We start from the raw sequence: 72,089 nt of genomic DNA on the forward strand, positions 1-72,089 counted from the left end.
TGCAAAACACTTTACAAATATCATCTTCACAACAACTTTGGGAGATAGTTGCTATTATAATCCCAATTTCATAGATAAAAAGAACTAGATCAGACAGAAGTTGTGATTTTTCCAGGGTCACATAGCTAGTAAGTATCTGAAGCTGGACTTGAACAATTTAGGTCCTTTTGGATTTCAGGTCCAGAACTCTCTGCTCTGTATCAAGTACCCTTCATATGAGGAATGAGAGAACAGGCAAACAGCTACTTTCTTTGGCAAATTTTAATCTTGGAAAGTTTATAAACTGGGACTTGCCAACCAAGTTCAAAATTATTTTTTCTTATATTGTCATACATACTATTTAAACTGGCAGTCTTCTTGCATGGCCTGTTATATAACAAACACTATGTGTACAATATAATACGTATCATAATGTAAACTTTTGCATTGTAATTGCTGTTTAACATATCAATGTACAAAAACAAGCAGTTATACTTTACGAAGTAAGTGTAGTATGATGATATCAAAGCAATAGCTAGAGGCAAACCATTGCATTGTACATTGTGTGATACAATGAGGTTGTCCCCGATATGAAAATAAACAGTACAGTGTGGTATATAGAATATAATTTTCACTGTTGTCTGCAGTGCTTATTAAAGTTGGAAGAACCTTGCAGGTGATACTAACACTGACACTGACTATATTTAGCTAGATTGTCAATAGTATATAATTGACTTTTTAACATATCTATACCCATAGTTTATAGTTTTTGAGTATAATAAAGCAAATTTTCCTGAGTCATAATTTTCAAAGAAACAAAACATGCAATAAATAGAAACTCAGTAAAACAGCTGGATAGTGGTTCCCCCTTTAAATCTGCAGAAATTGTTAAGTGTTTCTCTTTGTTCTTTTCTCAGAGCAGGTGCTTTACTGGCAAAAAATCCCATTGTATAGAGATTCAGTCTTTTCGATGATGCTTGAGGAGGCGTTGATTTGTGGGAAGTCTTCCCTTGGCTTTGGTATGTTGTTACCATTGTTACTGCTGCATGATTTACTCCGGCTTTGATCCAGAACTGGCTGACTGGGCAAAGACCGAGTCACTTTGTTCCTCACCAAGCAGTTACAAACAAGGCGAAAGAAAGCTCGCCGCATTTCTTTGCTGGCCAGGGTGTAGATAATAGGATTCATGGCAGAGTTTAGAACAGCTAAGGCAATGAACCATGGAGCCTTATAGAGAATAGCACACTCTTTCACTTTGCAGGCAACATCAATAAGAAAGAGGATAAACAGGGGAGACCAACAGGCAATAAAAATGCTCACTACAATCACCACTGTCCTAAGCAGTGCCATGGACCTTTCAGGGTTGTTGTGATTGGTGACCTTACGGCTGCTGGACTTCACCAAGATGTAAATGCGTGCATAAAGAATTACAATTGTCACAAGAATGGTTATAAAGATACTGATGCAAAATGCAATATATTTTTTGGAATAAAGGGGCAAAATTGTAGAACAATCAGGGAGGTTGTCAAGGCAGTTCCACCCCAGGATGGGTAAGGCACCCAGGGAAAAGGAAATAAGCCAGCACATTCCAATGAGGAGAAATACCCGATACTTCTTATTGGCATCATAAGGTCTCATTTTAATCATAGTCAGGTGTCTTTCGATAGCTATTGCCAATAAGCTACAAGTGGAAGCACTGAGTGCGATAAACATACTGCCTTCTCGCAGAAACCAGACTGTTAATGACAGGCTCAAAGTTTTCTTTCCAGACATCAGGATGTTCACTTTGTAAGCTATACCAGCCAACAAGTCACAAAGAGCAAGGTTACCAATGAAAAAGTACATGCGGTTGTGAAATTTGTGGTTTTTCCAAATGGCAATCAAAACCATCAAGTTCTCCAGGACAATGAAGCTACAGATGACTAGGAAAATTGCATCTGTCAGCTCATTGCCTTCAGTGTCCTTTAATCTCTCTTCCAGTTTTCCAACATAGTTGTAATGAAGTGACACAGTCCCATTTTCAGGGAAGGAATTCTTGAGTGGAGGAGGATCAGTTGCCATTGCTTTGATTCAAGTATTTTTTAAAGACTGTACACATGGAGCTTATGTAACATTCTTCAAGTTGTAAACTTTCTTCAAAGCAAATCAATATCCCTAGGTCCAGTTAACTCTTGCAACTCAAATTTCAGCAGTGCAATAAAACCAGAACCCTACAAAGAAGGGGAAAAGCACAAATAGTATTTAAAAAACACATATTTAAAGAACCATCAGTTTTATATACATAAATATAATATATATGTATATACTCAAGTTTAGAAAAATGGGAATTTTCTGGCCATTAAAAGGTTGTTAAAATATATATAATCAGTCTGGAACAAATATATAACTTTGGAGATGAAAACTTTATATGAGAAAAGGCAAGATAAGGGCTTAGATAGTACTACTCTCATATGAAATGATTCCTCTCATGAATGAACAGTTCTTAAAGTGAAACACAGCAAGGGAAAAAATGATATTGAGGCAAAATCTACAGATACAGAAATTAAAGAGGGAGCTTCAATTTAATTTATAAAAAGTTTTTATCCCACTTAGGGACACTAAGGGAATAAAAAAGAAACAAATAAAGGTATAACTTAAGAATAAGAAATAAGTTCATGATTAGACCGCCAGAAGGGAAAGCAATGGAATACATCTTTTAAAAGAGTATAGTAAAAGAAGTAACTAAGAACAAGAAAGAGGTTGGAAGATTAGAGAATATTTTAAGCTAGTCATTTAACTTATTTAGGAAAAAGGAAGAAATACAGAAACAAAATAAAGAGAAATCCACAATTTAGGTAAATTCAAAGAACTTCAAATAGGGTAGACATATGGAAGCAAGGGGGGAAGAATGATATTCAAGGATAGAGAAAGATGAATATCCAATTTGTATAATCAAAATTATTTGCAGGTAAATATACAAAATAAATAACTGGACAATACAAATAATAGTAATAACTTTAGATGTTAGTGATTTAAGCAAATCATTAAAAAATATAACAGGATAACTAAGAAAGGAAGGTGCAACAATTTTTTGTATATAAGACATACATCTAAAAACAAATTCTCACATGCAGAATGAAAATGAAAGACTGGAACAAAATTTACTATGCCTAAGAATCATCCAAAAGAACAAATATTACAATCATGCTCTCAGACACACACACAAAATTAAAATTCCCATTATAAGATGAGATAAACAGGGAAACTACTGTAGTTCAAGGAATCATAGGCAGTGAATTAATATCAATACTAAACATATTTTAATTGACATAAATTTATCAAATAGGTTAGTTGAAAGGGAAAATTTTATAAAAAATAATTGTAGGAACCTTTGATAGTCTTTTCTTAGAACTGGACAAAAATAACAAAAAGATAAAAAGGAAAAAAATAGTTGAACTAAACAAAGTATAGGAGAATTTAAATTTGAAAGACTATTAAATTATATACCATGTTTTTCAGCATGGCATAATACCTTCATAAAAATAAACAATTTTTTAAAATGCTGAGTAATTATAAATGTAAAAACCCCCAAATACTTTGTATTATGGCATGAAATGAAATAATGAAATAATACAGTAATTAATACTAGAAACACATACAAAAGAACACAACCTAAATTAGAGCTGACAAATGATTGGGTGAAAGAACAGAATATAAAAATAATTAATAACTACTTGAGAGAGAATGATGATGATGAGACTACCTTCTAAAATTTCTCGGCTGCAGCTAATGCTGGTACCATCATATAAGGTATCATCATATTTTATATATCATAAAGGTACCATCATATTTTTGAGAACATATTAAACATAGAAAAAAGGAAGATTAATATATTGAAATTTTAAAAATCAACAAATAAATTCATAGTATGAACAAAATGTTTTTAATTATCAGAGAAAAAAATTAAAACCTAAACTGTAGAATTGGTTGGTAAAATTTAAAACTGATTCTTTGAAAAGACTAAAAACTATTTAACAAACATGATTAAATTGATTAAAACAGTTTTATTTTAAAAGGAGAAATTTAAGTCATACAAAAATAAATAGTTAAATGACCACAGAGAAAAAAATAAAATAAAATATCAGAACCTCTTTTATATAATCATATGTCAACAAAATTAAAAACATTTTTAAATTTGGGAATACCTACAAAAATATAAAATAGCCAGATTAATAGAGGATGAAATACTGATTTTAAATTATCAGATTACAATGGGAAACAAAGAACTATACTCTCAAAGAATTACCTTTGATAACAGGTGAATTTACAAGTGAAATATGAATGCATATGTGTGTTTAAATGTTGCCATCTGTAGGGTGAAGTGGAGGGAAGAGAAGAAAAAAAAAAGAAAATGAAATTACTTGATAAATTTATTATATATTTAAAATGAATAGCAAGTTGAACATAATAGATTTGCAATTTCATGTGCAATCATCTTTTTATTATTCTACCATGTTATGGAAATGCTTACTTTGTTTCATAAATTAAAAACCTGTAAAAGAATACTATCTATACTATACAAGCTGTCCTCAGAAAACAAGAAATAATTTACTAAGTATTCTTTATCAGATAAATACAATCTTAATATCAAAATAAATCTAGGATAAAGCAAAGAATGATTCTATAGATCAATATCATCAATGAATATCAATTCAAATAGGTGGTGCAATGAATACAGCCTGGTAGTTATAGTCATTCAGACTTGTCTTCACTTGCCTTGAATTCTGATTCAGACATCATTAGCTGCATCAAATCTAGATAAATTACTCAACCTCTCTCATTCTCAGTTTTTTCATCTGTAAAATGGGGACAATAATATCCCCTATCTCAGAGGGTTTTTGTAAGGATCAAAAGAAATAACAATTCTTAAAACACTATATAAGTGCTATTATTGTAAATAATAGCAATAATAATTTTAAAACTCTGGGAAAAAAGACAAAAGCAATATATTTTTAAAAAATTCTTCACTGTTAAAGTTAAATTTATACCCAACATAGAAAGATGGCTTAATCACAGATAGAAACAGGAAACAATTACTCACACACAACCGATCTAAAGCCACAAGATAATATCAATAGAAAGAGAAAAGATTAAAAAAAAAAACCTAAAATTTCCATTCATTTTAAAAATCTCACTAAACATAGATAACAGAATAATTTTAATATAATAAAGTTATGTATCTAAAAAGAAAAGCTAACATTTCCTGTGATGGGGAAATAAAAATTTTCTTAACAGAGGACAAAGCAAAAATGCCTTTTTCCTTTGTTGTCATTTAACACGGTCCTAGGAATGCTAGCAATAGGCATAAGACAAAAGAAAGAAATAAAAGAGACAAACATAGGTAAAGGCAAAGAAAAAAAATTACCTTGATCTTCCAACAGCATCATTCCAATGATGGTTTACATTACTGAAAAAAAAAAAAATCCCAGTCATTCATCAAAAAAACACTAATTCAGAAATTTAAGGGCTTTAGTAAAGTGGTGGGTAATAAAATAAATGTGAAATAAATCAATAGTATTTCTACTAATGAATAAAAAATTCACAAGGAAATATAGAAAGGAAAATAATATTCAAAATAAGTACAATTGCATAAACTATGTGAGTTAGTCTAAATCATAACTCAGAATAGATATGATTAATAACTTTGAAGAAGTAAAGAATATTCTAAACTAACTAAATAGAATATTCACTGCTTTACCATATCAACATAATAAAAAATTACAATTCTTTCAGATTCAGTGATATAAACTATCAATAATCTATATTTTATAAAGTTAGACAAAATAATTCATTTGGAGGCAAAAAGGGACTAGATTTTCTTTCTTTCTTTTTTTTTTTTTTATTAAAGCTTTCTATTCACAAAGCATATGCATGGATAATTTTTCCAGCACTGATCCTTGCATAACCCCCTGCCGCAAATTTTCCTCTTCTTCCCCCCATCTCCTCTCCCAGCTGGCAAGGCAATCCAATACATGCCAAATATACCGAAATACATGCCAGATCCAATATGTGTAAACATATTCACACAGCCATCTGGTTGCACAAGAAAAATCAGATCAAGAAGGAAGAAAAAGAAAAAGAAAAACTTAAAAAAAAAAGAAACAATGCAAGCATTTTTCAAAACAGAGAGAGTGAGAATGCCATGCTGTGTTCCACGCTCTGTTCCCATCGTTCTCCCTCTGGCTGTAAATGGTTTTCTTCATCACTGCACAAGTGGAACTGGTAAAGGACTAGATTTTCAAGAGAAATAATGAAAAATATAGTGATGAAAAGAGAGCAATACCTTCTCTCTCGTACATGTCAAAATATACCATTAGTATATCAGTAATCATAAAATCTATTTGGAATTGATTTAAAAAGAAAAGTAAACTCATGAGATCATCTACTTATAGATTAGAAACAACTGAACACAGCCAAGTTATCTATTAGACATATTGAAGTGGATGTATACCTCAAACTCAAGTCCAAAACTGAATTGAGAATCTTCATGTTTTTTGAAATAGCTGAAGTCTTTTTCACTGTTGATTTCCTTGATGCTTTTTTATCTCTAGGTTTTTAGAACAATATTCTCCCCTGGTTCTCCTCCCATTTATCTGACGCACCTCACTTTCCTTTGTTGGATCTTTCTCTAAGTCACACTTGCTATGCCATAGGGTTTGGTCCTGGGTTTTCTTCTCTCTCTATGCTTTTTGACTTAAAGTTTTCCTCAGTTCCCATGGTTTCATTTATCACCATATTTTGATGGTTCTCAAATCTACTTATCCAGCTTCAATATCACTGTTGACCTCCAGGCTCATATCTTCAATTGCTTATTACACATCTTATACTCAACATATCTAAAAACTCATAATCTTTCAATTCAAAACTCCCTGTTTCCAAATCTCACTATTACTGTTGAGTGTACCACTATCTTCCCAGGTTCCCAGGCACATAACCCAGATGGGATCTTAAATTCTGCTGAGGCTTGTTGATTTTACTTTTGCAAATACTGATACCACCCTGGTTCAGTCAGTCCCTAATCTCCTTATGTCTGTTCTAGTACATAGCCTGACATTGCATATGCCTGCCATAAATGTCTTCCCACTATAATTCAGCTCAGCTGACAGAGAGTTTCATGAACTTCAGGTTTACCATGATGCTTCCCTCCTCAATGAACACCAATGGTTTCCTATTACTTCCAGGATCACATATGGAATCCTCTGTTTAGTGTTCAAAGCCCTTCATAACCAATCCTATTTTCTCTGCTGTTCATAGCATTTAGTTTCATTTTGGAGAGATTGTAGTACTTTCCACTTATAATGTTATAATTATATCATACAATAATTTTTATTTCACTTGCTTTGTATCCGTTTATATAATGCTTTCCATTATATTCATGAAATTTTGGTTTAGCCATTCACCAATTGTAAGGCATCTAATTTTGTTTCCAGTTCTTTGATATTACAAAAATGGCTTTCTAAATACTTTGAAGATTATGTATTCTTTCTTTTTGACATATGGTATATGTAGAGGAAGTGAGAAATTTTGAGAGGAAAAAAGAGACACCGATAGCAAGTACAGTATTAGACATTCCTCTGGCCACAAGTAAGTATTAGACTTACTATAAGAGATGTAGCTGGGAAAATTGGATATAACCTGAATGAAGTTTTTTACACAATTGTTTATATTGTTTTAATCCACTTGTCTGCTGCTGTATTGGCCACCAGACTTTTGGAGAACTTTCTTTGGAGGGACTTAGCTCTCTCAACCCTGGAACTCATGCCCAGGGCTGAAGCTATCTTGATTTTCTTTGAACATCTTCCTTTAGCTCTAGGAGGTTGTGACTCTCAAATGAAAAAGATGTCCTTTGAGAGCAGTTCCATTATTGCTTTGGCTCTATGAAAATCAGGATGTACAATGGTGATGGGTTCCTTGGAGTCTTGGTTGCATTCATACTCAATGCCATCCTTAAGATCAAATCCTCAAACAGAGGGGACTGAGATTAAATGAAAAGACATGTCTCATTTACTGCAACCTCTAAGTTCCCAATTTCTGGGTTATCAGAAGTATAAGCCTTCTGATACCTTTGCTGAAGTATACTGAAGCTTAAGCTCTTCATTTGTAATAAGCTTCTTTCTGTTTCTCACATGCAGTATTCTATCTCCTATGTCTGTGCCATTGAAATGGTTCTTCCCTATGCCTCAAATGTATTTCTTCCACAAAATACCCCATCTTCAAAACAGCATTAAAAACTATACCAACTACAAGAAACTTTTCCTGAACTATCCAACTACTAGTGTCCTTTCCTTAAAATTATCTTATACTTTTTAATATTTATTCTGAATATATGTGTTTATATAGAATAAAACACAAATAAAATATTTACATATACACTCAGATACATATTATTTTCTTGTCTCCCTCAATAGAATATAAATTTCTTGAGGGAAAGAATTATTTTATCCATTGAATTTGTATCCCTAGTGTCTAACACAGTATGCACAATTAGTATTTGTTGATTTATCCATTTGCTTAGCTGAAAAATCATTGAATCAAGAGATATGAATCAAGATTTATATTCCAAATTGCTTTCCAGAATGGTTGTATCATTTTTGCAGCTCTACCAAAAACGCATTAACATATATTTTCACAACTCTCATTTTTGTTAATTTATAGATGTGAAGTAAAACCTCAGGGCTGTTTTGATTTGGATTTTTCTTATTACCAGAAATTTGTAGCATTTTTATATAACTGTTAATATTCCTCAATTTTTTGGAGAATTACTCATATGCTTTAACTCTATAAATACTAGAGAATGGCTTTTGGTTACTATTAACTCTTGTTTGGCCAAGAATTGCTAAATAAATAAGGAATCTAGTCTATCAGGGGATAAAAGATAATTTCAGTTACAAGAAAATTAAATTCTTTTCCACTAATAGAATGGATATATCTAGATTAAGAAGTGAAGTTGGCAAACTAAAAATTTTTCATCATTTATCTCTGATATGGATCTAATATCCAGATCCATATTGAGAATTAACACAAATATATACTACCAAAAACCTCTCTATAGTGGCCAATAAGTGGCCAAGTAATAATTAATGGACAAAGTAAATTAACAAATGATTATCAAAAAAGAATTGAAAAATAAAAGTTATATGTAAGATGGATACAAATTATGACAAGGGAAATAGAAATTAAAACAACTCTTCTGAGGTTTCATCTCAAACCTCCAAAATTAACAAATATAATAAAAGATTGGAAATAGTCAATGTTAACACACATTTTAGGTAGACAGGCACACAAATACACTGTTTGTTGCATTGTGATTCAATGTAACCATTCTGGAAATAAATTTGAAATTACTCAGTTATAATTTTTTTTAACATTTTGACCCAGATATTCCACTACCTATATTCCTAGTAGATAGTCAATGACAAAAATAAAGATCCTCTAATATCAAAATATTTATAGCCTTATTTTTTTATGGTAGCAAAAATCTGGAAACAAAGTAAATACTAATTGACTGGAGAATGACTAAGCCAATTATGGCTCATGAATTTAATGGAATATTATTTTACCTTAAAATAAAAATAAGCATGGGTCAGCTAGGTGGTACAATGGATAGAGCACCAACCCTGAAGTCAGGAGGACTTGAATTTATATCTGGATTCAGACACTTAATACTTCCTAGCTGTGTGACCCTGAGCAAGTCACTAAACTCAATTGCAACTGCCTCAGCAAAATAAATAAATAAAAAGAAGCATACAAAGGAGATTTAAAATAATTATGTGAAATGATACAGGGCAAAGCAAGAAGAACCAATAAAATAATACATACCATGACTACAATGAGGTTAGTGGAAAGAATAATAACAAAAATCAAAATGAAACAATGTGTATTTATAATAACTATCCTTAAAACCTGGAGAAAAAATGAGAATATGCTTCTTTCCTCCATTTGCAGAGGGAGAATATGGAGGCAAAATACATTTTATAAACTTAGATTTGATTGATGTGTTGATTTTGTACACAGCTGTTCCCTGCCTTCCCTTTTAATTCTTAGTTACAATGGGGTAGCTTTCTGGGTGTGGGTAACAGAGAGTAACATATTTGGAACAAAGGTGATATAAAAATAAAAGATATCAATAAAATTGTTTTATATGCACACATCAAGCTTATAGGTGATTGAAGGATGCCATTAAGAATAATTTAGTATTGAGGTCTAGAGTTGTTCTGGATTGGGAAATTTACTGTATGATTGCCAAGCCCATTTAATCACATAATGGCATGCATACTTAAATAAAGTCTTTCATCTGGGGATCTCAAAGCTCACAAATGCTAACTAATTAATCCTCAGAATACCCCCGAGGTAGCTGGCAAGAACCATCATCTCCATTTAACAAAGAAAGAAATCAAAGATTTTCTCATTTCAAAGAAATGGTTAGGATGGGAACTAAATCTACTTACATTGTCTAACTCATAGAATGAATAGTAATAACATATCATTGTCATATAAGGTGGAATATTGGAAGAAAAAATCACCTACTATACAAAAAAAAATAAATCAACAAACATTTATTAAGCACGGATTATGGTGTAGTTGCTGAAGTACAAAGATGAAAATAGCTGTAATGTGCTATGAAGGTGCTTACCTAATCACTGAATGAACCAAAGTTGTCTTTGTCAAAGTGAGACCTATTAAAGACTTTAGTTTAAAAAGATCAGGGTTTCCCACTTAATCCAGTCTATCCAGAGTCATTCTGATTTATATCTGGCTAATGCACCCAGATAACTCTGCCAGAGAAAGTGAAGCTGGTGACTTTCCACCCTTACTTAAATCCACTTCTCTTGAATGTCATGACATCATCTCCCTAAAAGTCATGGTTGTCTTTGAGAACAAAGGATGAACAACAACATTTTGTTTAATCCCATTCCTAAATATGGAACATTGCAGATGGATGTTAATCTATCATTTCTCTTGTTTTTATTTTACTGGATTAGTTCATTAGAAAAAGACGCCCAGACTCAATTCCTTTTTCTTATTGTCTGCTTTCTTAATTGCTAGTAAGAATTAGCCCTAAAACTGTGTGGAGAAAAAAAAGTAAAATTAAAATAAAATGTATAAATTATCATTTAAGATTAAAGAGAGAAGCGGCTACTAGATGACACAGTAGATAGAGCACCAGTCTTGAATTCAGTAGGATCTGACAAGTAACACTTCCTAGCTGTGTGACCCTGAGCTCCACTTATCCCCAATTGCCTCAAAAAACAAAAATAGATCACTGTGCATTAAAAAAAAAGATTAAAGAGTGGAAAAGGAAAATTTGCTTTAGAGTCCAAGATCACATCATTTAGAGTTGGAAGATTATTTAGTTAATCTACCCCAAAAAAACAAAAACAAAAACCAAAACCAACAACTATCATGCCTAAAAACAGGGTATTTTGCAAAGTCACACAGATGCCAATCTATCTAAAGTAAAATTACTCAAATTTAAGTTTAAGCACTTTAAAAAATTAGACATAATGAATGAACCATAAGTACAACCATAAAGCAAAAATGATGTATTTAATCTGAAAAAAAACTTTTAAATTTGTTTTTAAAAGATGAGGAAGAAGCCCACTAGTAAGATAGGCTATGAACAAAAACATGGACTCAATACAATTCTGGTTGTAAAATAATATTTTTTATGACTCTGACTAAGACACTTTATATCCTTTTTGTTTCCTCTATTGAATGAAGATTATAATGTATTTTCTCTCCATGGAATTGATATGAGGAACAACAAATATGATACTACTGATCACAGTATACCTATCAAAAGAGAAATATTTTTAAGTGAGCCCATCTAAAATTTTAAATTAATTTTATTTACATATGTAGAAATTTGATTAAAACAAAAGAAAGCTATTCTTAATCAATCGATTGTAACTACTTGCTCCAATTTAGCTCTGACTTGTACAAATAAAAGCCTTAAATTTCAGTCATAGTCAAAAAGATGAGCTCTCTACTTTTGTTGGAACCTTGAATTTTTGAAACAGTAGATTTGGAGGTTTCATCCACTGAGATTTCCACCACTTTGGAAAGGTAAAAGTCATTTTTCTGATTGCCAATTTCATACTGACTTTACTGATTAACTCCCTTTGAATGAAATGAGTCATATTTTGATTCAGTGAGGGCATTAGAAGCAAAGGAAAAACCCAACAGATTTTAACTGTCTGTGGGATAACTTGTATTTCTAAAACTATGCTGAAGTCATTCTTAGATATATTGTGAAGGCTTTGTTCTAGGTTATTTCCAAAATTTCCCCCTTCAAATCCTAGTTTTGCTGGTGTTAATATGTTCATTATCCATCAGAATTTTGAGTTACAGTATCTCTGAATTCCAAAAACTTCACTGCTTTTTAACTGAACAGCTCTTCTTGCAAATTTTGAGAACAATATAACTTTAATATGCCTATTATGGCATTCTGAAACAATATGAAGGAATAAATAAGAAGGAACTAATAATCATATTATAATGATCATAAGTCATCAAAGTCAAGTTTTATATGTCATCCAGCTCCTAGTAGAGTGTTCTGAATATAGTAGGGACTTAACATTTGTTATATTGCAGGGAATCTCTCTGGGCTTATTTCTCCATCTATAACCTCTAAGATCCTTTTCCATTTCTGAAGTTCTCTAAATACATAAGTAAAGTGGAGGTGAACAAAGTAATGTATATAGACCCAGGACTGGAAGTGCATGCCTAAAGTATTCTCTTATTTTCTAAGTCTCAAGACTACTGTTTTAACTGGATTATGTCCAGGAGAGAGGTTTAGGATCTAAATTCCCTTTCATTTCATCTGTATATCAAGCTATCACACACACAGTTATAACTGATAATAAATCTTCACTGAATCTGGCAGTAGTTTTAATTAAAACGGAATGTGCACATAGACTTTAAAAGCACATTATTAACATGGGTTTAACATTTACCCTCTCTGACAAAAAGAAGGGGAAAGGGAAGCATGGACTTTACTATCAGCATGTTGTTGTTTATCCTTTATTTTTGAAGAGGACCAATGACATCAGAAGGTTGATATCATGACTTGAAGGGCTATATACAATCATCAAAATCCAGTAGCAAAACATAGGTCAAGACAACTGGTGATGGCTCCAGACACAGTGGGTGACCTTGGTCTTTAAAAAGTTAAGGTCCTTCCCTTATCTACAATCAGCATGAGTCATCTATTAGAGAAAATTCAGCCCTGGTCTCAAACTATGTGTGAGATAAAGATTGCTGTGGCAATAGTAGAGTCTGATTGCTCTAATATCAACCAACAGATCACTTTCCATCTCTAATCTGTTTCTCTAGCCTCCACTCTTCCTCTGTCCTTTTGTTTTCCCAACTCTTGAGCAAATCATGTCCCCCAAATATTGGTTGTGTGAATATTTCTCTTTCCTCCTCACTAGATTTTTTACCTCATTTTTTGAGCCAATACAAAAAGGAACTTCCTGAAGATAGTGATAACCTTGATGTTTCCAGAGGTTCATCCAGAACTGAATGTCATTCTGGGGTTTGTAGTTCAGGAGAACAAACATTCTCATCTCAGTCCTGAAAGCAATTTGGACCATCATGAACTCTGAGTTGAAAGATGGATTATCAATGGGTTTTAAAGAGATGAGAGCAGTTGGTGAGAGAATGAGAGAGAAGGGAACTGAGACTGGTTGATCTAAGCAAAGTGACAGTCTTCAGTTCTACCTGAAAGATAAATGAAGGTTTAGAAAAAGAAGGAAAACTGAGGAGAGGTAAAGAAAGGAAAGATCCAAGTCCCACTAGACATTTTGGAACAAAGAACTTGGACTGAAACTTCCAGTCCAAAGGTTTACTCTCTTCCCAAATTCCCTTCATGCTGTGTGTGTGTGTGGTGTGTAGTATAATACATGTATATCCATATAAATACACACAGCTCCTTAAAGAAAGGAATTGCTTTTGGTCTCTTTTTGTATCTTTAGCATAGTGCCTGGCATATAATAAGCATTGAATAAATGCTTATCGAATTGAATATTTTTGCATATATGTAGACAAGCACATAGTATATTTGTATTTATTGTACATATATTTCATAAAGATTAATAAATCCTGGAGGTGATTGAGTCTCATGTTCTCAGCAGGGGGAACTGAAAGCTTTTAGCCTACTTCTTCATTTAAAAGTTCACCCCCTCATTAACTATTCACCAATCAGGCATGATGTCTTCCCTCAAAGACATTCCTTTACAAAAAAAAAAAAAAAAATTAAAGCAATTGGTCTCTCCATTAGGTATTTTTGGTTGGTGAGAAAAATAACTGACAATTTATTATTATCAGCTAATCTAATTAATAAACTGATTATTAATTACCAAGAAACTCTGTTTCTCAGGTTTTTCATTGGTTTCAACCACAACCATGTTAGCACAAAGGAGAAGGGTCTGCTGAATTTGTGACTCAGGCCTAGAAGACTTATAGTAGGAGATGTGGCACAATTCTAGAAGTAAACAAGGTCAGACATATGGGTAAAGATCTGCAAGGATTCAAGGCCTTAGCATTTGGTTAAGTATTTGTTAAATATTGTTAAGTATTACAGAATCCACAAACAACTTAATTGTAAGCAGTTGCTAAGAAAATTTGAAAAAACTGATGACTGGTTTGGTTGTGAAAAAAGTGGTAACCCTCAGGAAAATGCAGACTTAAAGATCACTGGGACAATTTCTTGGGGAAGAAAGGGGAAAAAACAAAGAAAAGTAGGAAGCCTCCAATGGTTATACTGATTCAACAGTAAGAGCCTATAGCAAACCTATAGGGGATATGACAGAATGGACAAAGTCATTGTAATTGGAAATACAAAATACAAAGAAATACAGGGGAACAGAAGCCAATTAGAGTGGGCAATTGGGTAATGTATTTGCAAAAACAGAATTAGATTTGGAGTCAAGAAGATTTGAATTTGTATCCTGTCTCAGACTGTTGGTTCTGTAACCCTGGGGATATTAATAATCTTGACTTGGGATGATTCATCAAGATGATAAGTGTAAAACACTTTGCAAACCTCAGAGTAATATATAAATGCTAGTAATTTAATTGGCTAGGGGATGCTTGTGTGAAGCCTTTAACTGAAAGGTCACTGTGATGTGTTATCTGATAAGGATGTGGTTCTAAGCAAGGCAACAAGTTTGAAAGACTTACATGCTCAAATGAATATGATGCTAATTCGTGCTATGGTATCAAGCATATTTCTCACCCTTTGACAGAAATGTCAGAAATTGGAGGTTTAGAATGAAACACATTTCTTTAGATCAATGTGCAGATAAATTTTTTTGACCAAATTTATTAATTACAAGGATGGCTTTGTGGGAAAGAGGGAAGGTAGAAGATAGGGGCAGAGAATAAAGGAAGAGGTGAAAAATTAAAGTGATATCACAAAAAAAAACAGAAAAGAAAAAAAGAATTTCAAGGAAATACTTATTTTTAAATGCTCAGAAAGAATTTTTTAAAAATTCTGAGGGAGACAGAAAATATAGCTTTGGAAGAAAGATGCTGATTTTATTTTATACTTAGAATTAAGGTATATATAATATTTTCAGTTTCATACACAATCTTCTCTCACAGTTCTCCTTTGAACATAAAGATGTTCATGTTGATTGAAATCTGTCATATTCAAAAAACAAAAATTTAAATTAAAGTCCAGAAAAAAAGAAAAACCAGGGGAGAATAGTCTTATTCAGAATCAATTCCAGATGTCCATCTTCCATTATTTATTAAGGATTCATTTTCTCTACATGGGGCAACTTAAAATAATAAACAAACTGCAAAAGGAGGGAAAGGAAAGACAAATATTTCTATTTAAAATTTAGCCAGTTTCTTTAAAAATGAAAAAGTTTATGAGATGATGGGAAAATATTCTTTGGCTGACATATGGTATTATAGCTTAAAAATGACAACTATCTGAGAAAATGAGGGCCTCATTCATTATCTGAAGTTAAACAGCTCATTCAAACTATTAGGATATCTACAACTGCTCCCAAGTAATATTTCTTAGAAAGCTAGAATAAACAATTTTTGTTTCGTTTAATTCACATAATTTTGAAAAGAAATAAATAATTGGTATTGGCATTTAACTTTTTTTATGTGGCCATTTTCCTCCATTTCTAGTTTCTTTCTTGGAACACATTATTTTTATAAACTTTTAGAATAATATGCATAAATGTCAAAGTTCTTCAAAGCTTTGATCTTTGAAATGGCATTTTAATGAGCTAAACTTTGATCTTTGACATGATAATTATAATTCAATGAAGATGAGCACATGCATTTTTTTTTATTCTTTTCTTCAGTACCACATATAAATTCTATGGCCTCAAGTTTCTTGTTCCTAAACAGGAACTAGAGAGAATTTTATGGTGGCTCTCCTGTGCAGATCCTTTCTATGAATCCTTTCCTGAAGAAGTGTAGGAGCTTTAGCTCCTCTACAAAAATATGCTGTGTCTTGTGACGTTATTCTAACTAAAGAATATTAAGATGACTTACTTTACTTTGGCTATTGTTAAGAAATCTCAGGACTCTTCAGTAATGAAATGGTGATCTCAAGGATAAGTTTGAAATTCATTCACTGATTTGTGGGGTGATTTTACTTTCTTCCTGTGATTGTTTCAGCATAAAACAAAGTTTCTGGTTAAAAAATGAAGTATCAATGCAATGGTTAATCTGTATGCTATTAGATAATCAGTTTAATTGTAATGATAGGCAATTTATTTAACTTCTCTGAGTCTTATTTTCCTAGTTTGTAAAAGAGAGGTGATAATGCCTCTAGTAACCATTTCATATACTGTTGAAAAATTAAGAAGAATTCAAAATCATTTGATTGGATTCACTAGAAATTTGTTATATAATCTCAACTGGATCTTCATCTAAGAAGGGTAACCTATATCTCCCCAACTGAATCATGATCCTATTCATCACAGCAGTTTTTCTAACCTGTTCTCTCCTTTTTCAAATGTCCTTTGACATCCCTCACCCCCACCTTCTTAGCTGAGAAACTTGGCTTACTCAAAAAAATTAAGGCCATTTGCTTAAAGAGAAAAGCTTTTCCCAACTCCTGACCTCATATCATTTAAATGTTTTCATCCATTATCTCTTTCTTCACCTCTCGGTTAAATTCAGTTCTCACATGAAGAACTTCCCCCTTTTCTTGAGAAATCTAATCCTTATACCTCCACATGTGATCCCTTTCCATCCCATCTTCCCCAGAAAATTGTTCCTTACTTTCTCAAAAAAAAAATTAATATCTCCTCATGTACTAGTGGCTTCTCTGCTACTCACTATAATGCTCATCTTTCTCTGATCCTTAGGAAAAAATCACTAATTCGACTCATTTATTTATTTTAGTTAGAACCATTAGCTGTATCTCCTTTATTTTGTGGCTAAGTCTTTTTGAGAAAGTCATTTGTAATTAGTCCCTCTACTTCTCTCATTCTTTTCTATACTCTTTAAAATCTATCTTCTAATTTTATTATTCAATTGACTACTCACTCCAGTTACCAGTGATCTCTTAATTGCCAGAGCTAATGGCTTTTGCTCAAATTTCATCCTTCTTGTCCTCTCTTTAGCCTTTGGCAATGTGGACATTGAGTAGTGATTTTAGATTTACAAAGTACTCTACAAATATTTTCTCATTTAATTTTCACAACTATCATTCTCTCCATTTTACATTTGAGAAAACTGAGGCAGATAGAGATTAAGTGATTTGCACAAGGTAAGTATATGAGGTGTATTGAAGTCAGGTGTTCTTACTCCAGGTTCAGTGCTCTAACCACTGTATCATCTAGCTGCCAATTGCATCTCCTCCATATCACAATGTCAATACCTTCCTTTTGAGTGTACCTCCATCTTTTGCCTCAACCCTGCCTGGTCTTTATTCACTGAATGGATTTTGTCTCAAACAAACAAAAAAAAAAGACACTTCCTTAAAAGGACCATCTCCATTCATCCTGATATATATCTTGCCACTGGACTCAGCTCCAGAGAAGTAAGTAAGACTTGTGACTTTGTATATCCCTGCTTCACTTAAATTCAATTCAATTGCAAGTCAAAACATCACTTTCCTGATGTCATTGGTACTCTTTGAGAACAAAGGATAAACACCACCACTTTCCATTTACATAACACACACAGACACAGACACACACACGTATGTATGTAGTTGTTTGCATGTTGTATCCCTCCAGAAGAATGTAAACTCCTTGAAGGTAGAGTCATTTTTCTCCTCTCTCCTCATTTTAAAAAATCTACAAGATTTAGCTGAGTGAATAGCACAGAATGAGGGTTTTTGAACTGTTGACTTGTTGTCAAAATAAAATTTCTCGATAAGATGTTGGTTTTAAAATAGTAAGATGGATAAAAGATTAACCCAGCTTCTATTTGTCTCCTTTTCCCCACTCTAATACCTCAGAAAAGTTTTTTTTTTTAAAAAGGCAACTGAGGAAACAATGATCAAAAAAGCAAAAGAGAAATAATACTAAGTTCCTTAATTCAATCTTAATTGATACAAACAAATGGGATGGTGAAGGCAACAGTAGGCTAAATTTCTACTGCAAAAGTACCTGTAGGGTTCTCTAAACGTTCAGAAGACAGAGATTTTATTACAGTCATAGCAGGAGAAAAAGCTAAAATAGCTAACAGATAGCTCACATGTTTGGAATCCCACCAGGATTTCTGAGACTAGGATGATCTCCAAAATATGGTCAGAGTTTGTCAGGACTGCAGTAGACAATGGAGCCGGCCTCCCCTTAGGTTATTAATAATATAGTCAGGGTTGAGCAGTATGTGCAGCCTGGGAGCACTTTAAGAAATGTCACTATATTTCTGCAGTGTGATAGCAGAAGATAATGCCAGCTCCCATGCCAGCCCAATCAGGCAGAAAATGATCCTTTTAGGAGGTCTCAGATTAATAATATCTCTAAGTATGTTTTAATAAAATATCTTATTAATCAGAATGAGCCCTCCCTAATCTGAGAATCTCCAAACAACTTTAGACCCTCAATAATTGAGTCCTTTCAATTGTCTCATTCCAGATATTAATTAAAACTTTTAAAGAATTTTCCTAATATTCCCGCGTGATATATATGCTTTTAATCTTATTTTTTCTGTTCCTCATTTATGGAAAGAAATCTTTTCATAATACACTGTATTTGCCTCTTCCACATGGACTTTTCATAGAATTTTCTATACAAGTCTTTATAACATTACAATTCAAATAATTCTGTCAAGGAAGAAATAATTCTTACTTCCTTAGTATTTGTCTACCACAGGGACTCTTCAAAAATCTTCCTGGATCACAAAAGAAACTCTGTCTCTCTCTATTTCTCTCTCATAAATACAAGTTTGGTGTATAAATTCAACAAGGAAATAGATGGGAGTAAGGAGGGAATAAGAATTTATAGAGTACCTGCTATGGTCTAGGCAATGTGCTAAGTACTTTATAAATATTATCTCATTTTATCTTCATAGCAAACCAGTCCTGGAAGGTTACGTGTATTATGATGTCCATTTTATAACTGAGGAAAGTGAGACAGAAGTTAAGTGATTTGTTCAGATTCACACAGATGATAAGTTTCTGAAATTGGATTTGAGCTCAGGTCTTCTTAACTCTAGGCCTTATGCTCTATCCACTGAGTTACCATGCCTCTGGAAGTATAGAAAATTGAGGAGCGGTATGAAAAGGCCAGGATAGGGAAAGAAAAATCGCAAACAAATAAATTTCAACTATAGAATGTGGATCACAAAGGAGGAATTAAAAGGAGAGAAAAAAAGAATGTAAGAATTACTTTACTGATCAGGGTCTGTGCCTTCTTTTTTAAAGAGAGGCAAGGAGAACAAAGAAAGGAAAAATTATAAGAGAAATGGTTAAAGGGAAAACACAATTAATGTTTATTACTGTGAAAGTGACTGCTATGAATTCACCCATCAAACAGAAATATAACAGAATAGATTAGAAAGTAAAAATCCAACAATATCAAAATACTTAAAAGAAATGCTAATATTGCCACAGGAAGACATAGATAATAGTACAGGGAACTCAATTTACTCCTTTAAGTCTAGCAAAATCTAACAAAAAGACAAAACAGAAAGGAGTTAAGGGACTTATTTAAAAAAAAAAAAAAGTAGATATGCTACAGTTCCAGTACTCACTGAATAGAAATAAAAAAGGAGTGTATGTATTCTTCAGTAGCATATGGTACCTTTATAAAAGTAGTTGTTGTTTGGTTGTGTCTGACTTTTTGTAACCCCATCTGAGGTTTTCTTGCCAAAGACACTAGACTGATTTGTCATTTCCTTTCCCAACTCAATTGTCAGATGAGGAACTGAGGCAAACAAGGTTAAGTGACTTGCCCAAGGTCACAAGCTACTAAGTATCTGAGGCTAGATTTGAATTCAGTCATCCTGACTCCAGTCCTAACCTTCTATATATTATGCCACCTATCTGCCCATTTACAAAAATAACCATATATTAAAGCATAAAACTTCATAAACAAATGTAAAAATATTATATTGAATGTCTCCTTAGCTGACAAAAATATGATCAATAAATAGCACTCAAATTTAATGGAGGCAAAATGTCATTAAGCCAGTGGTTTCAAACTCAGATAGAAATTGGGGCCTCTAAATTGTATTTAAGCATCTCTGCAGGAGCATATTGACTTAGGAAACCAAATATTAGCATTATTAATGTTTTATTTTATTTATAAAAATAATTCCAAATTGCATTTTAATCTTGGTCATGTTTCACTCAAAAGTATTGTGAGCCACACATGGCCCAGGTGTGTGTTTGATACCTCTACTTTCAGCAATATGTCAAAAAATAAATCATAAAAACAATGGATAATTTTGTCAAAGAAAGCTAACTCAGGGATAATCCTTAAATCAATAAGAAGTCTTTCTTGTCTGTTAAAATAGAATCTATTTTATTATTCCTAGTGTTAATTGGTGGTTAATTTGTACAGGACTCACCAATTATTTTCTTAAACAATGTATATATTAATACATGAACATGAGTGTTCTGTGTAATCTACAAGTAATTAATCTTTCACATAATTTCTTCCTGAATTGTTTTTCCATATATTTATTTCCATTTTTATATTTTCCTCCCTTTAAATTGAAGTCAAATATCAGAATAAATGTTGATTTGATTTGAAGGGACACATCAAATTCTTCATGAAATCTCTATATCACTTTACTTTTCAGCAACCATTGTTTATGCATAAACTGCTATTATATTCATGGTGGTCATTTTGAAAATAGTTATAATTAGTTCTGCAACATGTGATGACCAATTATCTTATGTGAAAATATAAATCCATCTATATAACATTTACCAGCATACCCCTGACAGTAACAGACTAAATCTGTTTTCTAAGGATCAAACTGTGCTAATCATGACGGAATGGCCAAAAAGAGGACAAAGGGCATTTAAGAATATAACAGTTTTTTAAATGTTAGCTTATTTGGAAAAAAATTAATGACAAACCAAATTACCATATATAAAAATGAAATATGAGAATTCATAATAGATAAAGATGAATGAAATTATCAAAAAATAATTTTGGCTAATCATACATAAGCCAAGAAAACTGATAACAGAAATGCAATAAATATTTGCAAAAAATCGAGATACATAGACTGGCACAACAAAAATAAGAGGGTTTACATAATCTAATTTTATTTCTACCAAATATTCCAAGAACAATGAAGTCTAATATAAAATTTTTTTGGTTATTATTGCAAAATTGGAGAAAGAAAACATCCTACCAAAGACTTTGTATGAGATAAGTTTAAGATAACTAAGCCTGGGACAGATAAAGTAGAGAAATAAAATTGTAAACCAATATTTCTGATGTATATTGCTATAGAAATAGTGAATAAAATATTAACCAAAGGCAGTATTTTAACAATATCATTCAGTTTGATCAGGTTTGATGTATATCAGGAATTCATGGTTGGTTTAATATGTGAAAAACTATGAACATTATAGACTCTGCAGATATTCATAATAAAAATCACATGTTTATGTTAATAGATGTACAAAGAGGGTTTGATAAAAATAAGAGCTACATCCCAATAAAATGGGCAAAGGAGTTTTCAAAAGAATAAAAATAAACTATCAACAACCACATTAAAATGCTACAAATTATTAATAAAAAGTCAACCACAAATTAAAGCAACCAGATTCCACTTCATAAAGACATATAGACAAAGAAGACAAAAATGGAAAATGATAATAATATTTTTAATAAGTACTTTAATAATCAATTAAAAACAATGAATTAATAATTGATGCTTTTTATTATAGGAAAGATTTGGAAACAATGTGTATTCAACAATTTGGGGATGCTTTAAAATGTATATAATATTAAAATAATAAAATTTTATTGATTTATAAGATGACAGAAGGCACAGATTCAGAAAAATCAGGGAAGACTTGAATGAACTGATGCAAAATGAAGAGTACAGGAGCAGGAAAGTAATTTATACAATAATTATAATGATTGAGAGGAAAATCATGTAGAAAGAATTAAGGTATTAATCAATTATATGGACTATGGCAGAAAAAACAATATGATAAAATGAGTGCATGAAGGGTCTGGAGCAAACCTAAACCATCTCATATGGAGGTATGCTCAGAACCTATTCTGGGTATACATGAGAGCTGGAAAAGGCATGGGTTGACTTTACTAGATGGTTGATAGCAGTCTCTTTCCATTGGCTATTACTTTATGAGTTTCAAAATCTATTTGATTGAGGTACAATCATTCTTTCCAGCAGTCAAAAAGTTCTTCATTCACAGAAAATATTTTGCTGCACCATGACATAAACAGGGGATGGGCTGTGCAGGTTTCCTTCAAGATAATCCTGAGAAATGGACTGAAGTTTTGGTCTTGTTTCATTTATTATTTTTGTTCTTTGTGTAGGGGTTAAAGACCCTAATTAGGGAGCTCAAGCCATGTGAGATCAATGATTATTAGGTAACTAAATATTAGGGAGATAAAGGATATTTTCCCCCTTTCCTCATTTGGAGATTAGATTAAAACTTAATTCTCTGAAGGTTAGGTTGGATGATGAAATAAAATCTTGTAGTTATTGTTCCATTTAACTAAAGAACCTTAAGAAGAATTTAATCTAAGGAGGATTCCAGCCCCTTGTGCATTATTCAGGTTCAGGTGGAAATAAAATTTTTTGCTTCAATTGCCCAAAGCTGGGAGTGGCCTGGAAATAAATAACATAATCAAAATCACATTCCCCAGTCCCTCACTACAATAGATTTACCTCTTATTATTATATTAATTCTTTCATTTCTTGTTAACCAATTAGAGTTGAATGCTACTTTCAGGAGCACCCTTTCATTACAAGTCATATAAGCATTAAATGGGTACTGTGAAGGGTTTTTGGAATTTAAGAGTGCCATTGACCCCTTTTATTAATAATATGCTAGCATGATTAATTAAATGATTTACCCAGAAACTATATAACTCTTGAACTTTTTATACTTCATACATGGGGGTCTTGGGTTCAGGATTCCAAATCAGATATTGCAACTAGAAACCAGGATTCCAAGTCAAGAACTATATTGTACCTAAACCAATTTCTCAAGTTCATCAGGCCTTAAGGAAGGACTTTAAAACTTCCTTCTTGCTATGTGTGAAGGAGTCCTTCATTAATAAATATGTTAGAAAAAGAGACTGCCTCAGTCAAGTACCTTTAAAGGCAATTGCAGACAATGGAAAGCATCTGTTCTCAACCATGTGGGAAGCTAACCCAGAAGGTCTATACCTATAATAATCTTAGTAGTAATTTCCAAGCATATCTCAAAAAGATGGTTTTATCTTGGGTAGTATAAGCATGCACCAAGCCTCCATTATACATTCTTCCCCCATTTTAGTAGAGGTGATGGAAATAAAGAATAAAAGTCTCTGTTCTCAAAAAATATTTAGTCTCATGGGAGACAACATATAAATATATATATGTGTGTGTGTGTGTGTGTATACATATATATATATATGTATATACACACATATATATATAAAATCAATCAACAAACATTTATAAGATAGAAAGGGAAGTAAAGACAATGTCTGCCCTTGAACTTACAATCTAATGAAAGAGGCAATATAAAAACAAATACATAGAAAGCAAGCTATATACAGGATAAGTAGGAAATAATTTAAAAAGGAAAGTCACTAAAATTAAGAGGGATCCAGAATGATTTCCTATAAAATGTGGAATTTTAGTTAAACTTCAAAGAAAGTCAGGAAAAACGCTGAGTTGATGAGGGACAGTCACTGAAAATGCTTGGAGTTGAAGGATGGAATGTCTTACTCAAGGAACAGCAAGAAAGCTAATGCCAATGGAATGCAGAGTATGTGGGGGTAAGTAAATTGTAAGGAGACTGGAAAAAGGTAGGAGGGGTCTAGTTGTAAAAGGGCTTTGATTGCCAAACAAAGGATTTTATGTTTGTTTCTGGAGGTAAAAAGTGAACCACTGGAATTTATTGAATAAGGAGGTGACATGGTTGGAAGTGCACTTTTAAAAGTTTAATTTGATAGCAGAGTAGAGAATAAAAGGTAATGGGGAGAGACTACAGGCAGGTAAACTATAAGATTGTGGTATGTAGTATAGACAAGAAGATGACGATCTGTACTAGGGAAGCAGCAGTGTCAATGGAGAAAAGGAGCAGATATGAAAGATGTGGAGGTAAAGTCAATGGTACTGGCAATAGTGTAGGAATAGGGGAAAAGAGTAAGCCTTGCTGGCAAGATGGCAGCCCCAACAAAATGCAAATTAAAACAATCTTGAGATATAATTTTACACCTCTCAGATTGGCCAAAATGATAAAAAGGGAAATAGGCAAATGTTGAGGAGAGTATAGAAAAATGATATATTTTTATTTTTACAGTTTTGTATACTATTTTTTTCTGGAAATAAACTTTGTGAAGTAATGATAGTTCTTTTTTTTATTAGACTTCAACCTATTTAAAAACCTCCAGAAAATCTCAATGCTTGTTTTTTTAGGGGTAAGCCACAAGCTCATTTTAGTTGAAAGCAGACTGAATATTAGTTATTTTGCAATATTAAAGTGATTCTATGAGTCTAGACAGCCTCCCCATCTCTGTCTTTGAAGTCTCTCAGAGCTTCCATATGGAAGTTCCACTGAATTCATTACAATAGAGATGGATATATTATATTTGTAATAATTCAACATCTGTGCAATCTTTTTATGAGATACCACATTTATTACTTTTTTCTAATTTCTCAGGATCAAATTTCCACCATGTTTCAGGTTTGTGGAACTCCACTCAGTATCCTTTGCCTATAGCCATTTCCACATAGGATTTCATTTCCAAAGCTTGGGTACTAGTGTTATCTATTATAACTGGAAATCTTCCCTGATCAATAGCTTTATTTCTCTTCTCTGGTTCCAGTCATGGGTATCACCAAGTTGTCTAACAATACATGAGTAAAAAAATGGGTGGAATTACAAATTGATCCAACCAATTTTGGAAAACAATCTGAATTATGCCAAAAAGTTTTTAAATTGCCTATATCCTTTGACCCAGCAATACCATTAGTAGTTCTGTTTCCCAAGATGATCAAGGAAAAAAGAAAAGAATCATATGTTCTAAAATATTTATAGTAGTTTTCTTTGTGGTGGCCAAGAACTGGAAATTATGGAGATGCCCATCAATTCGAGAATGGCTGAACAAACTGCAATATGTGATCATGATGGTTTACTACTGTGCCATAAGGAATGATGAGCTCAATAATCTCAGAAAAAAACATGAATAGATTTGCATGAAGTGAAATAAGAAGAATCTATAGAACTTTGTATACCATAATAGTAATATTGTTTTGAGAATGACTTTGAATAACTAAGTTATTTCAACTCTTAAAAATGCCCAAATTAACTACAAAGGACCTATGAAGGAATATACTATCTGCATCCAAGAAAAAACTGACAAATATAAGTGTGTATATATATGTGTGTGTGTGTGTGTGTATATATATATATATATACACACTTTTATTTGTCAGTATATATATATATAAAATTTTACGTGTATATATATACATATATATATATACATATATATATATGTATACACACATATTCTATGATAGCTGAGGTCAAGAAGAATGAGGATTGAAAAAGAGCCACTGGATTTGGCATTTAGGAGATTATTGGTAACTTTGGAGTGAGCAGTTTTGTGGAATGATGAAATTGGAAGCCAGATTTTAGAGGGGAAAAAAAAAAAAAAGAATCAGTGAAGAGAAAATGGAGATAACTTTATATACACAGCCTTCTCAGAACATTTAGCTACAGGAGATATATGACCTAGCAGGAATGGACAAATCAAGAGAGGTTAATGAAGATGGAGGACACCAGGTATATTTGTAAATGATAGGGAAGTTGCTAGTGAATATGGAGAGAATGGAGATACATATGAGGGAGGGGATGCTAGAGGCTAAAGTCTTTTGGAGAAGACAGAAAGGCATGATATCTCTTGTACATTAGATATGTTGGCTTTGGCAAGAAAAGAGAACCATCTTATCAAATGAGAAGTTAATGAAGGAAATAATAGTAGAGGGCATCTGTTTGATGAAAGATGAGGAAGAAGGGTGAAGAAGGAACTTTTGGTGACTTAAGGTTTTTTTTTTTTCTCTGAAAGATGAAACAAAATTCTTAATTGAGTGGAAAAACAAGGAACCACGGAGCTTGAGGAAAGATGAAGTTTAGAAAAGCTAAAATGGAAAGTATAAAAGAATTGCCTTGTTAAAATAAGGGCAAGTAAAATTATTTAACATAAATTTGTAGTAGATCAAATCAGCATGGTTTAGTGATTTTTCCCCAAGTGCATTCAGCTTTATGGGAGGAAGAGTGAACCAGTTGATGGTAACAGTAATCCAAGGCTGAAGCTCAGCTAGGCAAGATTTAGTGACGGGACAATAAGAAAGCAACTCAAGAGAAGAAGACAGTGTAGAGTTGAACTGATTCACTAAGTGTTCAAGATGAAGAAAGAAAGAGATTGTAGCCACTGAATATGTTATGGCTTGAATAACCCCTACAGTGGGGTTGAAAGAACAGAGAGATTGAAGTAACAGAAATTACTGTGAGAATAAAGAACAGGGTTTAGGTTTGAAAGAGTGAGGGAAAAGTTTGATCATATTGTGATCATATAAAACAATTTTCAGAATTTGTGAACATGGAAGGAGCATCTTTGTGGCAATGGCAAGATCAAGGATCTTGATAATACCTGATATCACTGAAAGAGCAAAGTATTTTTTCTTCAACATCCAGTTAAGGGTTGCTGTGAATGAAAATGGATTATTACTGTTTCCAGAGCTCAAGAGCACAAGAGAGGTAGCTTTTCCTTGGAGAATAGTGAGTACTAGAAGGGGAACAGCTGGCAGAGAAGTGACAATCTCTGGTGTAACTTGTTCCCAAGCAAAGAATAAAGAATATCAAAGATTGTAGTCAAGAGTTATGAGCTGCCACTGACACATGAGTTTCCCCATGCATATGCCTCCTTGAAAAGTTTCTATAACTTTGCCCCAGGCCTTCCCACAAACATTGTGTGCATTGGTTTATGGGTGGATTTATGATTTTTGTATTTGCTGTTATTGAATGTCACATGTGGATTAATCTTGATTTGGGCTTCTATTGAATAAAAGTTAGTATTTTTTTGTGCTTTTGCCTTACTTTGAAAGTAAACACTTTATGACTAAAAATTAATGATGTCATAGTGAGTGATTTCACATAAATGGGAAGTAGTAAAATTGTATCTACCCCTTTCCCCTTTATCAGGGTCACTACTAGTATTCTTAGAGAGAATTGTCAGTTATAGTTATGTATTGTGTACCCTGTTCTGGAAATTCTGACCTGTCAGGATGAGTTCAAGTTTGGGTGAATGAGTAGCCTTCAGATCATGAATTCAGGTCCATGCCATAAACAGGCTACATTTGACTATATTTATTTATTATAGGAGTATGCTTTTATTTTTAGGAGAACAGTAGTAGGGGGTAAGGGACAGTAGTGATAGAAAAAAAAAGAAAGAATAGAATGGGAAACAAAAGAAAGAAGAGCATATAAATGAAATATTAAAATGAACAAAAACAACACAAGGAAGGCATAGTTTGCTATCATTATGCTACATTTAATATGTGTTTCAAAACCATGCAATGGAATTTCAGAGTTTTATATATAATCCCCTCTTGCTATTCACTTTTAAATGTTCACTTTTGTTCATATTTGTTAAATTCAAAATAAAAAAAAGAAAAAAGATATAAATTAATGTATGTAAGACACTCTGTAATCCTTAAAGCACTATATAAACACTAGCTCTAATGATTATTATTGACTTTACACTATACCCCTCCTTCCCAATTAACTTTGGTGTCATAAGAGCTTTAATCTTTATGCATTTTCTTTAGAAACAGGGGAAATGATAGCTTACGTTTCCATAGTGCGTTACAGTTTTAAAGCACCAATCATTCCAATTGATTCTGAAGATAGAGGTCTAGCCTTGGAGTAAGGAAGATGGGTTCAAGGGTAAGCTTCCTTGGACACATACCAACTATGTGACCATAAACAAATCATAACCTCTAAATGGCTCCAAATAACTTTCTAGGACTATAAATTGCAGACTATTTGCTGCACTGTATCAGTAGAGGGAGTTTCTACAACAGGAAATATATAAATCAATGAAATCATAATTTCAGTCTATCCTCCAATTATAAAAAAAGTACATAACCACATTTTAGACTCACAGCAAGCATCTAAGAGAAATAGTAGATATGTTATTTTCATTTTCACAAAAAAACCAAACTGAGGCTCAGTTATAGAGACAAATGGAAAGTGGTAGCCTAAGAATTTGAATCTAATTCTTTTAATTTTAAGCATTAGAAGGGGAACAGCTGGCAGAGTAGTGACAATCTCTGGTGTAATTTGTTCCCAAGCAAAGAATAAAGGACATCAAAGACTGTAGTCAAGAGTTATGAGTTGCCACTGACACATAAGTTTCCCCATGCATATGCCTCCTTGAAAAGTTTCTATAACTTTGCCCCAGGCCTTCCCACAAATACTTCGGTGCATTGGTTTATGGGTGGATTAGTATGATTTTATGATTTTTGCATTTGCTGTTATTGAGTGTCACATCTAAATTAATCTTGATTTTAGCTTCTATTGAATATTTTAAGTTATGAGTTTTTCCCCTTATAACATGCTGGGAAAAATATGTACAGGATGGAGATGGTCAATAACATAGAAAAATGTATTGCTTATAAATGCATAGAAATCTTATCATATTATACTATGACTTCACTCTACCTGATTTTTTATTTGGACATCTCTGAAACTCCACAACCAGATGAATTATCTCTCAAAATAATATTCTTTTCCTGATAGATGACAGTGGTTTCAGAATTGATGAGAACAAATGCAAGAAAAATTCAGATGTCATGATAGGTAACGGAAATCACATATTTCCCACTAATGCAAAAAGCAGACTGATTACCTAATAGTTGAACCATTCCAACCTAATCTTTCAATAGAGTCCAAAATTCCATTTTTCACTAGAGAATTAAAAGGTGATGGTCTCAAATCACCAAAGATAACAGATCCAATTCCTGATTTTGAGGTAACTGATCAGCTCAATTATCCCAGAAGGCATTCTCCAGATCTTCAAAGATTCCCAAGTAAAAGTCATTTAAATTCAACTAAGAATACTACTAATGATAGATGTATCTCACTTTAAGATGGGATGTCAACTGTTATTAAATAAAGTTAGAGGATGGTACATATTATAAAAGGTTGAGAATCATTGCACTGAGTTGCCAAAAAAAAAAAAAAAAAAATTCAGATCATAGCCCTGTACTTGAGTTTCCTTCTGCATTAAGATGTGTTCATTATGTAGTGGAAATAAAGTATTCTGTTTATTACATTTTTAAATATATGTTTTTAGCAAACAGTATAAAGACAAAATGTGTACATGCAATAAAACTGTCTCAAAGAAACATTTTATCTACTCCTCTGATCTTAAATGAGTTCATCTGAATTATTCTGTGTTTTTTTTTTAAAGAAAAAAATTAACCTTAATTAAAAGTGGAGAAGAGAGGGGAGAAATCATAATTTATAGTTCTTCTTTGCTACAAATTCAGAAGTTAATGCTAGTGTTGGTTTCTGTGTCAAGGACAGGAATGTCAGTAAGTTCCAAACCAAACCAAACCAAACCAAACCATGCAAACCTAAATTGGAAATGCGTGCCTAAAGGATATACTATTTTTTTTCTAGAAATTAAATCCTTTATTCATAGCCACAAGATTTTAATCTTTGACTATGGATAAAAGCATCAGAAAAAGTAATATAGCAATATTAAAAAATCATTTTAATAGTCTATTTGTATATCATACTGCAAAAATCTTAGAAGAATTCAGATAAACTGTGCTAATTCATTTCTAAATTTAGGCCACTATAGCAGTACTTATGGGCATATCATCCAACCCTGGAATTCAATCCAACCTCCATTCATTTTTTCTTTTTATAAAAGTCATATTGGGGGAAAAGTGCCCTTAAAATTCAATTTTGACCCTTTCCTATCTATAGGTTAAAAATAAAAAAGACAAGTAATTAGCCATGAAAAGCAGCTCAATGGCCCCTAAAGAACCATTGAAAGCCAAATTAATAAGGAAGAAAAGAAATCTAAAGGCACAATCATCTTCACATTTTCTCTTGGGACCCTATTAACTTACAGTGAGCCTCAGTCATTTCTCTAGGCCAAGTAAATGCAGTTTTTTTATTAAGAATGAAAAGGTTAGAAGAGATTTTGAGGCAAATTTTATTAAAAGGATGACTCCTAGGAAAATAATAGCATTACAATAAGTGCTTCAAAAGGGAGCTAACAACTTTTTAAACCCTCAAAACCAAATAAATGTCTCAGCTCAAGCTCTACATCTAACAGAGGACACTCTCTCACTTCCATTCAGAGTAAGTTATCTACCAATATTTACAATTAATTAATGTCTTTTTAAAAATGAATATTACTCATGACTAAGAAACTCAGTATATACAGACTGAGCAATATGGTCAGTCTGTGCTGTGGAGATACCTAGAGAAATTAAATAACTATATGGAAATTCATGGTTCCTTGCGACATTGGGGTCCATTTCTTGAATTTGAGATTGAGAGACTAAACAAAAATTAGTAGAAATCTCCAAGTGAGCAATTATATTTTATACTTTCGCCAGGAATCACTCCACCATCCCACACATTATTGTTCTCTGTCTCTCTCAGACTTACCTCGGCTTTAGGAAGCACTTTGAATGCAGGCATCTTAGGAAGAAGTCTCTTTCTCTGGATCTGAAGAGTCAAAAGGGGAGTGGGTGTGTAAATAGTTCCAGGAATTTTTTAAAGACCACGATAGCGGATCACAGGCGGGCATGAGGTTAAAACCTTTGCTTCTGTCCCTGCTTTTGTAACTCGAATCCTCTGAGTGAACCAGTCTCAAAACTAGTAGGAGTCAGTTGGACTGACTTTGCTTCTGGATGGCCGGGAGCCGAGCTTTTCCAGGGGAGGAGTCATAAAAGCTCTTCCAAGTACCTCCCAGCACAGCACGCTCTCCACCTCCTTTTCTCACGGGGTAAGATCTCTTCTGATTTCCTTTCCATTTTACTTACTGTTTTATTTACCTCCCCAAGCTCCCTCCCACTTTCATTTCTCTTTCTATTCATCTTTCAGTCTAAACTCCTTTCTTCCCCTAGTCCTTTATGCCAGATTCGCTTATTTTTTCACGTCTTCCAATTCTCATTCTGTCTCTTTGCCTCTGACTGTATCTCTGTCTCTCTCTGTGTCTCTCTGTCTCTCTCATTCTCTCTCTCCCTTTTCTCTTCCTTCCTTTTCCCCTACTTTCTTCCTCTTTCCCTCTCTCTCTTTTTTCCTTCCTTCTTTCTTCATCCATTCCTCCCTTCCTATCTCTCTCTCCTTCCATCCCTCCCTCTTCCCTCTCTTCCTTTTTTACTCTTCCTTCTCCTTCCTTCCCTTTCTTTTTTCCTCCTTCCTTTCCTTTCTCTCTCCCTCTTTCTCTCCCTCCTTCTTTTCCTCCTTCCCTCCCTCTCTGTCTCTTTGTTTCTCTGTCTATTTTCCAAACTCTCTTCCACACAAACCCTCCTTCACTCTTTTTCAATCTTCCTTTTTCCCTCCCTCCCTCCCCCCCCCCCCTCTCTCTCTCTCTCTCTCTCCCTCCCCTATCCATTTCTATGTACTGAACTTTCTTTTATACCTTTCTCCCCAGTGCCAGTTGTACATTTGTATCCAATTTGTTCACTTCTCCCTAGTGCTTCCTCCAAAACTTCCAAACTCTTCTTTTTGCCTCAAGAACTTGCTTTGTCAATCTGAATTGCCTGCTTTCCCTTTGTAACCTGGTTCAAATGTTTATTGCCAGTTATGGTTTCAAAAAGATGCTAGAAATTTTCTAGTTACTAGGAGTGCTTGGTCAAGGCATATGTACAGAGTTGGAGGTGGGAGGAGGAAGTGGAGAGCAGATTTTTGGATTGATCAAATCAGAGATCACATTAATTATTATTATTTTTACACTAGCTAGTTCTGTCTGGATGGGGATTGTTCTTGTATAAAAACCCTTAGGGGAAAAAATAACAAAGACATGCTGACTCTGCTTTTCTGCAGAACTCTGGAACATTTTTATTCAAAATTCAATAGATTAGCAGGATGAATACAGAGAGGTTTGGAGAGACTTACATGAACTGATGCTGAGCGAAATGAGCAGAACCAGGAAATCACTATACACTTCAACAACGATACTGTATGAAGATATATTCTGATGGAAGTGGATATCTTCAACATAAAGAAGATCCAACTCACTTCCAGCTGATCAATGATGGACAGAAATAACTACACACAGAGAAGGAACACTGGGAATTGAATGTAAACTGTTAGCAATACTGTCTATCTACCCCGGTTACTTATACCTTTGGAATCCAATTCTTAACGTGCAACAAGAAAATTGGATTTACACACATATATTGTATCTAGGTTATACTGTAACATATTTAATATGTATGGGATTGCCTGCCATCTAGGGGAAGGTGTAGAAGGAGGGAGGGGAAAATCTGGAAAAATAAATACAAGGGATAATGTTATAAAAAATTACTCATGCATATGTACTGTCAAAAACAATTTTTATAATTATAAAATTAATTTTAAAAATATAAAAAAAATTCAATGGATTGTTAGAGGGCATTTTTTCAAAATATTTTTCTTATATAGGAGGTTTTATACTTTATTACTGTGAAAAAAACAATCTTTTCTTCCCTTAAGTTAGTGGACCCTCTACCTTCACTTATCCATGGAAATTCAAAATCACAGAGACTCCTTTTTCACAATATCTAGACTTTCTCTGATAACAAAATAAGATAAAGTTATTCTTTTAAAATTCATACAACAAATATTTATTAGATGCTAGAAATATGCTGGATACTTAGAAGGCTGCATTATCTTCCTAAATCCTGAGTCACTCTCCATTTTAATTCAGTCTTTATTTTAACAAAGCAATTTTCTTATAATATATAAATAAAAGAGCTCTAGAGGTTCCCTATAGCCTCCAGAATCAAATTATAAACCCCTCTTTTTGGGAGTTAAAGTTCTTAAAAATCTGGATCCTTTCTACTGTAATTTACATAGACTTAGGGTACTTAATTAAACTCCCACCCACATGGTGATTAGTTTAGGGCCACAGTTTAGGTATCTTCTAAAGCCCCCACTCTGGAATTTCCCTTATCAATTAACCAAAGAACTCTACTTACCTTTTACAATGGGATATTGATGAAAAAGATATAGCAATAATCAAAATACCCAAAAATCCTCCAAATTCTCTCTTCTAGCATCTCAATTTTTGTGAAGGTTAGATTCCAGTTTAAGGTCACTGTTAAGAAACGTTCTTACTGAGTTCACTTTCTGGTGCAACAAAACCAATGGACAAGATACTCCCTTACAAAAAAACATGGTATCTTACCTGCTAAGTAAATCACTGCTGGGATGAATGAAGCAGGTCACTCCTTAGGATTGGGTCCTTCATGGTCTCAGCCATTGAACCTCTATAATTCTTCTGACCTTTTGTTTTGCAATTTTCTTTATTAAAAAAAGAAAGAAAATATAATCAGGAGCAGTATAATCCCATATATAGGATTATCTAAGCAGCTATGCACTCACTGGACCCCCAACTTCCTATCTAGAAGTTAGGGAGTTATTTTAACATCTTGTGATCAACAGAAAAGAAAGGGAAAGTGCCCTCTCTCTCTTTTTCTTAAGAAAAAATAAGTATTTATCATTGTTGTTGTTCAATTGTGCCTGAGACTTTGTAACTCCATTTGGGGTTTTCTTGGCAAAGATACTGGAGTAGTTTGCTGTTTACTCAGTACAGATAAATAAACTGAGGTAAACAGAGTTAAGTGACTTACTCAGGATCACATAGTTTGTAAATGTCTGAATTTGGACTAGCTTTTCTTACTAAGTCTAATAGTCTATCCATTGTGCCAGCTGCCTTAAAAAACAAATCCATAAATTTTTCCTGGCATTCCTCTCTTTTCATCCCCTACTCCCACATAGACCCTCCATATGACAAATAATATTTTTAAAGAGAAAAACTAAATGGCACTAATCAATACATTGAACAATTATTTCTATTACGTACAAGGTACCAAACTTGTTGACTGTCCCATATTTGGAGAGGAATGGAATGTATCCCCAGAATTTAGTAGAGTGTCTCATAAATGCCAAGCACTTAAAAATGTATGTTAAATTCTTCCTCATTTTCTTTTCTTTCTTTAAAATTCTATTCAGGCATTATCTTCTGCCTGAAGTCTTCCCTGATACACCGAATTACTAGTTCCTTCTCTCTGAAAGTACTTTGCATTTACTTGCTTTTTAACTATATGTAAAATCAGCTTCTAGTATAATGCCTGTATATAGTAGGCACTTACTCACTAATTGATTTTTTACCTAAAGTATTTCTTTTTTCCCACCCTTTTCCCACTCTCTTAAGATCACCAAAACATAACAAAACCACATACAAGCTTTCTGTGTGTCTCTCTTTATGACCTTTGAAATCATTATGATTAAAAAGGGGAACTTTTACTTATTCTCCCTATTTGATTGTAATCATTATTTAACCCTTTATAATTATTCAAATATATTTACCTTTTTAGTTTTATCTTAACTTCTGTGTTTATATTTAATAATTTCCACTCTGCTTGTTGTTCATTAGAGATGCTTAGAAGTCCCTTGTTTCATTAAAGATAGACTTTCCTCACTCAGGATTATATTCAGTCTTTCAGGATAAAATATTATTGGTTGTAAGCCTTTATCTTTTGACCTTTGAAATGCCATATGTTATGTTTATTTGGGGGAGCATATTTGAGGAAAATACTTTAGGATGAATCCCTTTATTTTTCCTTCGTTAGTTTTTTATTTGCATTTTTCATTTTTGTTGGTTAATTGTATTTTTTTTTTTACTTTTCACCAAGTTATCTATGTCTGTTTTTTATGTTTTCTAAATTTAAAAATTTTTATCAATTCAATTTTTTATTTTAAATTTTATTTCTCCTTTGATTATCAGGATTTCCATTTTTATATATTATGAAGGTTTTTTATTGTTTATTGACTTTTCTAGTATTTTAGTTGCATGACTAATTAATCTATCCTTTCTCTATTTTTTTCTTAAAAAGTGTTTAGAGAGAGAAAATTTCCCCTAACTACTTTGCCAGTTTCTCAAAAGATTTTATGTCTCCTAATTGTCTCATTACTATATTTGAATGAAATTAGCTATTTTTCAATTGCTTTTCAATAGTATTTTAGTTTTTTACCAATTACATGTCAAGACAATTTTAGCATTCATTTTAATAATAGTTTTTTTTAATTTTCAAAATATATGCAGATAGTTTTTTAACATTCACTTTTGCAAAATGTTGTGTTCTAAATTCTTATCCCTCCCTTCCCCCCACTCCCTCTTCTAAACAGCAAATACTTCAATATATGTTAAACATGTACAATTCTTCTAAACACATTTCCACAATTATCATGCTGCACAAGAAAAATCAAATCAAAAAGGAAAAAATGAAAAAGAAAACAAAAGGCAAGCAAACAATAACTAAAAGGTGAAAATACTATTCTGTGATCCACATTCAGTCCCCATAGTCTTCTTTCTGGATACAGAAAGATGGCTCTCTCCATCACAAATCTATTGAAATTGCTCTCAATCATCTCATGGTTGAAAAGAGCCACGTCCATCAGAATTAATCTTGTATATTTTTGTTGTTGCTGGGTACAATGTTTTTTTGCTTCTATTCACTTCACTTGGCATCAGTTCATGCAGTTCTCCAGCCCTTTCTGAAATCATCCTGCTGATTATTTCTTATATCACAATAATATTCCATAACATTCATATACCATAACTTATTCAGCCATTCCCCAACTGATGGGCATCCATTTAGTTTCTAGTTTCTTGCCACTACAAAAAGGGCTGCTACAAATATTTTTACACATGTGGGTCTTTTCCCCTTTTTATGATTTCTTTGGGACATAGACCCAGTAGAGACACTGCTGGATCAAAAGGTATGCACAGTTTGATAGCCCTTTGCGCATAGTTCCAAATGCTTCTTCAGAATGATTAGATCAGTTACAACTTCAACTTTAAATTAGTGAACCAATTTTCCCATAACCTCTCCAACATCTATTACTTTCCTTTTTGTCATAGTAACCAATCTGATAGGTATGAGTGATACTTCAGAATTGTTTTAATTAGCATTTTTCTAATAAAAAATTGATTTAGAATACTTCTTCATATGCCTATAGATAGTTTTTATTTTTTCATCTGAAAACTGCCAATTCATATCCTTTAATCATTTGTTAATTGAGGAATGGCTTGTATTCTTATAAATTTGAATTAGTTCTCTATATATCTGAGAAATGAAATCTTTATCAGAGACAAGTATTGGAAAGATTGTCAGCATTCTGCTTTCCTTCTAATCTTGGTTAAGTTGGTTCTGTTTGTGCAAAAGCTTTTTAATGAAATACAACCAAAATTATCTATTTTGCATTTCATAATGGCCTCTATTTCTTTTTTGGTCATTAATTTGTAACTCACTTAACTTCTTCAAGAGTTTGGATGCTATATCACTTGGTGCATATATATATATATATGTATGTGTGTGTGTGTGTGTGTATGTACATATATATATATATATATGTATAATTTCATTGTCTGTGGTATGCTTTAGCAAGATGTGGTTTCCTTTCTCATCTCTTAATTAGGTCTATTATTGCTTTTGCTTTGTCTGAGATCAGTATTATCTACCCATGCTTTTTTTTTTTTTTTAACTTCAGCTGAAGCATAAGAATTTATGCTCCAGACCATTGTTACTATGTGTATCTCTCTGCTTAAGTGTGTTTCTTGTAAATAACATATTTACAAAATTTACAGATTTACAAGATTCTGGGTTTGATTCATTCTGTTGATTCTGTTTTGTGGGAGAGTTCATCCCATTCTCATTCACAGTTATAATTACTATGTGTTTTCCTCTATCCTATGTTTCTCCTATTGCCCCTCGCTGTTTTTACCTTTTCCCTCACCCACAGTATTTTGCTTCTGTCTACTCCCTTTTCCAGTTTGCTCCGTTTTTTGTCAGTCTCTTAAGCTCCTTTTACTTAACCTCCTCTCCTATTTTCTAATTGGGTAGGATAGATTTCTATATTCAACTGATTGAATATATTATTCCCTCTTTGAGATAGTACTAATGAGAGAAAGATTTAATTGATAATTAAATTGATCTTCTACCCCTCCCATCTCTCCTTTCCCTGTAACATGTTTTTTGGATCTCATCATATAAAATAATTTTCCTCATTCTACCTTTCCCTTCCTTCTGCCCCTATATTTTCATATTTTTCATCATTTAATTATTTGTCTGTTATTCTCTCAAATTCACCTTATATATATATTCTCTGTCTATAGCTATACTATTAATAGTACAATTTTAAAGAATCACAAGTAGGGATATAAATGGTTCAGCTTCACTGAATCCATTATGTTTTCTTTTCTTTTTTTTTTAAAGTTTGGATCTTGATATTAGTGATAATTTTTTTGGGGGGGATTTAATTCTGATCTCCTTATGAAAGCTTGAAATCCTTCTATTTCATTGAATGACCATTTTTTCCCCTTGAAGTGTTATGCTTAATCAGGCAGATGATTTTTCAATTTTCATGATTTTTCAAATCATTTCATTTCATCAATTTTGTAAGGCTGTTTGGAGGTAAATTTGGGAGAGTTTTGATGATTTACGCTTACTGCACCATCTTAGTTGCTGAAAATCCTACCTATTAAAAAAATATATATATATATATATATATTTGTTATTTAATTCATAGAATTTTTAAAAAATATTTTAATTCATTTTAATTTTTATTGTATCGTGACTGGTAATACTTTATTTAATATTTTTGGTTTTTTGCATTTATTTATAATTATTTCTTCTCAATTGGAGAACTGTTTTTGTTCTTTGTGTATCTATTAACTCTGTGAATATATACACATACATGCACAAACATAGATATTTGATATTCAGAAAAAATTTGATACAAAGATTTTTTTCTATTTTATTGCCTTTGCCTTCTTATTCTAGGTGCATGAATTTTTGTTTGTTCAGAAAATTTTTAGTTTAATATGATTGAAATTATTTATTTTATCTTTTGTGACTCTTTGGGGCAGCTACATAGTACAGTGAATAGAGAACTGGGCTTGAAATCAGGAAGAGTCATGTTTGAGTTCAAATCTTGTTTCAGACACTTAATAGTTTTGTGACCCTGCACAAACCACTTAATATAGTTTGCCTCAGTTCCTTATCTGCAAAATGAGCTGCAGAAGGAAATGAGAAACCACTCCAGTATCTTTGAAAAAAACAAACCCCTAAATAGAATGAAGAGAAATTGGACATGCCTAAATAACAACAAAATGTTTCTTTGCCTTTTTGTTAAGAATATACTAAATTCTTGGCAGAAACTAGGCATTGACCCACACTTAACACCATATACCAAGGTCAGGTCAAAATGGGTTCATGACCTAGGCATAAAGAATGAAATTATAAATAAATTAGATAGTTTACCTCTCAGACCTGTGGAAGAGTAATGAATTTATATCCAAAGAAGAACTAGAGATCATTATTGATCACAAAGTAGAAAACTTTGATTATATCAAATTGAAAAGTTTTTGAACAAACAAAACTAAGGCAGATAAGATTAGAAGGGAAACAACAAACTGGGAAAACATTTTTACATCAAAAGTTCCGATAAGGCCTCATTTCCAAAATATATAGAGAATTGACTCTAATTTATATGAAAGTAAGCCATTCTCCAATTGATAAATGGTCAAAGGATATGAACAGACAATTCTTAGATGAAGAAACTGAAACTATTTCTAGCCATATGAAAAGATTATTAATCAGAGAAATGCAAATTAAGACAACTCTGAGATACCACTACACACCTGTCACAATGGCTAGAATGACAGGGAAAGATAATGCAGAATGTTGGAGGGGATGTGGGAAAACAGGGAGACTGATACATTGTTGGTGGAATTGTGAATACATCCAATCATTCTGGAGAGCAATTTGGAATATGCTCAACAAGTTATCAAACTGTGCATACCCACACCCAGCAGTGTTGCTACTGGGTTTGTATCCCAAAGAGATCTTAAAGAAGGGAAAGGGACCTGTATGTGCAAGAATGTTTGTGGCAGCCCTCTTTGTAGTGGCCAGAAACTGGAAACTGAGTGGATGCCCATCAATTGGAGAATGGCTGAATAAATTGTGGTATATGAATGTTATGGAATATTATTGTTCTGTAAGAAAGGACCAATAGGATGATTTCAGAAAAGCCGGGAGAGTCCTATATGAACTGATGCTGAGTAAAATGAGCAGGACCAGGAGATCATTATATACTTCAACAACAATACTATATGATGATCAATTCTGATGGACGTGGCCATTTTCAACAATGAGATGAATCAAATCAGTTCCAATAGAGCAGTAATGAACTGAACCAGCTACACCCAGTGAAAGAACTCAGGGAGATGACTATGAACCACTACATAGAATTCCCAATCCCTCTATTTTTGTCCACCTGCATTTTGGATTTCCTTCACAGGCTAATTGTACACCATTTCAAAGTCCGATTCTTTTTGTATAGCAAAACAACTGTTTGGTCAATACATATATTGTATTTAATTTATATTTTAACATATTTAACATGTATTGGTCAACCTGCCACCTGGGCGGGGGGGAGGAGGGGAAAAATTACAACAAAAGGTTTGGTAATTGTCAATGTTGTAAAATTACCATGCATATATCTGGTAAATAAAAACTATTACTTAAAAAAAAGAATATGCTATATTCTTACTACAATTATGGAAGGTGTATAATGTGTTTCTCTTCTAATCTTTTATGGTATAGTCTATAATATTTAAGTTACATATCCATTTTCAATTTAATGTGAAATATGGTGTAATGTTCTGGTCTAAATCTAATTTCTGTTGGATTACTTTCTAGTTTTCCTAGCAGTTTTTTTTTTTTAAATTCATATAGCACTTTTCTAAGTAATTTATATTTCCCAGTTTATCAAACACAGAATAACTAATCCCACAGTTTCTGATTTTATCTTATTTAGTCATTCAATAAATATGCTCTAAGTTTAAACTGATACCAGATGCTTTGGATGACTATTGAATTATAATATAGTTTGAAGCCTAGAAATGCAAATTCTTCTTCAGCCCTATCTCTTTCTATTGTTTCCTTTCATATTCTAGATCTTCTCTTTTTTCAAATTAATTTTGTTATTCTTTTATCAAGTTCTATTAAGTATCCCTTTAGTAATTTGATTAGTATATCATTAAAATTATAAATTAATTTTAGTACTATTATATTTTACATATTGACATAACCCATCCATGAACATCTAACATCTCTGTAATTATTAGTTTGTTTTTGTTTCTGTTTTTAAGAAACATTTTGTAATTGAGCCTATACAGCTATTATGTGTGCTTTGGTAGCTTAATCCCCAGACATTTATTTGGAATAGAAATTCTCTTTTCATTTTTGCCTCTTAGAATTTGTTACTTTATGTAGATATGCTACTGATTTTTGAGAGTTTATTTTATATCTTGTAACTTTCTTAAGTTATTGTCTTAATATTTTTCTTATTCTCTTAGGAGTTTTCTAAGTAAACTACCATGCAATCAGCAAGTCTATATAATTTAATATCCTTATTCATTGCCTTTAAACCTTTTATTTTTTTCAAATAATAGAGAAGAGAGTGAGCTTTCTTGCTTTATCCCTGTATTTACTGAGCAAGTTCCTGGTACCCACATTGTACATGATACATGCTGTTGGTTTTGAATAGTTATTTTTATCATAAAAATTCATTTCTACATGTATTTCACATGATTTTGAACGTAAGTATGTATTGTACTTTATCAACTACTTTTTCTAAATTTAATGAGATAAATATATGGTTTGAGATATTTTTATTACTTTAATATTTTTGTTTTTTAGTATCTAAGTAATTATGTTGATTGTTTTTCTAGGGTCAAACCATCCTTGCCTTTCTTGTATAAATTGAATTTGTCATGAATGAAGGATTTATTGAGAGAATTACTGTATTCTATTTGATAAAACTTTATTTTATCATTTTGAATCAATATTTCTTAATGATAGCCTATAGTTATCCTTTTGTACTTTTTTCCTTTCCTAGCCTGGGTTTTGGCATTATATTTTTCTCATAAAATTAGTCTGATATAGTGATTTCTTTCTCAATTTTAAGAATAATTTGTATAGGATTGATACTAATTGTTCTTTAAAAGTTTGATAAAATTCTCCTGTGAATCTGTCAGTATCAAGATTTTTATTTTAGCTGGCAGTATCATTACAATTAATTATACTTCTTTCCTCCCTCACCCCTGGCTTTCTTAAGATTTCTCTTTTATCTTCTGTTAGTTTGGATATTTTATATTTTTGGAGATATTCCCATATTTATTTTCTATTCTTATTAAAATATAAATAACGCTGCTTAAAAGATTCTGATCACTTTATTTTTTCAGTGCTTAGTAGATTCTGATCATGCTAATGCTTCAGGTTTTGTTATGATTGCATCTTATTTGTTTTCTATTATGTTGATTTGATATTTTGCCTTTTTGTTTTTAACCAATTGGGTAAAAGTTTATAACGTTTGCTTTTAAAAAGAATCAATTTTAAGTTTTACTTATTTTTGTCATATTTAGGGTTTATTTCTAGTTTTTTCTATTTTTTTGATTCTTAATGTCTCCTTTATGTGCTTGTTTAAGTTTGATTATTACTTTGATTTTATAAATTTTAAAATTAATATTGATTTCATTAATTCTCTTTTTTCCCCTATTTTGTTAATGTATCCTTGTAGGGATCTTATTTTTCTCCTGTGTACTTTTAGTTGGATCCCAGAAATTTTGTTATGTTTTTTCATCACTTTTATTTTTTTTTACAATATTATCAATTGATTTGTTATTTATTATTTCATCATCTAGAATTTCAGTATTAAATCTCCATTTAAATTTTATCTTGTGTTTGAGCTCCCTGAACTGCACTGTCTTTTTATTGCATTGTGTTCTGTAAAGGATGTTTACTGTTTCTATTTTTCATTATTATTATTTTTAAATTTACTATTACTATTTTTTATTTGTTCATAATATTTCTGTGCTCAAAATTTTAAATTAATGATGTATCCACCAGTTTGGGAATGATTAAGAAAAATGTGGCAAATGAAATGGACAGTTTCTAAGGAAAATGGAAAAATTGATGGGCCAATATAGAATGAAGTGACTATAATTTGGAGAATAATTTATAAAATAACAAAATTATAAAGAAAAAAATGTAATGAAAAATTATGAGTCTGAAAAACAAACTAAAATAGGCTATTCAACCTCTCTCAGTGAGGTGATAGGCTTTAAAAAACAGGACTGAGAAAGACATTTTTGGGCAGGCCAATCTGGAAATTTGTTTTGCTGCATTATGATTATATTGAGGATTTTGGTTTTGTTTTTGACATTTAATTGAGAGTAGTGGTAAGAAGCAAACATAATAAATGTTTGTAAAAACAAACAAAAAAGAAAAAAAGAAATTAAAGGAAATGCCAGTGACAATGTTGGGATTCTAAACAATTTCTCAAGCCTAAAGATTTATTGACCAGCTATTACTCTTATAATTAAAGCTTGAAAAATATCCAAGAATTAAAAAAAAGCTTTCCTTATAGTTAAAATGAGTGGAACCAAATTATTATTAACTTTTAAAATTTTTATTATTTTTTTTGTTTTTTTATTTTATTATTTTATCATTATTTTTATTATTAAAATTATTATTAAAAAGAGCAGGAGTAGAGATCATGATTTCAGATAAAGCAAGAATAAAAATAGATATGGTGAAGAAAGATAAACAAATAATATTTTGCTTAAAATATACAATTAAACAATACTAATATATAGTATAAGAATAATAATATAACATTGGAGTCACAAGTTGTATTAATATATTTGATTCTGAAAGACATAACATCTATGTGATTAAAGAAAAGGTTCAAGTTACAGAGAATATTGACAACAAATCTATAATGGTTAGGGACCTCATTGTACTCATTTTAAACTGAAATATAAGCAAAACAAAAAGAAAACAGTCAAGGACCAAAAAATAAATTTACTTATTCATTAATTTATTTATCCCCTTAATTTTGTTCATTTTTAAATCTATCTAATGTATCCATCCAACCTTCTATCTGTCTAGGTCCTTCTGTGACACCCAAACTATAAACTGAGGAAGAACTTGGTCCTGGGAGGGAGCTTTGAACTATCCCATTTCAGAGCCAGAGGAAGTTTTCCCCTCCTTAGACAACATGATGACTTTCACTCCTAGATGCTCACCATGTTAATGCTGAACTTAGGATGAATATCCTCATTACAACCCCCTGTAATTCAGAACTTCTAAGCTCAAGAAGTCTACCAGTCTCAACCTCCACAATAAATGCATCAAAAGATATTCATCACCATACTCAGCCAAAATAGAATTTTAGAAAATTTATATATAATAATTATCTAGTAATTATTGAAAGGAAATAGTAAGGAGTATACATATTTCTTGGCTATGCATAAATACATACAAAAATTGGCAATATGGATTTAGGAGCTAGGAGATAAAATGGTAGAGTGATAGAAAGTCTTGTGGTGAATTACTTCCACAAATTCCTCTAATGAGAATTGTAAGGTACATCCAACTGATTCCTGATGGGAAAATTCAGAAGTAGTCATAGTGAGTCATTTGTTCAACCCATGCACCTAGACAAGGAGGTCTGTGTATACTGGGAATGGCTTTGAGACAGAAACATTCCATATGGGGAGCACTTCAGTTCTCAAAAAAACAAATAAACAAACAAACAAAGCCTGTACACTAGTGCAAGAAGAGCTCTCAGATATGTATGAGGAACTCCAATAGATATACTGAGTATATACTGGGAGAAATATGTGGACAAACTATGTTGTCCTCACTACCCTCTTCCAAGTAAAGACTAAGTTATGGTTCCAGGTAAAACTGAGAAGGGAACTGCAAAAGGGAGTATTATCGTGGGTAGAGACATACTAGACTATGTTCAAAGAAAGAAGAAAATTTAAAAAATAACAGCAATTGTGTGCAGATAGATTTTAGACTAGGATCCACATCCAGCATCTAAATCAGTAAGTAGGGGAATAATCAAGGCATACATCCCAGAACAACTAGTAGGGAAAAAAAAAATTCTGCCATTCTGAACTAAAAAAACTTTCCAGCTGTCTGAAAGGAGTGGAGTCCAACAGCAATTTACTCTTGCACAGAGTGAAACCTAGGTCAGAAACTAATAGAATTCAGACTAGCAGAGCAATCACATTATTTGGGGAGCACTGAAATCTTCCTATCCTTGAGATCCTGGAATAACACAATTCTCAAAATCCTAAGAAAGCAACAATGAGACTAGTCTTGGCCTTCCTTCCAGAAGTGTTCAGAGTCAAGAAGTAGACTAGAAAAAGAGGCCAACAGAAAATGAACCCCTCAATAGTGAATTAGTGTAGTAATAGAAATTCTCAAGACAGAAATACAAAAGAAGAGAATGACCCAAAAACATACACATGCAGTTTCTCATTGAAATACATGATTTAGAATAAGCCCAACTACAATTCCCTCCAAAAAATGAATCAAGAATTTTTTAAAGAGTTAAAATAATTTTATAAATGGAATCGTAACACTTGAGGAAAAAATGGAAAAGAAATTAGTCATGAAAGAAAGAATTGGAAAGGAAATTAACAAATTGGCCTTAAAAGTACAAAACTTGTTCAAGTAACAGAACAGTTTTCTTTAAAATTAGAATGGGTCAAATAGAAGCCAATGATTTCTTGAGTCAATGAGAAATATTGAAACACAATCAAAAGGTTGAAAAAATAGAAAAAAAGGATAAGGTATACAAAAATAACTAATAAATCAAGGAGAAGAAAAGTTCTTTTTCTTTAAAAATCACTGGACTGTCCAAATGTCATGAGCCGAGGCATCATATTTTAAGAAATTTTAAAATGAAATTTCCCAGATTGTTTAGAACCAGAAGGCAACGTGTATATAGAAAGCATCCATTGATCATCTCTTGAAATAATCCCCCAAATGAAAACTCCCAGTCCATAGATTCCAGGTCAAAGAAAAAATACTGAAGGCATCCAGAAAGAAAGAATATCAAGGAACTATAGTCAAGATCACATGTGATTGAGTGGCTACCACTATAAAGGAAAAGAGACGTTGGAAAAGAAAAGAATTCAATATTCAATATAGGTTAAATAATCCTAAAAAACTGGAGACAAAGAACATGCTATAGAAAATGAAAATTTATTGCAGAAAGAAAAGGATATAGTTTACAACTAAGAATAACTTATGCAGCAAAATTAAGTATCATGTAGTAGACTATAAAACAAGAAAGGAAATGTATTTTTAATGGAATAGAGGACTAAGAAGCATTCTTAGTGGAAAGCTGTGGAGAAACACACGCACATTAGATATAGAAATACATTTTACTTAACGGGGCATGGGTGGGGAGAAAGAGAGGAAAGGGAAGGGCAGAACTAGATGGATGGTAGAGTAAGGGAGGGACAAGTTCTACCAGGACAAGTATATCTACATGTATACAAATATATTTATAGCTCTTTTAGAAGTGGTAAAGAATGGGATTTTGAGAAAATGTCTACAAATTGAAGAATATAGAAGCAAGTTATATTATATAAATGTTATGGAATGATGACTGTGTTGTTGTATAAGAAAGTTATGCATAAATGCTGAAAAGCATAAATATTAAATATACCATTTCCTAATTACAACAAAATAGAAATTCTAACAAAAATGGTTTTTGAAAAAAAATTCAATATTCAATGTAGATTAAACAATCCTAAAAATTGGAGACAAAAATATGTTATAGAAAATGAAAATAAAAAGAAATTATTCAATATTTTTGATATTGTAAGTATCATATTAATCAGGTTATATAACTTAGTATTAGTTGGCTAGAGAAATTAAAACTAGAAAATAGAAAATATCATACAAGTCACTTTCATCCTCCAAATATATGATTGTTCCTATAAGCTTCTTTTCTTTTCATGTAAGGTCCTTTTTTGCTTCCCTAATAATGATAAAGTTCTTAGGAGTTACATGTATCATACTCCCATGTAGAAATATAAACAGTTTAACCTAATTGAATCTTTCATGATTTCTCTCTCTTGTTGGCCTTCTTTTGCCTTGTATTATGTCTTCTTGAGGCTTATATTTGGAATTCAAATTTTCTATTCAGATTTAGTGTTTTCAATAAGAATGCTTGAAAGTCCTTTATCATACTAAATATCTATCTTTTTCATTGAAAGATTGTGCTTCACTTTGCTGGGTAGATTATCCTTAGTTTTAATTTTAGTTCATTTGCCTTTCAGAATATCATATTATAAGTCCTATGAACCTTTATAGGTAAACTGCTAAATCTTGTATTATACTAATTGTGGCCACATGATATCTGAATTGTTTCTGGGTGCTTATAACATTTTCTCTGTGACCTGGGAGTTCTTGAATTTGGCAATAAAGTTCCTGGGAGGTTTCATTTTGAAATCTTTTCCAAGTGGTGTTTGGTAGAGCCTTCCAATTTCTCTTTTATCTTCTGGTTTTAGGATATTATCTTAGTTTTATTGGATTTCTAGAAATAGTATGTCTGGATTCTTTTTTTATCATAGCTTTCAGGTTGATCAGTAATGCTTAAATTATCTCTCCTTGATCTATTTTCTAGGTCAATAGTTTTCTCAATGAGAAATTTCACACATTCTTCTATTTTTCATTTTTAAAAATTTTTGTTTCATTTTTTTCTTGGTGTCTTGTGAAGTCATTAGCTTCTAATTGTTCAATTCTAATTTTTAGGGAATTATTTTATTCAGTGAGCTTTTGCACTTCCTTTTCGTTTATTTGGCCAACTCTACACTTTAAGAAATTTTTTTCTACAGTCAATTTTTGTATCTTTTTTCCCTTTTGGCAAATTCTGCTTTTCAGGGAGTTCTCTTCATTAGATTTTTGTGCCTCTTTTACTATTTGGCTTTTTAAGGTTGTTTTCTTCAGTGATTTTTTGTCTCTCCTTTACAAATTGTTGACCCTCTTTTCATAATTTTCTTGATTCACTCTCATTTCTTCTTCAATTTTCCTCCCCTAACCCTTTTATTCCTTTAAAATCCCTTTTGAGCTCTCCTAGGAATTCTTTTAAGATTTGGGACCAAATTCCATTTATAGCTGTTTTGATTTTGTTGTCTTCTGTGTTTGTATTTTGATCTTTGTTACTACGATAATTTCCTATGGCCAGGTTATTTTTTGTCATTGTTGTTTATTCATTTTTCCCAGCCTATTTCTTGACTTTTAACTTTATGTTAAAGTTGAGTCCTGCTTCTAGGGTGTCCAAAACATCTGGCTTTTCATGACATTTGATCTTTCAGCAACCACAGTCTTTTCTGTTCTAAACTATGATCATGATCTCTGTTCTTGCTAATGCTCCTATTCACCCTGAGATTGAAACCCAGAACTGCATATAGGCAAGGCAACAGAATCCTGTACCTAATGACAACAAAGGACCCCTTGCAATTTCTTTCTGACTAGTTGTTTAACCCCCCTACTACCTGTGAAGTGAGAGCTATTGAAGCTACTATATGCAAAATTCTTAATAGCTAATTTGATTGGTTAACTACATAGTCTTAAAGAATACATTTATTGCAAATGCCATTGAGAAATTGCTTGATTTGACTTTCTTTTTCTAATTCCAACCTTACAGTACCTAACTTAAATGACTAAACTCGTATTTCTTTTTAATTCTGAAGGTTAATTACACTTAACATAACTTTTTAGGTGACTGAGTAATTGTCAGAGGAATAGTGTATTTTTCTCGAGTAAGACTAGACATATTTACTCCTAGTTTTTTTTCCTTTTTTTTTTTTTTTTGTTTTTTACTTATTTTTGAGAAGCAACATGGTTAATTGCTATCCTTCTTTACATTGTATACTGCATAAAACTGTTCTAATGAATGAAGACTATATAAAAGTAAGTTAAATCATTTGAATAGAGTGGCATTATCTTTCTATAGAGTTTTTATATAGTTCTCTAAGTAATTTAGCAAGAAATATTTTCCTCTCTGAATATGTTTATCAATTTTTTTTCCTTGTCTTATTCTTACAGCTCATTTCCTAACATTGTAGAAAATAGTAGTAGTGGTGATAATAGATATTTTTGCTTTATCTTTTATCTTATTGGAAAGGGTTATAGTTTATCCTTTTTACACATAATGCTGGTTCTTGGTGTTAGGTAAATACTAGTTACCACGGTAAGAAAAGACCTGTTTATTTTCTAGCCTTAAAAACAAACAAAAAAGAAATAGGCATTGCTTTTTTCCAAAAGCTTTTCTGCAGTTATGATATAATCACATAATTTTTACTATTATTGTGACATATTATGTTTATTGTTTTCCTAAAATTGAACCACCCCTGAATTCCATAAATCCAACCTGGTCATAATGTATAGTCTTTCTGATATGTTGCTGCAGTCTTTTTTTTTTTTTTTTTTTTCATTTTGGGATTAATACAAATTAGGAATATTAATCAGTAATTTTCTTTCTTTCTTTTGATTCTTGCTAGTTTATGTACTATGAGCATATTTACATTATAGAAAAATTTGGGAGAATTTTTTTATTTTGCTTTTTATGTAACATTTGAATTAATGTGTTTTCTTTAATTGGTTGAATTCACTTGTAAATCCACCTGGTTTTTTTTTTTTTTTTTTTTTTTTTTTTTTTTTGCTTTTTTAATTCATCAATGGCTTGTGAGTACCTCATTTCTTGTTCTGTTAACCTGAACAACTGATTTTTTGGTAAATATTCATAATTTCATTTAAATTGTTAAACTTAACTGTGTATAGTTCCACAGAAATAATTTCAAAAATTTCATTTATTTCTTCTACATTTGTTGTGAATTCTCCTTTTTCATTTTTTATACTGATAAATTTGATTTTCTTCCTTTAAAAAAATCAAATTAAGTTATGGCTTGTCTATTCTAAAAACTATCTCCTACTTTTATTTATTATTTTGGTGGCTTTTTTTCCTTTCAAATTTACTTTTACATCTACTTTGGTGTTTATTTAAAATTGTTTAATTTATTGGTTTTCTGCTTTATTTAGTTTCAATCTAATTCAATTCTCTCTCTTTTTTGTTTATAAAGATTTTCAGATATATATTTTCTTCTTTGGATTGCTTTGGTTGTATCCCAAAAATCATAGTATGTTGAATTATTGCTATCATTATTGTAAATGAAAACATATATGATTTGTGGAAGTGTTCCTTTACCCATTAATTGCTTGATGAAGTTATTAGCCAATTAATTTCATTTTCAATGGCCATTTATTGAATATGAATTTTATTACATTGTGTTTAATAATGCTTAATATTTTTGCTTTTACATTTGAGTTTTTTATTCTCTAATAAATAATAACTTTTTGTAAAAATGCCACATAAAGTTAAGAAATATGCATACTCCCTGTCTCAATTCAATAATTGCTAGAGATCATAAAATGTAATAGATTTTGTATCAATCCCATATTTTAACTCTGTATGTTTTTAGTGTGTTTTTTTTAAAATAATACTTGTCTTCTAATAAATCTTATCTCCTTGTTTTATAGGCAAGATCACACTATTCAGATTTACAGTTATGATAGTTAATTATATATTATATGTTATTCTATTTTCCTCTACCCACTCTCTTTTTGCCTCCCACTTTGACTTTTTAAAAAAATATATTTACTTTTAACATTCATTTAATTTTTTTTTACTTCTTGAGTTTTTTATCTCTCTCTTTCCTGTTTCCCACCAATTAGGAAGACAAGTAATAAATGATCAATTATCATGTGAAATCATGCAAAATATATTTCCTTATTAGCCATTTTATTAAAAAAAAAAGCAAGAAAAATAATGAAAGTGAAAAAACTATACTTTCATCTGTACTCGGACCTTGTCAGTTTTCTTTCTGGAGGTAAATAGACTTTTTCATCATAAATTCTTTGGAAATGTCTTAGATCACTGTATTGTTCAGAGAAAAGTTATTCAGAGTTATAATATATGGCTTCTACAGGGTCAAATGTGTTTCTCATTCTGCATCAGTTCATATAAATCTTCCTGGATTTTTCAGAAACTATCCCATTTATCACATTCTATTGCACCATCATATAGCATATCTTTTTTTTTTTTTATTCATTTTTCCAAATTATCCCCACCCTCCCTCCACTCCCTCCCCCCGGTGACAGGTAATCCCATACATTTTACATGTGTTACAATATAACCTAGATACAATATATGTGTGTAAATACCATTTTCTTGTTGCACATTAATTATTAGCTTCCGAAGATATAAGTAACCTGGGTAGATAGACAGTAGTGCTAACAATTTACATTCACTTCCCAGTGTTCCTTCTCTGGGTGCAGTTATTTCTGTCCATCATTGATCAACTGGAAGTGAGTTGGATCTCCTTCATGTTGAAGATTTCCACTTCCATCAGAATACATCCTCATACAGTATTGTTGTTGAAGTGTATAATGATCTTCTGGTTCTATTCATTTCACTCAGCTTCAGTTGATATAAGTCTCTCCAAGCCTCTCTGTATTCCTCCTGCTGGTCATTTCTTACAGAGCAATAATATTCCATAACCTTCATATACCACAATTAACCCAACCATTCTCCAATTGATGGACATCCATTCAACTTCCAGTTTCTAGCTACAACAAAAAGGGCTGCCACAAACATTTTGGCACATACAGGTCCCTTTCCACTCTTTAGTATTTCTTTGGGATATAATCCCAATAACAGCAATGCTGGGTCAAAGGGTATGCACAGTTTGATAACTTTTTGGGCATAGTTCCAAATTGCTCTCCAGAATGGCTGGATTCTTTCACAACTCCACCAACAATGTATCAGTGTCCCAGTATTCCCACATCCCCTCCAACATTCATCATTATTTGTTCCTGTCATTTTAGCCAATCTGACAGGTGTGTAGTGGTATCTCAGAGTTGTCTTAATTTGCATTTCTCTGATCAGTAGTGATTTGGAACACTTTTTCATATGAGTGGAAATAGTTTCAATTTCATCATCTGAGAATTGTCTGTTCATATCCCTTGACCATTTATCAATTGGAGAATAGTTTGGTTTCCTATAAATCAGGGTCAGTTCTCTATATATTTTGGAAATGAGACCTTTGTCAGAACCTTTACTTTTAAAAATATTTTCCCAATTGGTTACTTCCCTTCTAATCTTGTTTGCATTAGTATTGTTTGTACAGAAACTTTTTAGTTTGATGTAATCAAAATCTTCTATTTTGTGATCAATAATGATCTCTAGTTCTCCTCTGGTCATAAATTCCTTCCTCCTCCACAGGTCTGAGAGGTAGACTATTCTTTGTTCCTCTAATCTATTTATTATCTCCCTCTTTATGCCTAAATCATGGACCCATTTTGATCTTATCTTGGTATATGGTGTTAAGTGTGGATCCATATCTAATTTCTGCCATACTAATTTCCAATTTTCCCAACAGTTTTTTCCGAATAATGAATTTTTGTCCCTAATGTTGGTATCTTTGGGTTTGTCAAAGATTAGATTGCTCATATAGCATATCTTGTTTGGTAATTCTTGATTGGATATCCCCTCATTTTCCAATTCTTTGCCTCCACAAAAAGAGCTGCTATAAATATTTTTGTACACATAGGTCCTTTTCCCTTCTTGTTTGAGCCCTTTGTCATAAAGACCTAGTAATATCACTGCTGAGTAAAAGGATATACATAGTTTTATAACCCTTGGGGGGCATTCTTTTCCAAATTGGGTGGATCAGTAATCAATATCACAATTTTTCCACACCCGCTCCAGCATTTGTCACTTTGATTATTTTTTTTTAATGTTTATCATGTTAGCCAGTCAGAGAGGTTCATGAAGTGGATATCAGGGCAATATTACTTTATAATTTTTTTGAAATATAAGGTCCAGGTTCTTCTTTGATTATACCTTTCAGATAGTCCACTAATTCTTAAATAAATTATTTCTGCTCTGGATCAGCACCCTAGAACTATGTATGGTGGGTGCAACAGAATCCTATGCCCAATTTCAGCATAGGATTCCTTGTAATTTCTTTTTGACTAATTGCCTGGTATTCATCATATCTGGGAAGAGCTGCTACAACTGCTGACTCTGTCACAATCATCTACTACTGGTGATGCCCTAGGTAAGCCCCAACTCTAGTGTTACAGACCTCACTTAGTGACCTAAATTGTCTTTGGCTGAAGCTACCTTTTGGTGGCTCTGACACTCTAGAATTCTATTTAATGCATTATTTAAAGATGTTTGGAGGGAAACATTGGGAGAGTCCAGTTAAGTTGCTGCTGTATCCTACCATATTTACTCCATCACCCTATTCCCTCTTTAAAAAGAAGGGTTTGGGGGAATAATATGTTTAGCACCAGAGCTCTATGCCCAATCCAATGTGCTTCTGCTTTCATGCTCTATTTCTCTTTTCTGCACCTAGAGCTTCTTATTCTTTCTGTATCTCCTTTTATACTCCTCTTTAAATTTCATTAATTCTATATTTTATAATAATCTCAGCCTGAATCAGCTCTACTTTTTATTCCAATTCTTTTTTCTATATTAAGTAGAATGTGTTTCTATACCAAACTATTTTTGTTTTTGCATCTGTGTGTTTTCTGACCTTCTTTGACCACTTCAGATGAAAATGTATTTTAAGGGACATATGTTCTTCTCATTCCTTCCTTCTAGTTTGTATAGCTTTCTACTTGCATGCCATCACTATGTGAGATAATAAATTCCTCACCCTTTCATTCTTTTCTTTCTTCTTTTAATATCACCAAAACTTACTGTAACCACTCCCAGGTTCTCTGTTCCACTATAAGATTTGGAGGAATTTTGCTCAGTACACAGACTGGCTCATCTAAACTGGATTTATCACTATTCATTGTCAGTCCCACATGTAGCTGTAGGTCTCCTCAGTCCACACTGGGTTCTCAACTCAGTCTTGCTGAGTGTGATGCCATTTTTTCTAGTTCCTATTCCTCCTCCCCTAGTACATAGAAAATACTCATCCTTGCTGGATCTGTAATCACCTTGTAACTCTAGGTTAGCCTTGCATCTAGTCATGGGTAACTTCCTAGTTCTTTCTATGAATGTCTCTTACATCTATTTCCATGGTATTTTTTGGAGCAAGTAAATCTCTTATACAGGTATGTAGTATTATATCTAATGATCTTTCAGCCAATCATACATAGATTAAATCTTCCTGTGCCTAAGTAGTGCATAGCTCGGGGTTTTCCCTTAGAAAAGCTGTTCCAGGCAGAATAAAGTTATATTTAAAAAGTATTGGGTTAAAATAGACTTTCTTTAAAGTGAAGGTACTTAATCTGGGGTCATAAACTATTTATGAATAGATTTCAGAGATTTATGAATTTAGGTAGAAAACAAGTACATATTTCTTTTACTATAATTAGTTTTCTTTTAATCCTATATTTATTTTCCTTTTTGTGTTTCAGAGCATTCTGAAGAGGATCTACAAACTTTACTAGACTACCAAATGGGTGTCTTCTGGCTCTAAATATTCAGAGATCCTTAGGAGTCTAAGTAATTAGCCCAAATGGTCATAAGTGACAGTAGCAGAGATGGACCTAAAAGACCTCTGATTCCACATTGAGTATTTTTTAATTTAATTCTCCATTAAGTTTGTGCTCAGTTTTCTTTCAATTCTATAGTCTCTGATTAACAGCAGTAGTAAGCATCTTCAAAGAAGGGTGAACTTTTCCATTTGTAATATAAAGGACTTTAGATAAGATGAGGCTAATTTGGAGAGAGGTCGAAAAGACATGGTGTGACTAATAGAGGAAGGATATTTGCTAAAAAAAGGTATGATTAGGGGATATTCTAACTTGCAAGTGGTATTAGGTAAATGTAATTTGACAAGAAGTCAGAAAGCCAAGTTTCCCATCCTGGTGTATGTTTTATGTTTTCTCGGGCAAGTCATAACCCTTCTAATTCTGTTTTATTACTAGTAAAACTGGCATAATAATGCCATTCTGTTTACCTCACAGGGCTATTGTGAGGCTCCAAAAAATAATATATGTAAAAATACTTGGCAAAGGGCCATATTTCAGTTATTGAGGTGGTAGGAAAGCTAGTAAAAAATTTTTGCAAAGGCATGCTTTCTAAAACTATTGGCAGGAGCTTTATAGGGTTGCAGAAAACATTTTAATGCCTTCCCTGAATATAATAAAGTTGGCTAGGTCTCTTCCAAAGTAGTAGCTCCAAAGTTGTGGTTCATTGTTAATAACTATCAGTCAGGTCATATTTGCACAAAGTCAGGGAGGAGTAATTTTATTTTTGAAGGGGTGGAACCAATATACCATGTTTTTGTTTTCATTAGACCTCAATAACCTGTTTTGTCTGGAAGCTCACTTTGCAGAAGTTTAAAAACTGTGTTTAGCTTAATGACCATACAAGCAGCTAGTCCAGTTTTGCTCTTCAAAATCTAGTGCCCATAAAAAAATTTTTTGCAGCAAATATCTCTGAAAAAGATCCCATTTTAAAGTTATACAAAGAACTGGTTTAAATTTATAAGAATAAGAGAAATACCCTGATGATAAATGAAGAAATGCTTTAATAAATGATAACAATAAATGATATCAGGGAAAACTAGGAAGACAGATGAACTAATGCAGGGTGAACTTAGCAGAATGAGGAAAATAATTTGTAATATAGCAACAACATTTTGAAAACAAATAATTTTTGAGAAATTTAAGAATTCTGACCACTGTAGAGATTAGCCATGATTACAAAAGTGTGATGATGAAGATTGCCCTCCACTTCTTAACAAAGTGGTGATATACGGAATAAGATGCACATTTTTGGACATGACAAAAATGGAGTTTTGTTTAGCTGAACTACATACTTATAAGGATATTGGTTTTCTTTTCTTTTTTAGTTTGGGTTGGAAGGAGAGAAAATAAATGCTTGTGATTTTTAAAAAATTAATGAAAAAAAATTCAGTGCCCATTCCTGAGCAAACTATTTTGTTCCAACAATATAATACTTCACAATATAATACAACACAACAATCAAGGCCATGTACAATGCAATCTACAATACTATATTTATTGACTAATGTATGTAAAATTCTGTGCTAGCTATTGGAACAGATAGAAAATTTAGAAAAAATAAGGTTCTAACCTCAAGAACCTTACAATCTAAACTGGAGCCTTGTCTTCATATAGACAGAACCTCTTTATCGTTATTTTCTAATGTGGGACAAATATTTGAAAACATCAATTTGACATATCAATTGAAACTAATCAACCAGGAAAGCACATTGAAATGGAAATCATGAGACTTAGATATCAGAGAAGCCTATCTGCCCTATCCAGAAGGTGATTTTTGCTAGGTTACAGAAGAGATTAATTTAAAGATTGCTCCTTTTTGCCATTCTGATAGAGTATGCAAATCTGATAAGTAATTCTATGTGTTGTGGATTTGCCTGTAATCTGTGTAGTTAATTATTCTATTTTATACCATAGTCAATTAATTCCCACTTAAATCTTTTCTTTGAACAAATGTAGCTACTCCTGCAAACTTTCATGGATGAATGAGAGTTCCCTCTTGGAAGAAGATCGATGATTATGACTATGTGGGACTTGGGGGGGGCAAGAAAGTTTGTAACTAATTTAGGTTTGGGGAGGATACACAGAGATACTTGGAGACACAACAAACCCTGCATAGATACAGTCACCAATTCTCATCTGTTAAAGCATTATCATCTTAGTCCTGGCAGCTTGCAGAAAGGGTTCTGAAAGGAAAATTTTAAAGAAAAGGGCAGACCGAAAAGCATGATACCATCCTTATCCGTATTTTCCAACATCTTTCAAGGAGGGAAGAGTGTCCCATTACTTATTCTCCAGAATTACTTATTCTCTGTCAAGAGTTTGGAAGCCTTTTAGAGTTTTCTTTTTTTAAATATTATCATAGCCATTGTTTATATTATTCCTTTCCCCTCTTACTTTCTTTGCTCTATCTCCATTCATACAAGTTCTCCTATATTCTCTAGTTCCTCATTTCTTATAGTTCAGTATCATTCCATACATTAATATAGCATGATCTATTCAACTATTCTTTAGGAAATAAATATCTCCTTTGTGTCAAGTGTCAAAGATATGGATATTCATATATATAAACATAATACATACATACATATATAAAACACATAAATATATCTATATATGGGACTTTTCTTTCTTTGACCTCTTTTAGTTATATTTTTCATAAATTTAATTGACCTATATGGAAATGTTTTACATGATTGCACATATATAACCTATATCAGATAGCTTCCTATCTCAGGAAATGGAGAGATGAGGGAGAGAAAATAGAATTTGAAACTCAAAATTAAAAAAAAAAACAATGAATGTCAAAAATTGTTTTTACATATAATTGAGAGAAAAAAAAAGAATTAAAAAAAGGATTTTAAACATTATTTAAGACAGTAATCAAAACTGTTTTTTTTTAATTTGACAGTAAATTAAAATTGAAATTCATCTAAGTAATGCCAATGCAATTATATGAAAGGGAAAAATATCAGTGAAATTGATGTTGCTTAATTCAAATACTCAACTTAGTTGTAATGAGCTTTCATTTGACAACTGATGGATTAAGCAGACACAGAAAAAAAGGGGCTTTTCTGAGATTAATGTGAAAAAAAATAAAAACAGAACTGGGGAGAACGACAATCTTGTTCTAATCTAGATATCCATCACTGGTTTTAAACAAGTTTCAACTTGTCATTGGCAATGGGATTTCTACCCTTGGATTTCAAGAATATCTTCCAACAATAACAAGTCATTGACTAACAAATTCCATTATCTTCAATGTACAGATTGAGAAACTGAAGCACAAATAACTGATGTGATTTAGGTGATAGTTCTAGCAGCTATTATTTGTGTATTCCTTTTGTGTTATATTTTATATGCTGAAAACTGGCACTGTTTATTTGCCTGATCAAGGAGACCCTATTATTATTTTTAGCAAATATATAACTACCCTGGTCCCTTCCATTTCCAAAGGTCTTTGAGCCAACTATAATAATCATGTATATGTGGTAAATTTGATATTTTGAGGAAATTTTGAGAAATTAGATAGGAATCTATAGGATCTTGGATAAGTGATACAAGTCAGTTTGTAAATTAAATGAATTTCTCATTAAAGGTATCTTTCAAAATTGGACAAAGACACACGCATATTTAGTGTGTTCCTTAGATGTATAAACTTTATCATGGTTAGAAATGCATTACTCTTATAATCTTTTAAAAGTCCAGCTCTTCAGAACCAGGAGATCATTTTACACTTCAACAACAATACTACATGATGATCAATTCTGATGGATGTGGCTCTCTTCAATAATGAGAGGATCCAAATCAGTTCTAATTGATCTGTAATGAACAGAACCTGCTACACTCAGAGAAAGAACACTGAGAAATTAGTATGGACCACAAAATAACATTTCCACTCTTTCTATTAAAGTTTGCTTGCATTTTTGTTTTTTTCTTCTCAGGTTATTTTTACCTTCTTTCTAAATCCGATCTTTCCTATGTAACAAGGTAACATATATTGTATTTAACATATACTTTAACATATTTAACATGTATGGGACTAGCTGTCATCTAGGGGAGGGGAAGGAGGGGAAAAGTTGGAACAGAAGATTTTGCAAGGGCCAGTGTTGGAAAATTACCCATGCATATGTTTTGCATATAAAAAGCTATAATAAAAATAAAATTTAAAAAGTCCAGCTCTTTCTATTTATATTTAAGATAACTGACTTCTTTTATGAAAAATAGTAATACAATCATCTAAGGATTTGCGTAAAATACAAATGTCAAAGCTCCAACTTGCTCTGAAAAGGTTTTCAAGAGAACCATAACCCTATTCGTTATACTCTTAGAAATAATTTATATTTATATAGCACTATAAAGTTTGCAAAGCAATTTGCTTGCAACAACTGTAGGAAGCAGGAGGATTAAGGGAGGTCCAGATTATGATCCTTATTTTATAGATTTCAGATTTGTTAAATGTTTATCTAAAGATCAAACAACTAGTGAGTGACAAGCTTTGAATGAGACCTTCTCACTCACAAGTGAATGCTTTATCTAATAATAATATAATTTATAATCCTGATAATTCCTTTTAATTAACTATATTGTACTGGTGGCTAGAAAAAAATTCAAAAACAAAAAGAGTAGTTTCTAGAGCTATTAATTTGTTAGAGTATTATTTTACTATGTCCCAAGAAAAGAGAGCAGAGATAGCTATTGAATTTGGGTAAGAGTATATCTTTGATAACTCAGTGAAAAATATTTTGGTCAAGTGATGATAAAAACTTTAATCGGGTTCAAAGAAGGATCCAGTAGCAAGGAAATAAGGTAGACATTGGTGAGACTGGATGGAGATTAGGTGTTTAAAAATTTTAGTTTCAAAAAGGAAAGGAAGAAGAGTGAGTGAATGTAAGTTTCAGGACCATAGCAGATAGAGCAAATATAGTGCTTTGCACATAGTGTTCAATAAATGCTTGAGGCATGGAATTAAATTGCAATAGTAGAACCTAGAAGGGACAATGAAATAAGATTGTGCTTTTTCCAGAATTGGTGTTATCTGGCCTTGTTAGTCAAGAAACTTGGATTCATTGCTGCTATATTGGAGAATAATATGAGCTTATGTTGATATAGTGCTTTGCACAAATTATCATAAACAGATAACATAATCTTATGTTGTTACTATTATCATCTATATTTTACGGAAGAGATAGAGGCTCAGAGAAATGAGTTGGCTTAGCTATGACCTGTGCTAGAGAGAGAATTTAATGCTGGGTCTCTGATTTCATTTCTAGATACTCTATCCACTAAATCATATTGCCTCTCTAGTCATGCATTAGTTTAGCTCCTTTAGTTGTAAAATATAGATAATAATGTCTCTAATCCAATTCCTCACATATGTTGTAATTATTTACTATTACTCTTAAAGTGTTCTGAATTTCTTATGTAGAAAGAAGATTTATGTTATTAGGTTTTATCTTTCATTTAGAAGTTTTCTCTCCTGTGAATTTTCATAATATCTTGTCTTTTTCTTATGTATTTATCATATTTATCATAGGTTCTGCTATATCATAATTATTAATACTCCTAAGGTGAGATAATATATGTAAACATACTCTGTGAAAAGAGAATACTACATAAATATGAGCTTTAATTACATAAACATGAGTTTGTAATGACAACTCTCACATAGATGAGATAGTATGATAAAAAAGAAAGGTAAATTTTGTGTCTTAGAAGTACATTCGAACCTTACATCTGATGCATACTAACTGAGTACCTTTGGATTTAAACTCTTAGCTTCAGTTGGCTAATCTGTAAAATAAGTGTACTTTAAATAATGCTTTAAGATTTGCAGAATGCTTTCTTCAGAAATATGTGAGGTAAGCAACATTCATGTGATTACATTGGTATAGGAGATTCTTAATGAGGAAATTCTAGTCTAGCGGGAATTTTCAATGCAGCTCAGAACATGGTCTGGAACTTATAGTTTTGGAAAGTTGCCTGAACACTCTTTCAATCTCTTTCAATTACATCATTTTGTCTTGATACCTAATCTAAGGAGAGAAAAAGCAGAGAAAGAAAAATACATACCAATATCACTAATTGACATAACACGGATATGTTAAACAAAATATTAGCAATTAGGCCATAACATCTTAGAAAGATTACATTCTTTGACTAGGTTGGGTATATATAAAAAATATACAATTGGGGGGGGGGGCAACTAGGTGGTGTAATGGATAGAGCATGAGCCTTGAAATCAGGAGGACCTGAGTTCAAATCTGACTTCAGACACTAAACACTTCCTAGTGGTTTGACCCTGGGTAAGACACTTACCCCCAATTGCCTCAGCAAAAAAAAAAAAAAAAAAAAAAAAAAAAAAAAAAAAAAAAAAAGAAGAAGAAGAAGAAAAAAGAAAGAAAAGAAAAAATATATATACAATTAGTTCAAGATAAAGACTATGGCTATAATGAACTATATTAAGATTGCAAATAATAAAAACCACATGATTATGTCAAAAGATGATGAAAAAGCTTTTGACAAAGTCCCAACACGGTTTTAAAAAAAAACTCTTTATAAAACATAAGAATAAATGGTCTTTTCTTAATATGGTAAAATATAAATTTATATAAAGCAAAGAATGAATATATATAGATATCTGAATATATAAAGATATCTGTTCAATTAAATTAGGGATAACCTGAAAGATAACTATTATCTCCACTACTATTTAACTCAGTCCTGAAAATAATAGTTATAGAAATCAACAAGAAAAAAAAGAGTAAATAAGTACAGAGGAAATAACATCATTATTATTATTGTTATAAATAATGGTATAGTTAGATGGTGTAGTAAAATGCCCTATTCACAAGATTGAAAGATATAAAATAAATCTTCATGAATTATTAGCATTTCTACATATAACTAATGACATACAGTAGGAGAAATTCCATTCAAAAAATTATAGAAGCTATATTTGAGAGTATGTTCTCCAAGATACATCCAAAGGCTAACTATAAAATATAGTTAAAATTATATGTAGTTTTAAGTGGAAAGTTACTATAATTAATAACTATAATAACAATAAATGTTACATATTATAGTTTTAACTATAATTAAAATTTTAACTACATAAACTATATAAAATTATAACTATAGTTTGAACTATATAAGGCTAAAATATAAAATATAATTTAAATATGAATCATATTTATATCATTAAAATGAAAACAGATCTAAATAATTGGAAAAATATGAACTGCTCATACATAGGTTGAGTAAATATAATATAAATAAGACAATACTACCTAAATTACTTATTCACTGTCTCAAATTCTCCAAAGTGTATTATATATAGCTAGAAAACAACTGAGTTCTGAAAATTCATGTGGAAGACCAAAAGTTCAAGATATTAAAAGTAATAGTAAAAAAGTTGGAAGAATAAGAGTTTATCAATGCTGTCTTTCAAACTATATTACAAAACAATAATCATTGCAGGGACAGAACCCGGATGGCAGGGGAGAGGAGCAGCTGAGTTCTCCAATTATTTCCCTCTAAAATCTTTAAAAATAATGCTCTAAATAGAATTCTAAAGTAGAAGAATCAATAAAAGGTGAGATTTTTTTTTTACTAGACAGACAGTGTAGGATATCATACAAAGAAATCTGTGACACCATAAAGGAGATTAGCCCAGAACACACATGATATCAAAGGCAGCTGTGTGCCTTGGAAGAAGGAGCAACAGCAACAGCAATAGCTCCAGGATCTCTCAAGTCAGAGATGCCCAGGGAATCTGGCAACTGATCAGAAAGACATTACAGAGAATTCTTATACAAACACCAGACATGGGACAAGGAATTATTTGGCAACTCCAATGCCATTTCTAGACCATAGTTCCAGGGCAGAGAGGAGCAATTTCAGTCACAAGGGAGCAAGACCCCAAAAGAGCAGTGATTATTTCTTTCCCTAGATCATGCCATTTTGGAAGCATCAAACATGTCTAAACTTCAGAACTTGCTTTGAAAACAATAGTGCAAAAAAAAAATTCCTAAAGTCTAGAACGGTTTCCTATTCTTGCCTGAGAACAGAATTCAAGTTTAACATAAAGTTCAAAGTCAAGAAATAAGCAAGAAAAATGAGCAAACAACAACAAAAGAACCTGACTAAAAAACAAACAAACAAACAAACAAAAAACATTATGGTGACAAGGAAGATAAAAGTCTATTTCACTACAACTTTTAAATGCAAAGCTGCACAGACCCTCTGTCCCCAAGCCCACTCCTCTTTCTACCATGCAGCAAGCCAAATCTAATTGGAAACAATGTGGTATAGTAGATAGAAAGATGCACTTGAAAAGGCTTTTAAAAAATTCTGCTGTAAGTAGAACTGTGTGGCAGAATCCATAGGCAGTTTACAGATTAAATTCTATTTAAAGGATTTACCAGTAGACTGATTGAGGAGGAGGAAGATTTACATGTCACTAGAAATTCAGAAACAATTGAAACTCTTCTTCTGGCTTCTTAATCTTAAAATTCTAAATAAATTTTTATATTCCATGAGACAGATTTTGGTCAGGTGAAGTTAATATCAACAACAACAACCACAAAAAAAATTCAGGAGGAATAAAAGGAAATAAAAAATACCCACAACATGGGGGAGACATCATGCAAACAAATAGATTCAGGATAAATAGGAAATAGTTAATAGAAGAAAGCACTAGAATTAAGAGGAGTTGGGAAAGATTTCCTGTAAAAGAAGGGATTTTAAGTAGGACTTAAAGAAAGCCAAGGTGACATTGAGGAGAGAAAATATTTTGGGAACAGGAATTAGAGAAAATGCCCAAAAAAGAGAGATATAATGCCTTGTTCATTGAATAACCTGGAGGCCAGAGTTACTGGATCAAAAAATACCCATTAGAGAGTCAGGTATAAGAAAACTGGAATTATAGGCGAGTTCTAAGGTATAAAGCACTTTGAATGTCAAAAAAGCATTTTTGTATTTGATCTTGCTGCAGTTTATTGAGTAGGGGGGAACAAGATGATCAGATGTGGTTTTAGGAAAATCACTTTAGTGACTGAAGGAAGGATGACTTGGAATGGAGAGATTTGAGATAGGCCAATTTATTGGTAGGCTATTGCAAAAATCCCATGCAAGAAGTGATAAGAATTTACACTAAGGGGTGACAATGTCAGAGAAGAGAAAGGGCTATGCTTAAGAGATTTTGCAAAGGTGAAATTGACAGATGGGGTAGATGTGGGATGACAGTGAAAAATCCAGGACTCAGAAGACCTAAATTTAAGTCACAGCTTTGTTGGATTGTGTGTTTGACCTGGAATCCACAAGACCTGAGTTTCAATCCTGCCTCAGACATTTACTACCTGTGTGATCTGAGGTAAATCACTTAATCTCTCTCTGCCTCAATTTCTTCATCTGTAACACAGGTATAATAATAATACTTTCCAGGGTTGTTATGAGGATCAAAAAAGATAATTGTATAAAGTGCTTTGCAAACTTTAAAGAGTGTATAAAAACTAACTATTAGCTATCACTATCTGGGTGGCTGTTGTCAAGTTACTTCCCCTTCTTAACTTCAATCACCAAAATGAAGGGGTTGGATGAAATCATTTATAAGGTCCCTTCTGGTAATTTTCTGTATCTGACATGATTTGATGTTTTCTCTTTATGGTTTCTTGAAGCTTTTTATTGGCCAACTTAATTATTAAGTGTTGCACTACTGTGAATATATACAACAGTTCTTAGGCAATGCCATAAAAGGGTTCCTGTCTTTAGACACCTAACTTTTTTGGAAGAGACCCAAGACCCAATTCTATTATTGCCCATTTGTTTAATGTGATGTAAAATCTCTAACAGATACTCCTGCAACGTGGACAGTTAATGTTAGATTTTTAGACATTTTACTTTACTTGATTGTTTTTATTTGTTACAAAGAGAGGGGTGGATGATCACTGGAAAGTAACAGTGATGAAAAAATGATTATTATTTAAAAATTTTCAAAGGAGTTAATGCTTTTTTGTGTATATTTTAAGGAAGGAATTTAGGTCCTGTTTAGAACAAATGTCATTATTGTGTGATATGTAATTGGATTCTGGCACACACAGAGTACATTAGCTTGCTTACAACATCTCCATCTGGAGAAACTTGCTGCCAGGAGAGACATGGAAAGGAAAAAAAAGAAAGCAAGAAAAGTCTGTGGAGTGTGTTCATGAACATTTAGCTAACTGTGAAGTGAATAAGAGGATTTTTGATTGGCTGTGGAGGCATTTTCATCTCAATCCTTTTGAATACCTTCCTAGTAGCTGGGGTCTTTTACTCCCAGCAATAGATGAGACAGCAATAGGCTGCTTGGAACTTTCTCCACTTTGAGGCCATCTGGCTTCAATTAATGGACCTTGATCTTTGGTCTTTGTTTTTGTTCTTTTTCATCCAAATTGAAAGTAACAGAGTTTCTGCCCTTATGAGTTTTGAAAGATAAGGATGGTGAGAGACAGGAATCCAGGAGTGAGTCCTAGACAGATTATAAAATCAGTAAAGATGGCTCTTTAAAAGTAAGAAGAAACTTCTAGGATCAAGTCCCTAGAATCCGAGGTGGAGGTTCATTCAGTAGTTATGCAACATCTGATTATGGACTTGATGGGATCAAAGATATATAGAGACTAAATTTTGAACCCTCCCAAGAAAGTCACTTCCAAACAAGAGATTGAGGTGGTAGAAGAGAAAATAAGCCACAAAGTATTATGGAATATTTTCTGCTTGTATCTTCATTTTCCCCTAATAATATGGTTAAGAAGTAGACAATCTGGGGCAGTTAGGTGGTGCAGTGGATAGAGCACCAGCCCTGAGGTCAGGAGGATCTGAGTTCAAATCTGACCTCAGACACTTAACTTCCTGGCTGCGTGACTCTGGGCAAGTCACTTAATCCCAATTGCCTCAGCAAGAAAAAAAACCAAAGAAGTGGGAATCTTTATAAAGAAGTAGAGGACTTTATGCTAATTGCAATAAAGAGAAAAATTCAAAAATTATTTAGGATATCTTAGAATCCTGAGAGGCAGAAGTAGCCTCCTTAGCATTTGGGCTAATAAGAAAGAAAACACTTAGCATAAATAAACAAATACTTAGGTGGAATTTTTGTAGAGGCTAAAACTCTATATGAATGATTTAAACAATTCAGTGGAGTTGATAAGACAATAGTTAGTTTAGCATGATGATTAATAGTTCTCTAGTTCAGTATGATTGAATTACTCTTACAACAAATAATGGTTCCCTAGTGATATAATGATTGGCTTATAGTCAGTATGATGAATGGATTTAATTGTAATAGAGTATTTAAGAGGTCAGAGTCAGACCTAGAGGGGGAGAGGCCTGGAGGTTGGATCACAAGCTCCCAGACTCAGGGAGACTTCAAGATAGAGATCGTCATGGTAGTTTTCCTGCCTCCCCTACAGAAACCAAGACACATTCTGGAGGGCCTCCAGAAAACTAGCTCAGACCCTAGGCAAGGAGACAAGATTGTGAAGGAGACAATAAAGATTTTTGGACATCTCTGGCTATTCTTGTGGTGATTACTCTGCTGAAACAAAGGCTAGTCCAGAGATCTCCGGAAACCTAACCAGAACATTAGATTTTCTACTGAAAGAATCATTTTTCTCATGTGCTGGAAAAAGCTTGTTTAGATACAAGTGAATATACATCTAATTTCTTTTGTAGAATATATAATAATGATCTGTGACTGGAGGAGGAACACAATAAAAAGGTAGTTACAATCTTCCTTTGGAAATTTTCATTCAGTTTGTTTGTTTGTTTTTTGGGAGGTGAATCCAATTAAGAATACTTTAGAACAATTGTCTATAAACTTATATTTTGTAATGCAGTTTAAATGCTTTTGAAATTTTTTAAAAAATTTCTTACTTAAATGCAAAATAAGAAAAGAAAAAAACACATTGCCATGGACACAGCAGAAAATTCAATATAAAATGATAAATTTCCATTTCAAGAAAATCTATATAATAAATACTGCAATTGTTTTCAAAATTATTCAGTTTCTTTGCTTCCATGTTGGTTTTCTTTTGTTCCCTGCTATGTACTTTTAAGTTTATTTTTCCCCTCTGCTACACACCACAAAGAAAACTAAAAGTGTGGATACATACATACAAACACACATATAAACATATACATATATGCACTCGTGTGTGTGTGTGTGACTGTGCTATGCTTATTTCTTCCTATCAACTGTTTCTTTGAAGATAAGTAGCATCTTCTTTCAGCAAGGCAAGTCTGTCTATGTTTTTCTAAATCAAATAGCTCACATTTCCTAGATTCAAACATCTGCCTTCATAGGATCTTTGAATTTAATTTGGTTATTTATAATATTATGACTTAGTTGCTCAAAATTGTTCTTAAAACAATGCTGCTATTACTGTAACTTAATATTCTCTTGGTTCTGCTCATTTTATTCTTTTTTATTTCATGGAGGTCTCCCCATGCTTTTCTAAAATTATTGAGCTCATCATTTCTTTTCTTTTTGGCACGTCAAATAGGGTTAAGTGACTTGCCCAGGGTCAGACAGCTAGTAACTTTTAAATGTCTTAGGCTGGATTTAAACTCAGGTCCTCCTAACTCCAATGTTTTATCCACTGTGCCATCTAGTTGCCTTGATCTTATCATTTTTTATAGTGGAGTATTATTCTAACATGAATATGTACCCCAATTTGTTTAGCCATCCCCCAGTTGATAGAAATCTTCACAATGGCCAATTCATTGCTATCACAAAGAGACTTGCTATAAATATCTTAAAACATGTAAGTTATTTTCCATTTTCCCTAAACATCTTGGGAAACAGATTTAATAGTGATATTTCTGAGTCAAAAAGTATAGGCAGTTTAATAACAATTTGGGAATAATTCCAAATTTCTCTCCAAAATGGTTGGATCAATTCACAATTCCACCAACAATGAACTAGTGTCTCAATTTTTTCCACATCTTTTCTAATATTTGTCACTTTCCATTCCTTTCATTTTAGCCAATCTAATAGGTATAAAATAATATTTCAAGGTTGTTTTAATTTGCATTTCTCTAATCAAAAATGATTTAGAACACTTTTATATGACTATAATTGTTTTTTAATTTCTTCACCAGAAAACTGCATGTTCATGTCCTCCATTTGTCACTTGGGAAATGACTTGCATTCTTTTCGATTTGACAAAGTTCTTTATACATTTGAGACATGAGACTTTCATCTGAGGAAGTCTAAATTTCCCCCCCTAGTTTTCTGTTTTTCTTGTAATCTTGGCTACATTTGTTTTATTTATACAAGACTTTTTTTAATTTAGTATAGTCAAAAGTATCTATTTTACATTTACACATCACTTTCTATCTCTTGTTTGTTCATAAATTGTCTAGTCATAAATCTTTTTTTTTTGTAGTCATGTCTTATAGGTGATATGTTCCATGTTCTTTAAATTTTCTTTCAATATTTCCCTTTATATCTAAGTCACACCAAACACCTTTCCCAACAATTATTTTAACCAAATAATGAATTCTTATCCCAAATATTTACACTTGGAAAAAACTGGGTAACTATATGTGTTTGCTACTATAGATTGTATGTCTCCTCTATTCCATTGTTATACCTTTCTTTTTCTTAGTCAATTTCAGATGGTTTTGATAATTATTGGCTTATAATATAGTTTAAGATCTGGTACTGCTAAACATCTTTCCTTTATATTTGTACATCAATTCCTTTGATATCCTTTACCTTTTGTTCTTCCAAATGAATTTTGTTATTTTTTCTAGTTCCATAAAATTATTTTTGTATTTTAATTGGAATGGCATTGAATATATAGATTAATTTTGGTAAAAATTACCATTTTTACTATATTGGCTCTGCCTACCCATGAACGATTATTATTTCTCCATTTATTTAAATCTGATTTTATTTGCATACAAAGTTTTTTATGGTTTTGTTCATATGGATCTGGGATATATTTTGGTAGGTGTATTCTCAGATATTATACACTGTCTAGAGTTATTTTAAATGTGCTAACTCTAGCTGTCCTTCCTGAAAGATCCTGTTGATAATTACATAGGAATGTTGATTACTTATATGAGTTTACTTTATATCCCATAACTTTGCTTAAATTATTAATAATCAACAATAATCAATTAATAACCAATAAACTCTTTAGTTGTCTTTAAGATTTTTCAGGGGCAGCTAGGTGGCGCAGTGGATAGAGCACCAGCCCTGAATTTAGGAGGACCGGAGTTCAAATTTGGTCTCAGACACTTAACACTTCCTAGCTGTGTGACCCTGAGCAAGTCACTTAACCCCAGCCTCAGGGAAAAAAAAAAGAAAAAAAAAAAGATTTTTCAAATATATCATCATATTATATGCAAAAGAGATAATTTTCTTACCTCATTCCTTTTCATATTCCTTCTGTATTTTATTAAATAATATTGGTGGCAGTGGGGAAATCTTGTTTCACACCTCCTCTTACTGGAAAGACTTTTAGTTTATTTCTATTACAAAAAAAAAAAAAAAGCTTGATAATGGGGTTAGGCAAATGCTTCTTATCAATTTAAGGAAAAGCTCATTTATGCCTGTACTTTCAAGTGTTTTTAAAAGAAATGAATACTTTTTCAATTGCTTTTTCTGCATCTACTAATGTCATAATTTTTGTTATGTTTATCATGGATAACAATCAATTATATTAATATTTTTCCTTATGTTAAATCATCTTTATATTCCTGATATGAATCCTGCTTTGTCATAATGGATAATCTTTAATCTTTGTAATATATTTTTTCAAATCTCTTAGCTAATATTTTTTGAATTAATATTTATTGATAAAATTAATCTTATTCTTCTTGCTTAATATATTTGTTTCATAAAAGGGGTTTGGTGAATCCTTTTTTGTCTATCATTCCAAATAATGTACTCAGTATTGGAAATAGTTGATCTATAAATGTTTAATAAAATTCACTTATAAATCTGTTTGACCCTGATTTTTATTTTCTTAAAAGCTATTTATGGTCTGTTAATTTTCTTTTTATAAAATAGGTCTATTTAGGTATTCTATTCCCTCATGCTAATCTGGGCAGCTTGTATTTTATAAGTATTCTTCCATTTTATTTCAGTAATTAAATTTATTAACATACAATTGGGCAAAATAACTTTGCTTTGATTTAATCTTCTTTAGTAATGTGTTGACCTTTTTCATTTTTGATACTAGTAAGTTGTTTTTCTTCTCTCTCTCTTTTGGAGCCATATTAACAAATGGTTTATGTATTCTATTGATTTTTTTTTCATATCAACTTCTAGTTTTATTTATTAATTCAATGGTTTTTTACACTTTTTAAAAATTTTTAAAATTTTTTAATTTTTAGGATGTCCATTTAGTGTTTAATTAGAGGCTTTTAGTTTGTTTTTAATCTAGCTTTTAAAATTACATGTCCAATTCACTATTCTGTTCTCTTTCTCCCTGTCTCTGTCTCTCTCTCTGTGTCTGTTTCTCTCTCTCTTTTTGCCTCTGTGTGTGTGTCTTCAATAAAAACACTCAGAGATAAATTTTCCTCTGACTATTGCTTTTGCTGTATGCCATAGTTTTTGGTACATTTTGTCATTATTGCCATTTCCTTCAGTGAAATCACTGATCGTTTCTATTTATTTTTTAAACCATACATTTTTTAAAATTAGGTTGTTCATTTCTAATTACTTTGGCCACAATCTCATATTAAATAAATATAATTTTATTGCCTTGTGGCCTGTAAAGGAAGCATTTAATATCTGCTTTTTTGCTTTTAACTATAAAATTATTATGTCTTAATATATTAATCAATCTTTGTAATGGTACCATATACTACTGAGAAAAAGGTGTATTCCTTTTTCTTTAGATACTTGTCATACCTAGTTTATCTAAAATTATATTCACTTCCTTATCTTCTTTCTAATTTTGAAGTGATTAGATTTGTCTAGTTCTGAGAGGGAAAAATTAAAATCCCTCACTAATAGTATTAGAAAGGATTCTAGGAAGGTGCTAGAGTAGGTCAGTAAATTTCAAGCTCTCCAGATTTCCCTCAGAAATAAAACAAATTTGCATGTAAGAGTGAACATAAATTGATGAAATATCAAGAAGACTTGGAGCAGAACAGAGGTCCTCCTGATTCAACCTAAGAAGATCCAATGAAAGACCCTAAGTCAGGGACTGGCTAGTGTGAAGTGCAAACACCTCCAGGCTAGCTCCACAGAAACATCAAGTGGAGAATGTTAGGGCTAGCTGGGTTTGGTTGAAGCTCAGCAGGAACCATAGAAACTTTCCTTTCCCAGCCTCTGTGTGGAGGAAGGAGGAAATCTCAGTCTTGGAAGTCTTGAGTGAACCTTGGCTGATTAGGAATGCCAAATCCTGCTAAATTGCAGAGATACAGCCCTGGGCTAGAAGGAAGAGCATATCTGATTAGTGCAGAAGCAGTGGGGCTAGCACTTGCCGGAGAGAGGAGTTTTTGGTTTGGGGTTTCAAGTCTGGGAAGAGAGCTGAAGGGAAGCTAAGGGCACTATTTTCTTCCCGAGGACTAAAGTTGCTTACACTAATACTTCTCGGATTAAATAGGCAACAATACATATATATTATGAAAGATGTATAGCATTCTCCCAATCTATAATGAAATTATCTGTTTTATCTCTTTTAGCTTTGACTTTGTCTGATATCATGATTGCTACCTCTGGTTTTATTGTTGCTGTTTTTTCAATGGTCGAAACATAAACATTCTCCTACAATTTTTTATTCTACCTCTCTGTGTATCTCTCCATTTTTAAATGTATTTTTTTAAAGCAGCATATTTTTGAATTCTGATCTTTAATCCATTCTGCCATCTATTTCTATTTTACGGTGAATTCATCCCATTCACTTTCAAAGTTTAATTTATTATTTAAATATTTCTCTTCATCATATTTTTCCTCTCTATTATTCTTCTCAAGCTCTTTTTATATTATCTCTTCTCTGATTTACTTCTAACCACCACCTCCCTCTTCCATACTCCTTTTAAGAATCTCTTTTATCCTCTCCTCTTATCCTCCTTCATTCTTCTGACTCCTCTAAGAGTCCCTTCCTTTTTTCCTCTCCCACCTTTCTGAATCTTAATCTATAAATCTTTCTAAACCCTCTTCCCAACCTGTTTCCTCATCCTCTTATTTCTTAATAAGTTTATACTCTCCTAGATGGATATGTTGTTTTTTCTTTAACTCAGAAATGATGAGAGTAGGGTTCCAGCACTACCAGCCCTCCATAGCCATCCTATTCTTTGTGTCTTTTTTACATGAGATAATTGCTCTTTTTACCTTTTCCTGCACAATTTTTCTTTTTCGAATCATCGCATCATAGTCAGTTCTTTCCCAATCTTTCTTTCAAACTATCCCGTTACTAATGAGAATCTTAAGTATATGGTTTATATTTCCACATATATAAAAAGTAAACAGTTTGTCCTTATTAAATCCCTTGTAATTTGTCTTTGATATTTACTTTATATTTCTCTTGAATCTTTTTGCAACAAAATTCTGAAAGTCTGCCATTTCATTGAATATTCATCATATTTTTCCATTCAGGATTATATTTAACTTTGTTGGGTAAGTTATTTTTGGCCACAACCCCAGTTCTTTTGCTCTTCAATGTATAATGTTTCAAGATTTGAGGTCTTTTAATGTAGCAACTGCT

At 32.1% G+C, this 72,089-nt stretch overlaps 1 protein-coding gene across 2 annotated transcripts; it reads right to left on the reverse strand.

Moving 5' to 3' along the window:
- Positions 1 to 245: 245 nt before the first annotated feature.
- Positions 246 to 31,597, reverse strand: S1PR3 (sphingosine-1-phosphate receptor 3). 2 transcript variants are annotated; one of them, XM_074281483.1, is made up of 4 exons: positions 31,355 to 31,590; positions 5,384 to 5,425; positions 4,265 to 4,327; positions 246 to 2,189 (listed from the first exon to the last, which is right to left on the reverse strand). In XM_074281483.1, the coding sequence occupies exon 4, from the start codon at positions 2,038 to 2,040 to the stop codon at positions 907 to 909; it is 1,134 nt and encodes a 377-aa protein (XP_074137584.1). In that variant the 5' UTR covers positions 2,041 to 2,189; positions 4,265 to 4,327; positions 5,384 to 5,425; positions 31,355 to 31,590; the 3' UTR covers positions 246 to 906. The 2 variants fall into 2 exon arrangements, with proteins under 2 accessions (XP_074137584.1, XP_074137583.1); XM_074281482.1 differs by lacking the exon at positions 4,265 to 4,327 and having other exon boundaries at positions 31,355 to 31,597.
- Positions 31,598 to 72,089: the final 40,492 nt, after the last annotated feature.

Source organism: Sminthopsis crassicaudata, chromosome 1 (assembly GCF_048593235.1).
Source record: "Sminthopsis crassicaudata isolate SCR6 chromosome 1, ASM4859323v1, whole genome shotgun sequence".
Taxonomy (NCBI): Eukaryota; Metazoa; Chordata; class Mammalia; order Dasyuromorphia; family Dasyuridae; genus Sminthopsis; species Sminthopsis crassicaudata.

Bases quoted from the DNA above. Each gene is read 5' to 3' on its own strand.
- S1PR3 (XM_074281482.1), bottom strand. From the start codon at position 2,040: ATGGCAACTGATCCTCCTCCACTCAAGAATTCCTTCCCTGAAAATGGG.